The sequence below is a fragment of the Haematobia irritans genome, chromosome 3 (assembly GCF_050003625.1).
Source record: "Haematobia irritans isolate KBUSLIRL chromosome 3, ASM5000362v1, whole genome shotgun sequence".
Lineage (NCBI taxonomy): Eukaryota > Metazoa > Arthropoda > Insecta > Diptera > Muscidae > Haematobia > Haematobia irritans.
The window spans coordinates 73,475,803-73,547,313 of record NC_134399.1 but is presented as its reverse complement, the minus strand read 5'-3'; the positions used below and the strand labels follow the sequence as shown (position 1 = coordinate 73,547,313).

The window sequence follows — 71,511 nt, the reverse complement described above, 5'->3', positions numbered from 1 at the left end:
TTTTTTAGGTTTTGGGTGGATTTTTCAATTTTTTGAGGGTGGTCACGAATTAAAGCCCTTTTCGCTCTAGGACGCATATTTAAGGAGATATGGGCAAAAGAAGTTTTTCATATAAAAATTTCACTTTTTTTAGGTTTTGGGTGGATTTTTCAATTTTTTGAGGGTGGTCACGAATTAAAGTCCTTTTCGCTCTAGGACGCATATTTAAGGAGATATGGCCAAAAGAAGTTTTTCATATAAAAATGTAATTTTTTTTAGGTTTTGAGTGGATTTTTCAATTTTTTGGGGGTGGTCACGAATTAAAGTCCTTTTCGCTCTAGGACGCATATTTAAGGAGATATGGGCAAAAGAAGTTTTTCATATAAAAATTTCAATTTTTTTTAGGTTTTGGGTGGATTTTTCAATTTTTTGAGGGTGGTCACGAATTATCATCCTTTTCGCTCTAGGACGCATATTTAAGGAGATATAGCCAAAAGAAGTTTTTCATATAAAAATTTCATTTTTTTTAGGTTTTGGGTGGATTTTTCAATTTTTTGAGGGTGGTCACGAATTAAAGTCCTTTTCGCTCTAGGACTCATATTTAAGGAGATATAGCCAAAAGAAGTTTTTCATATAAAAATTTCAATTTTTTTAGGTTTTGGGTGGATTTTGAAATTTTTTGGGGGTGGTCACGAATTAAAGTCCTTTTCGCTCTAGGACGCTTAGTTTAGGAGATATGGGCAAAAGAAGTTTTTCATATAAAAATATAAATTTTTTAGGTTTTGGGGGGATTTTTCAATTTTTTGAGGGTGGTCACGAATTAAAGTCCTTTTCGCTCTAGGACGCATATTTAAGGAGATATGGGCAAAAGAAGTTTTTCATATAAAAATTTCAATTTTTTTTAGGTTTTGAGTGGATTTTTCAATTTTTTGGGGGTGGTTACGAATTAAAGTCCTTTTCGCTCTAGGACGCATATTTAAGGAGATATGGGCAAAAGAAGTTTTTCATATAAAAATTTAAATTTTTTTAGGTTTTGAGTGGACTTTTCAATTTTTTGGGGGTGGTCACGAATTAAAGTCCTTTTCGCTCTAGGCCGCATATTTAAGGAGATATGGGCAAAAGAAATTTTTCATATAAAAATTTCAATTTTTTTAGGTTTTGGGTGGATTTTTCAATTTTTTGAGGATGGTCACGAATTAAAGTCCTTTTCGCTCTAGGACGCATATTTAAGGAGATATAGCCAAAAGAAGTTTTTCATATAAAAATTTAAATTTTTTTAGGTTTTGGGTGGATTTTTCAATTTTTTGAGGGTGGTCACGAATTAAAGTCCTTTTCGCTCTAGGACGCATATTTAAGGAGATATGGGCAAAAGAAGTTTTTCATATAAAAATTTCAATTTTTTTAGGTTTTGGATGGATTTTTCAATTTTTTGAGGGTGGTCACGAATTAAAGCCCTTTTCGCTCTAGGACGCATATTTAAGGAGATATGGGCAAAAGAAGTTTTTCATATAAAAATGTCAATTTTTTTAGGTTTTGGGTGGATTTTTCAATTTTTTGAGGGAGGTCACGAATTAAAGTCCTTTTCGCTCTAGGACGCATATTTAAGGAGATATGGGCAAAAGAAGTTTTTCATATAAAAATTTCAATTTTTCTAGGTTTTGGGTGGATTTTTCAATTTTTTGAGGATGGTCACGAATTAAAGTCCTTTTCGCTCTAGGACGCATATTTAAGGAGATATAGCCAAAAGAAGTTTTTCATATAAAAATTTAAATTTTTTTAGGTTTTGGGTGGATTTTTCAATTTTTTGAGGGTGGTCACGAATTAAAGTCCTTTTCGCTCTAGGACGCATATTTAAGGAGATATGGGCAAAAGAAGTTTTTCATATAAAAATTTCAATTTTTTTAGGTTTTGGGTGGATTTTTCAATTTTTTTGGGGTGGTCATGAAATAAAGTCCTTTTCGCTCTAGGACGCATAGTTTAGGAGATATGGGCAAAAGAAGTTTTTCATACAAAAATTTCAATTTTTTTAGGTTTTGGGTGGATTTTTCAATTTTTTGAGGGTGGTCACGAATTAAAGCCCTTTTCGCTCTAGGACGCATATTTAAGGAGATATGGGCAAAAGAAGTTTTTCATATAAAAATTTCATTTTTTTTAGGTTTTGGGTGGATTTTTTAATTTTTTGAGGGTGGTTACGAATTAAAGTCCTTTTCGCTCTAGGACGCATATTTAAGGAGATATGGACAAAAGAAGTGTTTCATATAAAAATTAAAATTTTTCTAGGTTTTGGTTGGATTTTTCAAATTTTTGAGGGTGGTCACGAATTAAAGTCCTTTTCGCTCTAGGACGCATATTTAAGGAGATATGGCCAAAAGAAGTTTTTCATATAAAAAATTTAAATTTTTTTTAGGTTTTGGGTGGATTTTTGAATTTTTGGAGGGTGGTCGCGAATTAAAGCCCTTTTCGCTCTAGACGCATATTTAAGGAGATATAACCAAAAGAAGTTTTTCATATAAAAATTTCATTTTTTTTAGGTTTTGGGTGGATTTTTGAATTTTTGGAGGGTGGTCACGAATTAAAGCCCTTTTCGTTCTAGGACGCATATTTAAGGAGATATAACCAAAAGAAGTTTTTCATATAAAAATTTCAATTTTTTTAGGTTTTGAGTGGACTTTTCAATTTTTTGGGGGTGGTCACGAATTAAAGTCCTTTTCGCTCTAGGACGCATATTTAAGGAGATATGGGCAAAAGAAGTTTTTCATATAAAAATTTCAATTTTTTTAGGTTTTGGGTGGATTTTTCAATTTTTTGAGGGTGGTCACGAATTAAAGCCCTTTTCGCTCTAGGACGCATATTTAAGGAGATATGGGCAAAAGAAGTTTTTCATATAAAAATTTCAATTTTTTTAGGTTTTGGGTGGATTTTTTAATTTTTTGAGGGTGGTCACGAATTAAAGTCCTTTTCGCTCTAGGACGCATATTTAAGGAGATATGGACAAAAGAAGTGTTTCATATAAAAATTAAAATTTTTCTAGGTTTTGGTTGGATTTTTCAATTTTTTGAGGGTGGTCACGAATTAAAGTCCTTTTCGCTCTAGGACGCATATTTAAGGAGATATAGCCAAAAGAAGTTTTTCAATAAAAATTTCAATGTTTTTAGGTTTTGGGTGGATTTTTCAATTTTTTGAGGGTGGTCACGAATTAAAGTCCTTTTCGCTCTAGGACGCATATTTAAGGAGATATGGGCAAAAGAAGCTTTTCATATAAAAATTTCAATTTTTTTAGGTTTTGGGTGGATTTTTCAATTTTTTTTGGGGTGGTCACGAAATAAAGTCCTTTTCGCTCTAGGACGCATATTTAAGGAGATATAGCCAAAAGAAGTTTTTCATATAGAAATTTCATTTTTTTAGGTTTTGGGTGGATTTTTCAATTTTTTGAGGGTGGTCACGAATTAAAGTCCTTTTCGCTCTAGGACGCATATTTAAGGAGATATGGGCAAAAGAAGTTTTTCATATAAAAATTTAATTTTTTTTAGGTTTTGGGTGGATTTTTGAATTTTTTGAGGGTGGTCACGAATTAAAGCCCTTTTCGCTCTAGGACGCATATTTAAGGAGATATGGGCAAAAGAAGTTTTTCATATAAAAATGTCAATTTTTTTAGGTTTTGGGTGGATTTTTCAATTTTTTGAGGGTGGTCACGAATTAAAGTCCTTTTCGCTCTAGGACGCATATTTAAGGAGATATGGGCAAAAAAAGTTTTTCATATAAAAATTTCAATTTTTCTAGGTTTTGGGTGGATTTTTCAATTTTTTGAGGGTGGTCACGAATTAAAGTCCTTTTCGCTCTAGGACGCATATTTAAGGAGATATAGCCAAAAGAAGTTTTTCATATAAAAATTTCAATTTTTTTAGGTTTTGGGTGGATTTTTCAATTTTTTGAGGGTGGTCACGAATTAAAGTCCTTTTCGCTCTAGGACGCATATTTAAGGAGATATGGGCAAAAGAAGTTTTTCATATAAAAATTTCAATTTTTTTTAGGTTTTGAGTGGATTTTTCAATTTTTTGGGGGTGGTTACGAATTAAAGTCCTTTTCGCTATAGGACGCATATTTAAGGAGATATGGGCAAAAGACGTTTTTCATATAAAAATTGCAATTTTTTTAGGTTTTGGGTGGATTTTTCAATTTTTTTGGGGAGGTCATGAAATAAAGTCCTTTTCGCTCTAGGACGCATAGTTTAGGAGATATGGGCAAAAGAAGTTTTTCATACAAAAATTTCAATTTTTTTAGGTTTTGGGTGGATTTTTCAATTTTTTGAGGGTGGTCACGAATTAAAGTCCTTTTCGCTCTAGGACGCATATTTAAGGAGATATGGGCAAAAGAAGTTTTTCATATAAAAATTTCAATTTTTTTAGGTTTTGGGTGGATTTTTCAATTTTTTGAGGGTGGTCACGAATTAAAGCCCTTTTCGCTCTAGGACGCATATTTAAGGAGATATGGGCAAAAGAAGTTTTTCATATAAAAATTTCAATTTTTTTAGGTTTTGGGTGGATTTTTTAATTTTTTGAGGGTGGTCACGAATTAAAGTCCTTTTCGCTCTAGGACGCATATTTAAGGAGATATGGACAAAAGAAGTGTTTCATATAAAAATTAAAATTTTTCTAGGTTTTGGTTGGATTTTTCAATTTTTTGAGGGTGGTCACGAATTAAAGTCCTTTTCGCTCTAGGACGCATATTTAAGGAGATATAGCCAAAAGAAGTTTTTCAATAAAAATTTCAATGTTTTTAGGTTTTGGGTGGATTTTTCAATTTTTTGAGGGTGGTCACGAATTAAAGTCCTTTTCGCTCTAGGACGCATATTTAAGGAGATATGGGCAAAAGAAGCTTTTCATATAAAAATTTCAATTTTTTTAGGTTTTGGGTGGATTTTTCAATTTTTTTTGGGGTGGTCACGAAATAAAGTCCTTTTCGCTCTAGGACGCATATTTAAGGAGATATAGCCAAAAGAAGTTTTTCATATAGAAATTTCATTTTTTTAGGTTTTGGGTGGATTTTTCAATTTTTTGAGGGTGGTCACGAATTAAAGTCCTTTTCGCTCTAGGACGCATATTTAAGGAGATATGGGCAAAAGAAGTTTTTCATATAAAAATTTAATTTTTTTTAGGTTTTGGGTGGATTTTTGAATTTTTTGAGGGTGGTCACGAATTAAAGCCCTTTTCGCTCTAGGACGCATATTTAAGGAGATATGGGCAAAAGAAGTTTTTCATATAAAAATGTCAATTTTTTTAGGTTTTGGGTGGATTTTTCAATTTTTTGAGGGTGGTCACGAATTAAAGTCCTTTTCGCTCTAGGACGCATATTTAAGGAGATATGGGCAAAAAAAGTTTTTCATATAAAAATTTCAATTTTTCTAGGTTTTGGGTGGATTTTTCAATTTTTTGAGGGTGGTCACGAATTAAAGTCCTTTTCGCTCTAGGACGCATATTTAAGGAGATATAGCCAAAAGAAGTTTTTCATATAAAAATTTCAATTTTTTTAGGTTTTGGGTGGATTTTTCAATTTTTTGAGGGTGGTCACGAATTAAAGTCCTTTTCGCTCTAGGACGCATATTTAAGGAGATATGGGCAAAAGAAGTTTTTCATATAAAAATTTCAATTTTTTTTAGGTTTTGAGTGGATTTTTCAATTTTTTGGGGGTGGTTACGAATTAAAGTCCTTTTCGCTATAGGACGCATATTTAAGGAGATATGGGCAAAAGAAGTTTTTCATATAAAAATTTCAATTTTTTTAGGTTTTGGGTGGATTTTTCAATTTTTTTGGGGAGGTCATGAAATAAAGTCCTTTTCGCTCTAGGACGCATAGTTTAGGAGATATGGGCAAAAGAAGTTTTTCATACAAAAATTTCAATTTTTTTAGGTTTTGGGTGGATTTTTCAATTTTTTGAGGGTGGTCACGAATTAAAGTCCTTTTCGCTCTAGGACGCATATTTAAGGAGATATGGGCAAAAGAAATTTTTCATATAAAAATTTAAATTTTTTTAGGTTTTGGGTGGATTTTTCAATTTTTTTGGGGTGGTCACGAAAAAAAGTCCTTTTCGCTCTAGGACGCATTGTTTAGGAGATATGGGCAAAAGAAGTTTTTCATATAAAAATTTAAATTTTTTTAGGTTTTGTGTGGATTTTTGAATTTTTTGAGGGTGGTCACGGATTAAAGTCCTTTTCGCTCTAGGACGCATATTTAAGGAGATATGGGCAAAAGAAGTTTTTCATATAAAAATTTAAATTTTTTTAAGTTTTGAGTGGACTTTTCAATTTTTTGGGGGTGGTCACGAATTAAAGTCCTTTTCGCTCTAGGACGCATATTTAAGGAGATATGGCCAAAAGAAGTTTTTCATATAAAAAATTTAAATTTTTTTAGGTTTTGGGTGGATTTTTGAATTTTTGGAGGGTGGTCACGAATTAAAGCCCTTTTCGCTCTAGGACGCATATTTAAGGAGATATAACCAAAAGAAGTTTTTCATATAAAAATTTCATTTTTTTTAGGTTTTGGGTGGATTTTTCAATTTTTTGAGGGTGGTCACGAATTAAAGTCCTTTTCGCTCTAGGACGCATATTTAAGGAGATATGGGCAAAAGAAGTTTTTCATATAAAAATTTCAATTTTTTTAGGTTTTGGGTGGATTTTTCAATTTTTTTGGGGTGGTCACGAATTAAAGTCCTTTTCGCTCTAGGACGCTTAGTTTAGGAGATATGGGCAAAAAAAGTTTTTCATATAAAAATATAAATTTTTTTAGGTTTTGGGTGGATTTTTGAATTTTTTGAGGGTGGTCACGAATTAAAGTCCTTTTCGCTCTAGGACGCATATTTAAGGAGATAGGGGCAAAAGAAGTTTTTCATATAAAAATTTAAATTTTTTTAGGTTTTGGGTGAATTTTTGAATTTTTTGAGGGTGGTCACGAATTAAAGCCCTTTTCGCTCTAGGACGCATATTTAAGGAGATATGGGCAAAAGAAGTTTTTCATATAAAAATTTAAATTTTTTTAGGTTTTGGGTGGATTTTTGAATTTTTTGAGGGTGGTCACGAATTAAAGCCCTTTTCGCTCTAGGACGCATATTTAAGGAGATATGGGCAAAAGAAGTTTTTCATATAAAAATTTAAATTTTTTTAGGTTTTGGGTGGATTTTTAAATTTTTTGAGGGTGGTCACGAATTAAAGTCCTTTTCGCTCTAGGACGCATATTTAAGGAGATATGGGCAAAAGAAGTTTTTCATATAAAAATTTCAATTTTTCTAGGTTTTGGGTGGATTTTTCAATTTTTTGAGGGTGGTCACGAATTAAAGTCCTTTTCGCTCTAGGACGCATATTTAAGGAGATATAGCCAAAAGAAGTTTTTCATATAGAAATTTCAATTTTTTTAGGTTTTGGGTGGATTTTTCAATCTTTTGAGGGTGGTCACGAATTAAAGTCCTTTTCGCTCTAGGACGCATATTTAAGGAGATATAGCCAAAAGAAGTTTTTCATATAAAAAATTCAATTTTTTTAGGTTTTGGTTGGATTTTCCAATTTTTTGGGGGTGGTCACGAATTAAAGTCCTTTTCGCTCTAGGACGCATATTTAAGGAGATATGGGCAAAAGAAGTTTTTCATATAAAAATTTCAATTTTTTTTAGGTTTTGGGTGGATTTTTCAATTTTTTGAGGGTGGTCACGAATTAAAGTCCTTTTCGCTCTAGGACGCATATTTAAGGAGATATGGGCAAAAGAAGTTTTTCATATAAAAATTTCAATTTTTTTAGGTTTTGGGTGGATTTTTTAATTTTTTGAGGGTGGTCACGAATTAAAGTCCTTTTCGCTCTAGGACGCATATTTAAGGAGATATGGGCAAAAGAAGCTTTTCATATAAAAATTTCAATTTTTTTAGGTTTTGGGTGGATTTTTCAATTTTTTTTTGGGGTGGTCACGAAATAAAGTCCTTTTCGCTCTAGGACGCATAGTTTAGGAGATATGGGCAAAAGAAGTTTTTCATATAAAAATATATATTTTTTAGGTTTTGGGTGGATTTTTCAATTTTTTGAGGGTGGTCACGAATTAAAGTCCTTTTCGCTCTAGGACGTATATTTAAGGAGATATGGGCAAAAGAAGTTTTTCATATAAAAATGTAATTTTTTTTAGGTTTTGAGTGGATTTTTCAATTTTTTGGGGGTGGTCACGAATTAAAGTCCTTTTCGCTCTAGGACGCATATTTAAGGAGATATGGCCAAAAGAAGTTTTTCATATAAAAATTTCAATTTTTTTTAGGTTTTGGGTGGATTTTTCAATTTTTTGAGGGTGGTCACGAATTATCATCCTTTTCGCTCTAGGACGCATATTTAATGAGATATAGCCAAAAGAAGTTTTTCATATAAAAATTTCATTTTTTTTAGGTTTTGGGTGGATTTTTCAATTTTTTGAGGGTGGTCACGAATTAAAGTCCTTTTCGCTCTAGGACGCATATTTAAGGAGATATAGCCAAAAGAAGTTTTTCATATAAAAATTACAATTTTTTTAGGTTTTGGGTAGATTTTTAAATTTTTTGGGGGTGGTCACGAATTAAAGTCCTTTTCGCTCTAGGACGCTTAGTTTAGGAGATATGGGCAAAAGAAGTTTTTCATATAAAAATATATATTTTTTAGGTTTTGGGTGGATTTTTCAATTTTTTGAGGGTGGTCACGAATTAAAGTCCTTTTCGCTCTAGGACGCATATTTAAGGAGATATGGGCAAAAGAAGTTTTTCATATAAAAATTTCAATTTTTTTAGGTTTTGGGTGGATTTTTCAATTTTTTGGGGGTGGTTACGAATTAAAGTCCTTTTCGCTCTAGGACGCATATTTAAGGAGATATGGGCAAAATAAGTTTTTCATATAAAAATTTAAATTTTTTTAGGTTTTGAGTGGACTTTTCAATTTTTTCGCTCTAGGACGCATATTTAAGGAGATATGGGCAAAAGAAATTTTTCATATAAAAATTTCAATTTTTTTAGGTTTTGGGTGGATTTTTCAATTTTTTTGGGGTGGTCACGAAAAAAAGTCCTTTTCGCTCTAGGACGCATAGTTTAGGAGATATGGGCAAAAGAAGTTTTTCATATAAAAATTTAATTTTTTTTAGGTTTTGTGTGGATTTTTGAATTTTTTGAGGGTGGTCACGAATTAAAGTCCTTTTCGCTCTAGGACGCATATTTAAGGAGATATAGCCAAAAGAAGTTTTTCATATAAAAATTTCAATTTTTTTAAGTTTTGAGTGGATTTTTCAATTTTTTTGGGGTGGTCACGAATTAAAGTCCTTTTCGCTCTAGGACGCATATTTAAGGAGATATGGGCAAAAGAAGTTTTTCATATAAAAATTTAAATTTTTCTAGGTTTTGGGTGGATTTTTCAATTTTTTGAGGGTGGTCACGAATTAAAGTCCTTTTCGCTCTAGGACGGATATTTAAGGAGATATAACCAAAAGAAGTTTTTCATATAAAAATTTAAATTTTTTTAGGTTTTGGGTGGATTTTTAAAATTTTCAATTTTTTGAGGGTGGTCACGAATTAAAGTCCTTTTCGCTCTATGACGCATATTTAAGGAGATATAGGCAAAAGAAGTTTTTCATATAAAAATTTCAATTTTTTTAGGTTTTGGGTTAATTTTTGAATTTTTTGAGGGTGGTCACGAATTAAAGTCCTTTTCGCTCTAGGACGCATATTTAAGGAGATATGGGCAAAAGAAGTTTTTCGCTCTAAAAATTTAAATTTTTTTAGGTTTTGGGTGGATTTTCCAATTTTTTGAGGGTGGTTACGAATTAAAGTCCTTTTCGCTCTAGGACGCATATTTAAGGAGATATGGGCAAAAGAAGTTTTTCATATAAAAATTTCAATTTTTTTAGGTTTTGGGTGGATTTTTTAATTTTTTGAGGGTGGTCACGAAATAAAGTCCTTTTCGCTCTTGGACGCTTAGTTTAGGAGATATGGGCAAAAGAAGTTTTTCATATAAAAATAATTTTTTTAGGTTTTGGGTGGTTTTTTGCAATTTTTTGAGGGTGGTCACGAATTAAAGTCCTTTTCGCTCTAGGACGCATATTTAAGGAGATATGGGCAAAAGAAGATTTTCATATAAAAATTTCAATTTTTTTAGGTTTTGGGTGGATTTTTCAATTTTTTTAGGGTGGGCACGAATTAAAGTCCTTTTCGCTCTAGGACGCATATTTAAGGAGATATGGGCAAAAGAAGTTTTTCATATAAAAATTTCAATTTTTTTAGGTTTTGGGTGGATTTTTGAATTTTTTGAGGGTGGTCACGAATTAAAGCCCTTTTCGCTCTAGGACGCATATTTAAGGAGATATGGGCAAAAGAAGTTTTTCATATAAAAATTTAAATTTTTTTAGGTTTTGGGTGGATTTTTCAATTTTTTGAGGGTGGTCACGAATTAAAGTCCTTTTCGCTCTAGGACGCATATTTAAGGAGATATGGGCAAAAGAAGATTTTCATATAAAAATTTCAATTTTTCTAGGTTTTGGGTGGATTTTTCAATTTTTTGAGGGTGGTCACGAATTAAAGTCCTTTTCGCTCTAGGACGCATATTTAAGGAGATATAGCCAAAAGAAGTTTTTCATATAAAAATTTCAATTTTTTTTAGGTTTTGGGTGGATTTTTCAATCTTTTGAGGGTGGTCACGAATTAAAGTCCTTTTCGCTCTAGGACGCATATTTAAGGAGATATGGACAAAAGAAGTTTTTCATATAAAAATTAAAATTTTTCTAGGTGTTGGTTGGATTTTTCAATTTTTTGAGGGTGGTCACGAATTAAAGTCCTTTTCGCTCTAGGACGCATATTTAAGGAGATATGGGCAAAAGAAGTTTTTCATATAAAAATTTAAATTTTTCTAGGTTTTGGGTGGATTTTTCAATTTTTTGAGGGTGGTCACGAATTAAAGTCCTTTTCGCTCTAGGACGCATATTTAAGGAGATATGGGCAAAATAAGTTTTTCATATAAAAATTTCAATTTTTTTAGGTTTTGGGTGGATTTTTTAATTTTTTGAGGGTGGTCACGAATTAAAGTCCTTTTCGCTCTAGGACGCATATTTAAGGAGATATAGCCAAAAGAAGTTTTTCATATAAAAATTTCAATTTTTTTAAGTTTTGAGTGGATTTTTCAATTTTTTTGGGGTGGTCACGAATTAAAGTCCTTTTCGCTCTAGGACGCATATTTAAGGAGATATGGGCAAAAGAAGTTTTTCATATAAAAATTTAAATTTTTCTAGGTTTTGGGTGGATTTTTCAATTTTTTGAGGGTGGTCACGAATTAAAGTCCTTTTCGCTCTAGGACGGATATTTAAGGAGATATAACCAAAAGAAGTTTTTCATATAAAAATTTAAATTTTTTTAGGTTTTGGGTGGATTTTTAAAATTTTCAATTTTTTGAGGGTGGTCACGAATTAAAGTCCTTTTCGCTCTATGACGCATATTTAAGGAGATATAGGCAAAAGAAGTTTTTCATATAAAAATTTCAATTTTTTTAGGTTTTGGGTTAATTTTTGAATTTTTTGAGGGTGGTCACGAATTAAAGTCCTTTTCGCTCTAGGACGCATATTTAAGGAGATATGGGCAAAAGAAGTTTTTCGCTCTAAAAATTTAAATTTTTTTAGGTTTTGGGTGGATTTTCCAATTTTTTGAGGGTGGTTACGAATTAAAGTCCTTTTCGCTCTAGGACGCATATTTAAGGAGATATGGGCAAAAGAAGTTTTTCATATAAAAATTTCAATTTTTTTAGGTTTTGGGTGGATTTTTTAATTTTTTGAGGGTGGTCACGAAATAAAGTCCTTTTCGCTCTTGGACGCTTAGTTTAGGAGATATGGGCAAAAGAAGTTTTTCATATAAAAATAATTTTTTTAGGTTTTGGGTGGTTTTTTGCAATTTTTTGAGGGTGGTCACGAATTAAAGTCCTTTTCGCTCTAGGACGCATATTTAAGGAGATATGGGCAAAAGAAGATTTTCATATAAAAATTTCAATTTTTTTAGGTTTTGGGTGGATTTTTCAATTTTTTTAGGGTGGGCACGAATTAAAGTCCTTTTCGCTCTAGGACGCATATTTAAGGAGATATGGGCAAAAGAAGTTTTTCATATAAAAATTTCAATTTTTTTAGGTTTTGGGTGGATTTTTGAATTTTTTGAGGGTGGTCACGAATTAAAGCCCTTTTCGCTCTAGGACGCATATTTAAGGAGATATGGGCAAAAGAAGTTTTTCATATAAAAATTTAAATTTTTTTAGGTTTTGGGTGGATTTTTCAATTTTTTGAGGGTGGTCACGAATTAAAGTCCTTTTCGCTCTAGGACGCATATTTAAGGAGATATGGGCAAAAGAAGATTTTCATATAAAAATTTCAATTTTTCTAGGTTTTGGGTGGATTTTTCAATTTTTTGAGGGTGGTCACGAATTAAAGTCCTTTTCGCTCTAGGACGCATATTTAAGGAGATATAGCCAAAAGAAGTTTTTCATATAAAAATTTCAATTTTTTTTAGGTTTTGGGTGGATTTTTCAATCTTTTGAGGGTGGTCACGAATTAAAGTCCTTTTCGCTCTAGGACGCATATTTAAGGAGATATGGACAAAAGAAGTTTTTCATATAAAAATTAAAATTTTTCTAGGTGTTGGTTGGATTTTTCAATTTTTTGAGGGTGGTCACGAATTAAAGTCCTTTTCGCTCTAGGACGCATATTTAAGGAGATATGGGCAAAAGAAGTTTTTCATATAAAAATTTCAATTTTTCTAGGTTTTGGGTGGATTTTTCAATTTTTTGAGGGTGGTCACGAATTAAAGTCCTTTTCGCTCTAGGACGCATATTTAAGGAGATATGGGCAAAATAAGTTTTTCATATAAAAATTTCAATTTTTTTAGGTTTTGGGTGGATTTTTTAATTTTTTGAGGGTGGTCACGAATTAAAGTCCTTTTCGCTCTAGGACGCATATTTAAGGAGATATGGACAAAAGAAGTTTTTCATATAAAAATTAAAATTTTTCTAGGTTTTGGTTGGATTTTTCAATTTTTTGAGGGTGGTCACGAATTAAAGTCCTTTTCGCTCTAGGACGCATATTTAAGGAGATATAGCCAAAAGGAGTTTTTCAATAAAAATTTCAATGTTTTTAGGTTTTGGGTGGATTTTTCAATTTTTTGAGGGTGTTCACGAATTAAAGTCCTTTTCGCTCTAGGACGCATATTTAAGGAGATATGGGCAAAAGAAGCTTTTCATATAAAAATTTCAATTTTTTTAGGTTTTGGGTGGATTTTTCAATTTTTTTTGGGGTGGTCACGAAATAAAGTCCTTTTCGCTCTAGGACGCATAGTTTAGGAGATATGGGCAAAAGAAGGTTTTCATATAAAAATTTCACTTTTTTTAGGTTTTGGGTGGATTTTTCAATTTTTTGAGGGTGGTCACGAATTAAAGTCCTTTTCGCTCTAGGACGCATATTTAAGGAGATATGGCCAAAAGAAGTTTTTCATATAAAAATGTAATTTTTTTTAGGTTTTGAGTGGATTTTTCAATTTTTTGGGGGTGGTCACGAATTAAAGTCCTTTTCGCTCTAGGACGCATATTTAAGGAGATATGGGCAAAAGAAGTTTTTCATATAAAAATTTCAATTTTTTTTAGGTTTTGGGTGGATTTTTCAATTTTTTGAGGGTGGTCACGAATTATCATCCTTTTCGCTCTAGGACGCATATTTAAGGAGATATAGCCAAAAGAAGTTTTTCATATAAAAATTTCATTTTTTTTAGGTTTTGGGTGGATTTTTCAATTTTTTGAGGGTGGTCACGAATTAAAGTCCTTTTCGCTCTAGGACTCATATTTAAGGAGATATAGCCAAAAGAAGTTTTTCATATAAAAATTTCAATTTTTTTAGGTTTTGGGTTAATTTTTGAATTTTTTGAGGGTGGTCACGAATTAAAGTCCTTTTCGCTCTAGGACGCATATTTAAGGAGATATGGGCAAAAGAAGTTTTTCGCTCTAAAAATTTAAATTTTTTTAGGTTTTGGGTGGATTTTGAAATTTTTTGGGGGTGGTCACGAATTAAAGTCCTTTTCGCTCTAGGACGCTTAGTTTAGGAGATATGGGCAAAAGAAGTTTTTCATATAAAAATATAAATTTTTTAGGTTTTGGGGGGATTTTTCAATTTTTTGAGGGTGGTCACGAATTAAAGTCCTTTTCGCTCTAGGACGCATATTTAAGGAGATATGGGCAAAAGAAGTTTTTCATATAAAAATTTCAATTTTTTGTAGGTTTTGAGTGGATTTTTCAATTTTTTGGGGGTGGTTACGAATTAAAGTCCTTTTCGCTCTAGGACGCATATTTAAGGAGATATGGGCAAAAGAAGTTTTTCATATAAAAATTTAAATTTTTTTAGGTTTTGAGTGGACTTTTCAATTTTTTGGGGGTGGTCACGAATTAAAGTCCTTTTCGCTCTAGGCCGCATATTTAAGGAGATATGGGCAAAAGAAATTTTTCATATAAAAATTTCAATTTTTTTAGGTTTTGGGTGGATTTTTCAATTTTTTTGGGGTGGTCACGAAAAAAAGTCCGTTTCGCTCTAGGACGCATAGTTTAGGAGATATGGGCAAAAGAAGTTTTCATATAAAAATTTAATTTTTTTTAGGTTTTGTGTGGATTTTTGAATTTTTTGAGGGTGGTCACGAATTATCATCCTTTTCGCTCTAGGACGCATATTTAAGGAGATATTGCCAAAAGAAGTTTTTCATATAAAAATTTAAATTTTTTTAAGTTTGAGTGGACTTTTCAATTTTTTGGGGGTGGTCACGAATTAAAGTCCTTTTCGCTCTAGGACGCATATTTAAGGAGATATGGCCAAAAGAAGTTTTTTATATAAAAAATTTAATTTTTTTTAGGTTTTGGGTGGATTTTTGAATTTTTGGAGGGTGGTCACGAATTAAAGCCCTTTTCGCTCTAGGACGCATATTTAAGGAGATATGGGCAAAAGAAGTTTTTCATATAAAAATTTCAATTTTTTTAGGTTTTGGGTGGATTTTTCAATTTTTTTGGGGTGGTCACGAATTAAAGTCCTTTTCGCTCTAGGACGCATATTTAAGGAGATATGGGCAAAAGAAGTTTTTCATATAAAAATTTAAATTTTTCTAGGTTTTGGGTGGATTTTTCAATTTTTTGAGGGTGGTCACGAATTAAAGTCCTTTTCGCTCTAGGACGGATATTTAAGGAGATATAACCAATAGAAGTTTTTCATATAAAAATTTAAATTTTTTTAGCTTTTGGGTGGATTTTTAAATTTTTCAATTTTTTGAGGGTGGTCACGAATTAAAGTCCTTTTCGCTCTATGACGCATATTTAAGGAGATATGGGCAAAAGAAGTTTTTCATATAAAAATTTCAATTTTTTTAGGTTTTGGGTGGATTTTTTAATTTTTTGAGGGTGGTCACGAATTAAAGTCCTTTTCGCTCTAGGACGCATATTTAAGGAGATATGGGCAAAAGAAGTTTTTCGCTCTAAAAATTTAAATTTTTTTAGGTTTTGGGTGGATTTTTCAATTTTTTGAGGGTGGTTACGAATTAAAGTCCTTTTCGCTCTAGGACGCATATTTAAGGAGATATGGGCAAAAGAAGTTTTTCATATAAAAATTTCAATTTTTTTAGGTTTTGGGTGGATTTTTTAATTTTTTGAGGGTGGTCACGAAATAAAGTCCTTTTCGCTCTTGGACGCTTAGTTTAGGAGATATGGGCAAAAGAAGTTTTTCATATAAAAATTTCAATTTTTTTAAGTTTTGGGTGGATTTTTCAATTTTTTGAGGGTGGTCACGAATTAAAGTCCTTTTCGCTCTAGGACGCATATTTAAGAAGATATGGGCAAAAGAAGTTTTTCATATAAAAATTTCAATTTTTTTAGGTTTTGGGTGGATTTTTTAATTTTTTGGGGGTGGTCACGAATTAAAGTCCTTTTCGCTCTAGGACGTATATTTTAGGAGATATGGCCAAAAGAAGTTTTTCATATAAAAATTTCAATTTTTTTAGGTTTTGGGTGGATTTTTCAATTTTTTGAGGGTGGTCACGAATTAAAGTCCTTTTCGCTCTAGGACGCATATTTAAGGAGATATGGGCAAAAGAAGTTTTTCATATAAAAATTTCAATTTTTTTTAGGTTTTGAGTGGATTTTTCAATTTTTTGGGGGTGGTTACGAATTAAAGTCCTTTTCGCTCTAGGACGCATATTTAAGGAGATATGGGCAAAAGAAGTTTTTCATATAAAAATTTCAATTTTTTAGGTTTTGGGTGGATTTTTCAATTTTTTTGGGGTGGTCATGAAATAAAGTCCTTTTCGCTCTAGGACGCATATTTAAGGAGATATGGGCAAAAGAAGTTTTTCATATAAAAATTTAAATTTTTCTAGGTTTTGGGTGGATTTTTTAATTTTTTGAGGGTGGTCACGAATTAAAGCCTTTTTGCTCTAGGACGCATATTTAAGGAGATATGGGCAAAAGAAGTTTTTCATATAAAAATTTAAATTTTTTTAGGTTTTGGGTGGATTTTTGAATTTTTTGAGGGTGGTCACGAATTAAAGTCCTTTTCGCTCTAGGACGCATATTTAAGGAGATATGGGCAAAAGAAGTTTTTCATATAAAAATTTCAATTTTTTTAGGTTTTGGGTGGATTTTTTAATTTTTTGAGGGTGGTCACGAATTAAAGTCCTTTTCGCTCTTGGACGCATATTTAAGGAGATATGGGCAAAAGAAGTTTTTCATATTTCAATTTTTTAGGTTTTGAGTGGATTTTTCAATTTTTTGAGGGTGGTCACGAATTAAAGTCCTTTTCGCTCTAGGACGCATATTTAAGGAGATATGGGCAAAAGAAGTTTTTCATATAAAAATTTCAATTTTTTTTAGGTTTTGAGTGGATTTTTCAATTTTTTGGGGGTGGTTACGAATTAAAGTCCTTTTCGCTCTAGGACGCATATTTAAGGAGATATGGGCAAAAGAAGTTTTTCATATAAAAATTTCAATTTTTTAGGTTTTGGGTGGATTTTTCAATTTTTTTGGGGTGGTCATGAAATAAAGTCCTTTTCGCTCTAGGACGCATAGTTTAGGAGATATGGGCAAAAGAAGTTTTTCATATAAAAATTTCAATTTTTTTAGGTTTTGGGTGGATTTTTCAATTTTTTGAGGGTGGTCACGAATTAAAGTCCTTTTCGCTCTAGGACGCATATTTAAGGAGATATGGGCAAAAGAAGTTTTTCATATAAAAATTTAAATTTTTTTAAGTTTTGAGTGGACTTTTCAATTTTTTGGGGGTGGTCACGAATTAAAGTCCTTTTCGCTCTAGGACGCATATTTAAGGAGATATGGCCAAAAGAAGTTTTTCATATAAAAAATTTAAATTTTTTTAGGTTTTGGGTGGATTTTTGAATTTTTGGAGGGTGGTCACGAATTAAAGCCCTTTTCGCTCCAGGACGCATATTTAAGGAGATATGGGCAAAAGAAGTTTTTCATATAAAAATTTCAATTTTTTTTAGGTTTTGGGTGGATTTTTCAATTTTTTTGGGGTGGTCACGAATTAAAGTCCTTTTCGCTCTAGGACGCATATTTAAGGAGATATGGGCAAAAGAAGTTTTTCATATAAAAATTTCAATTTTTTTAGGTTTTGGGTGGATTTTTCAATTTTTTGAGGGTGGTCACGAATTAAAGTCCTTTTCGCTCTAGGACGCATATTTAAGGAGATATAACCAAAAGAAGTTTTTCATATAAAAATTTAAATTTTTTTAGGTTTTGGGTGGATTTTTCACTTTTTTGAGGGTGGTCACGAATTAAAGCCCTTTTCGCTCTAGGACGCATATTTAAGGAGATATCAGCAAAAGAAGTTTTTCATATAAAAATTTCAATTTTTTTAGGTTTTGGGTGGATTTTTCAATTTTTTGAGGGTGGTCACGAATTAAAGTCCTTTTCGCTCTAGGACGCTTAGTTTAGGAGATATGGGCAAAAGAAGTTTTTCATATAAAAATTTCAATTTTTTTAGGTTTTGGGTGGATTTTTCAATTTTTTGAGGGTGGTCACGAATTAAAGTCCTTTTCGCTCTAGGATGCATATTTAAGGAGATATGGGCAAAAGAAGTTTTTCATATAAAAATTTAATTTTTTTAGGTTTTGGGTGGATTTTTCAATTTTTTTAGGGTGGTCACGAATTAAAGTCCTTTTCGCTCTAGGACGCATATTTAAGGAGATATGGGCAAAAGAAGTTTTTCATATAAAAATTTAAATTTTTTTAGGTTTTGGGTGGATTTTTGAATTTTTTGAGGGTGGTCACGAATTAAAGCCCTTTTCGCTCTAGGACGCATATTTAAGGAGATATGGGCAAAAGAAGTTTTTCATATAAAAATTTCAATTTTTTTAGGTTTTGGGTGGATTTTTCAATTTTTTGAGGGTGGTCACGAATTAAAGTCCTTTTCGCTCTAGGACGCATATTTAAGGAGATATGGGCAAAAGAAGTTTTTCATATAAAAATTTCAATTTTTTTAGGTTTTGGGTGGATTTTTTAATTTTTTGAGGGTGGTCACGAATTAAAGTCCTTTTCGCTCTTGGACGCATATTTAAGGAGATATGGGCAAAAGAAGTTTTTCATATTTCAATTTTTTTAGGTTTTGAGTGGATTTTTCAATTTTTTGAGGGTGGTCACGAAATAAAGTCCTTTTCGCTCTAGGACGCATAGTTTAGGAGATATGGGCAAAAGAAATTTTTCATATAAAAATTTCAAGTTTTTTAGGTTTTGGGTGGATTTTTCAATTTTTTGAGGGTGGTCACGAATTAAAGTCCTTTTCGCTCTAGGACGCATATTTAAGGAGATATGGGCAAAAGAAGTTTTTCATATAAAAATTTCAATTTTTTTAGGTTTTGGGTGGATTTTTCAATTTTTTGAGTGTGGTCACGAATTAAAGTCATTTTCGCTCTAGGACGCATATTTAAGGAGATATGGGCAAAAGAAGTTTTTCATATAAAAATTTAAATTTTTTTAGGTTTTGGGTGGATTTTTCAATTTTTTTGGGGTGGTCACGAATTAAAGTCCTTTTCGCTCTAGGACGCTTAGTTTAGGAGATATGGGCAAAAGAAGTTTTTCATATAAAAATTTCAATTTTTTTAGGTTTTGGGTGGATTTTTGAATTTTTTGAGTGTGGTCACGAATTAAAGTCCTTTTCGCTCTAGGACGCATATTTAAGGAGATATGGGTAAAAGAAGTTTTTCATATAAAAATTTCAATTTTGTTAGGTTTTGGGTGGATTTTTCAATTTTTTGAGGGTGGTCACGAATTAAAGTCCTTTTCGCTCTAGGACGCATATTTAAGGAGATATGGGCAAAATAAGTTTTTCATATAAAAATTTCAATTTTTTTAGGTTTTGGGTGGATTTTTTAATTTTTTGAGGGTGGTCACGAATTAAAGTCCTTTTCGCTCTAGGACGCATATTTAAGGAGATATGGACAAAAGAAGTTTTTCATATAAAAATTTAAATTTTTCTAGGTTTTGGGTGGATTTTTCAATTTTTTCAGGGTTGTCACGAATTAAAGTCCTTTTCGCTCTAGGACGCATATTTAAGGAGATATGGGCAAAAGAAGTTTTTCATATAAAAATTTCATTTTTTTTTAGGTTTTGGGTGGATTTTTCAATTTTTTGAGGGTGGCAACGAATTATCATCCTTTTCGCTCTAGGACGCATATTTAAGGAGATATAGCCAAAAGAAGTTTTTCATATAAAAATTTCATTTTTTTTAGGTTTTGGGTGGATTTTTCAATTTTTTGAGGGTGGTCACGAATTAAAGTCCTTTTCGCTCTAGGACGCATATTTAAGGAGATATGGGCAAAAGAAGTTTTCCATATAAAAATTTCAATTTTTTTAGGTTTTGGGTGGATTTTTCAATTTTTTTGGGGTGGTCACGAATTAAAGTCCTTTTCGCTCTAGGACGCTTAGTTTAGGAGATATGGGCAAAAGAAGGTTTTCATATAAAAATTTCAATTTTTTTAGGTTTTGGGTGGATTTTTCAATTTTTTGCGGGTGGTCACGAATTAAAGTCCTTTTCGCTCTAGGACGCATATTTAAGGAGATATGGGCAAAAGAAGTTTTTCATATAAAAATGTAAATTTTTTTAGGTTTTGAGTGGATTTTTCAATTTTTTGGGGGTGGTCACGAATTAAAGTCCTTTTCGCTCTAGGACGCATATTTAAGAAGATATGGGCAAAAGAAGTTTTTCATATAAAAATTTCAATTTTTTTTAGGTTTTGGGTGGATTTTTCAATTTTTTGAGGGTGGTCACGAATTATCATCCTTTTCGCTCTAGGACGCATATTTAAGGAGATATAGCCAAAAGAAGTTTTTCATATAAAAATTTCATTTTTTTAGGTTTTGGGTGGATTTTTCAATTTTTTGAGGGTGGTCACGAATTAAAGTTCTTTTCGCTCTAGGACGCATATTTAAGGAGATATGGGCAAAAGAAGTTTTTCATATAAAAATTTCAATTTTTTTAGGTTTTGGGTGAATTTTTCAATTTTTTTGGGGAGGTCACGAATTAAAGTCCTTTTCGCTCTAGGACGCTTAGTTTAGGAGATATGGGCAAAAGAAGTTTTTCATATAAAAATATCAATTTTTTTAGGTTTTGGGTGGATTTTTCAATTTTTTGAGGGTGGTCACGAATTAAAGTCCTTTTCGCTCTAGGACGCATATTTAAGGAGATATGGGCAAAAGAAGTTTTTCATATAAAAATTTAAATTTTTTTAGGTTTTGGGTGGATTTTTCAATTTTTTTAGGGTGGTCACGAATTAAAGTCCTTTTCGCTCTAGGACGCATATTTAAGGAGATATGGACAAAAGAAGTTTTTCATATAAAAATTTAAATTTTTTTAGGTTTTGGGTGGATTTTTGAATTTTTTGAGGGTGGTCACGAATTAAAGCCCTTTTCGCTCTAGGACGCATATTTAAGGAGATATGGGCAAAAGAAGTTTTTCATATAAAAATTTAAATTTTTTTAGGTTTTGGGTGGATTTTTCAATTTTTTGAGGGTGGTGACGAATTAAAGTCCTTTTCGCTCTAGGACGCATATTTAAGGAAATATGGGCAAAAGAAGTTTTTCATATAAAAATTTCAATTTTTCTAGGTTTTGGGTGGATTTTTCAATTTTTTGAGGGTGGTCACGAATTAAAGTCCTTTTCGCTCTAGGACGCATATTTAAGGAGATATAGCCAAAAGAAGTTTTTCATATAAAAATTTCAATTTTTTTAGGTTTTGGGTGGATTTTTAAATTTTTTGAGGGTTGTCACGAATTAAAGTCCTTTTCGCTCTAGGACGCATATTTAAGGAGATATGGGCAAAAGAAGTTTTTCATATAAAAATTTTAATTTTTTTAGGTTTTGGGTGGATTTTTCAATTTTTTTGGGGTGGTCATGAAATAAAGTCCTTTTCGCTCTAGGACGCATAGTTTAGGAGATATGGGCAAAAGAAGTTTTTCATATAAAAATTTCTATTTTTTTAGGTTTTGGGTGGATTTTTCAATTTTTTGAGGGTGGTCACGAATTAAAGTCCTTTTCGCTCTAGGACGCATATTTAAGGAGATATGGGCAAAAGAAGTTTTTCATATAAAAATTTAATTTTTTTAGATTTTGAGTGGACTTTTCAATTTTTTGGCGGTGGTCACGAATTAAAGTCCTTTTCGCTCTAGGACGCATATTTAAGGAGACATGGGCAAAAGAAGTTTTTCATATAAAAATTTCAATTTTTTTAGGTTTTGGGTGGATTTTTCAATTTTTTTGTGGTGGTCACTAAAAAAAGTCCTTTTCGCTCTAGGACGCATAGTTTAGGAGATATGGGCAAAAGAAGTTTTTCATATAAGAATTCAATTTTGTTTAGGTTTTGGGTGGATTTTTCAGTTTTTTTGGGGTGGTCACGAATTAAAGTCCTTTTCGCTCTAGGACGCATATTTAAGGAGATATGGGCAAAAGAAGTTTTTCATATAAAAATTTAAATTTTTTTAGGTTTTGGGTGGATTTTTCAATTTTTTGAGGGTGGTCACGAATTAAAGTCCTTTTCGCTCTAGGACGCATATTTAAGGAGATATAACCAAAAGAAGTTTTTCATATAAAAATTTAAATTTTTTTAGGTTTTGGGTGGATTTTTCAATTTTTTGAGGGTGGTCACGAATTAAAGTCCTTTTCGCTCTATGACGCATATTTAAGGAGATATGGGCAAAAGAAGTTTTTCATATAAAAATTTCAATTTTTTTAGGTTTTGGGTTAATTTTTGAATTTTTTGAGGGTGGTCACGAATTAAAGTCCTTTTCGCTCTAGGACGCATATTTAAGGAGATATGGGCAAAAGAAGTTATTCATATAAAAATTTCAATTTTTTTAGGTTTTGGGTGGATTTTTCAATTTTTTGAGGGTGGTTACGAATTAAAGTCCTTTTCGCTCTAGGACGCATATTTAAGGAGATATGGGCAAAAGAAGTTTTTCATATAAAAATTTCAATTTTTTTAGGTTTTGGGGGGATTTTTTAATTTTTTGAGGGTGGTCACGAAATAAAGTCCTTTTCGCTCTAGGACGCTTAGTTTAGGAGATATGGGCAAAAGAAGTTTTTCATATAAAAATTTAAATTTTTTTAGGTTTTGGGTGGATTTTTCAATTTTTTTAGGATGGTCACGAATTAAAGTCCTTTTCGCTCTAGGACGCATATTTAAGGAGATATGGGCAAAAGAAGTTTTTCATATAAAAATTTCAATTTTTTTAGGTTTTGGGTGGATTTTTCAATTTTTTGAGGGTGGTCACGAATTAAAGTCCTTTTCGCTCTAGGACGCATATTTAAGGAGATATGGGCAAAAGAAGTTTTTCATATAAAAATTTCAATTTTTTTAGGTTTTGGGTGGATTTTTCAATTTTTTGAGGGTGGTCACGAATTAAAGTCCTTTTCGCTCTAGGACGCATATTTAAGGAGATATGGGCAAAAAAAGTTTTTCATATAAAAATTTCAATTTTTTTAGGTTTTGGGTGGATTTTTCAATTTTTTGAGGGTGGTCACGAATTAAAGTCCTTTTCGCTCTAGGACGCATATTTAAGGAGATATGGGCAAAAGAAGTTTTTCATATAAAAATTTAAATTTTTTTAGGTTTTGGGTGGATTTTTAAATTTTTTTGGGGTGGTCACGAATTAAAGTCCTTTTCGCTCTAGGACGCATATTTAAGGAGATATGGACAAAAGAAGTTTTTCATATAAAAATTTAAATTTTTCTAGGTTTTGGGTGGATTTTTCAATTTTTTCAGGGTTGTCACGAATTAAAGTCCTTTTCGCTCTAGGACGCATATTTAAGGAGATATGGGCAAAAGAAGTTTTTCATATAAAAATTTCAATTTTTTTTAGGTTTTGGGTGGATTTTTCAATTTTTTGAGGGTGGCAACGAATTATCATCCTTTTCGCTCTAGGACGCATATTTAAGGAGATATAGCCAAAAGAAGTTTTTCATATAAAAATTTCATTTTTTTTAGGTTTTGGGTGGATTTTTCAATTTTTTGAGGGTGGTCACGAATTAAAGTCCTTTTCGCTCTAGGACGCATATTTAAGGAGATATGGGCAAAAGAAGTTTTCCATATAAAAATTTCAATTTTTTTAGGTTTTGGGTGGATTTTTCAATTTTTTTGGGGTGGTCACGAATTAAAGTCCTTTTCGCTCTAGGACGCTTAGTTTAGGAGATATGGGCAAAAGAAGGTTTTCATATAAAAATTTCAATTTTTTTAGGTTTTGGGTGGATTTTTCAATTTTTTGCGGGTGGTCACGAATTAAAGTCCTTTTCGCTCTAGGACGCATATTTAAGGAGATATGGGCAAAAGAAGTTTTTCATATAAAAATGTAAATTTTTTTAGGTTTTGAGTGGATTTTTCAATTTTTTGGGGGTGGTCACGAATTAAAGTCCTTTTCGCTCTAGGACGCATATTTAAGAAGATATGGGCAAAAGAAGTTTTTCATATAAAAATTTCAATTTTTTTTAGGTTTTGGGTGGATTTTTCAATTTTTTGAGGGTGGTCACGAATTATCATCCTTTTCGCTCTAGGACGCATATTTAAGGAGATATAGCCAAAAGAAGTTTTTCATATAAAAATTTCATTTTTTTAGGTTTTGGGTGGATTTTTCAATTTTTTGAGGGTGGTCACGAATTAAAGTTCTTTTCGCTCTAGGACGCATATTTAAGGAGATATGGGCAAAAGAAGTTTTTCATATAAAAATTTCAATTTTTTTAGGTTTTGGGTGAATTTTTCAATTTTTTTGGGGAGGTCACGAATTAAAGTCCTTTTCGCTCTAGGACGCTTAGTTTAGGAGATATGGGCAAAAGAAGTTTTTCATATAAAAATATCAATTTTTTTAGGTTTTGGGTGGATTTTTCAATTTTTTGAGGGTGGTCACGAATTAAAGTCCTTTTCGCTCTAGGACGCATATTTAAGGAGATATGGGCAAAAGAAGTTTTTCATATAAAAATTTAAATTTTTTTAGGTTTTGGGTGGATTTTTCAATTTTTTTAGGGTGGTCACGAATTAAAGTCCTTTTCGCTCTAGGACGCATATTTAAGGAGATATGGGCAAAAGAAGTTTTTCATATAAAAATTTAAATTTTTTTAGGTTTTGGGTGGATTTTTGAATTTTTTGAGGGTGGTCACGAATTAAAGCCCTTTTCGCTCTAGGACGCATATTTAAGGAGATATGGGCAAAAGAAGTTTTTCATATAAAAATTTAAATTTTTTTAGGTTTTGGGTGGATTTTTCAATTTTTTGAGGGTGGTGACGAATTAAAGTCCTTTTCGCTCTAGGACGCATATTTAAGGAAATATGGGCAAAAGAAGTTTTTCATATAAAAATTTCAATTTTTCTAGGTTTTGGGTGGATTTTTCAATTTTTTGAGGGTGGTCACGAATTAAAGTCCTTTTCGCTCTAGGACGCATATTTAAGGAGATATAGCCAAAAGAAGTTTTTCATATAAAAATTTCAATTTTTTTAGGTTTTGGGTGGATTTTTAAATTTTTTGAGGGTTGTCACGAATTAAAGTCCTTTTCGCTCTAGGACGCATATTTAAGGAGATATGGGCAAAAGAAGTTTTTCATATAAAAATTTTAATTTTTTTAGGTTTTGGGTGGATTTTTCAATTTTTTTGGGGTGGTCATGAAATAAAGTCCTTTTCGCTCTAGGACGCATAGTTTAGGAGATATGGGCAAAAGAAGTTTTTCATATAAAAATTTCTATTTTTTTAGGTTTTGGGTGGATTTTTCAATTTTTTGAGGGTGGTCACGAATTAAAGTCCTTTTCGCTCTAGGACGCATATTTAAGGAGATATGGGCAAAAGAAGTTTTTCATATAAAAATTTAATTTTTTTAAATTTTGAGTGGACTTTTCAATTTTTTGGCGGTGGTCACGAATTAAAGTCCTTTTCGCTCTAGGACGCATATTTAAGGAGACATGGGCAAAAGAAGTTTTTCATATAAAAATTTCAATTTTTTTAGGTTTTGGGTGGATTTTTCAATTTTTTTGTGGTGGTCACTAAAAAAAGTCCTTTTCGCTCTAGGACGCATAGTTTAGGAGATATGGGCAAAAGAAGTTTTTCATATAAAAATTTCAATTTTGTTTAGGTTTTGGGTGGATTTTTCAGTTTTTTTGGGGTGGTCACGAATTAAAGTCCTTTTCGCTCTAGGACGCATATTTAAGGAGATATGGGCAAAAGAAGTTTTTCATATAAAAATTTCAATTTTTTTAGGTTTTGGGTGGATTTTTGAATTTTTTGAGGGTGGTCACGAATTAAAGTCCTTTTCGCTCTAGGACGCATATTTAAGGAGATATAACCAAAAGAAGTTTTTCATATAAAAATTTAAATTTTTTTAGGTTTTGGGTGGATTTTTCAATTTTTTGAGGGTGGTCACGAATTAAAGTCCTTTTCGCTCTATGACGCATATTTAAGGAGATATGGGCAAAAGAAGTTTTTCATATAAAAATTTCAATTTTTTTAGGTTTTGGGTTAATTTTTGAATTTTTTTGAGGGTGGTCACGAATTAAAGTCCTTTTCGCTCTAGGACGCATATTTAAGGAGATATGGGCAAAAGAAGTTATTCATATAAAAATTTCAATTTTTTTTGGTTTTGGGTGGATTTTTCAATTTTTTGAGGGTGGTTACGAATTAAAGTCCTTTTCGCTCTAGGACGCATATTTAAGGAGATATGGGCAAAAGAAGTTTTTCATATAAAAATTTCAATTTTTTTAGGTTTTGGGGGGATTTTTTAATTTTTTGAGGGTGGTCACGAAATAAAGTCCTTTTCGCTCTAGGACGCTTAGTTTAGGAGATATGGGCAAAAGAAGTTTTTCATATAAAAATTTAAATTTTTTTAGGTTTTGGGTGGATTTTTCAATTTTTTTAGGATGGTCACGAATTAAAGTCCTTTTCGCTCTAGGACGCATATTTAAGGAGATATGGGCAAAAGAAGTTTTTCATATAAAAATTTCAATTTTTTTAGGTTTTGGGTGGATTTTTCAATTTTTTGAGGGTGGTCACGAATTAAAGTCCTTTTCGCTCTAGGACGCATATTTAAGGAGATATGGGCAAAAGAAGTTTTTCATATAAAAATTTCAATTTTTTTAGGTTTTGGGTGGATTTTTCAATTTTTTGAGGGTGGTCACGAATTAAAGTCCTTTTCGCTCTAGGACGCATATTTAAGGAGATATGGGCAAAAAAAGTTTTTCATATAAAAATTTCAATTTTTTTAGGTTTTGGGTGGATTTTTCAATTTTTTGAGGGTGGTCACGAATTAAAGTCCTTTTCGCTCTAGGACGCATATTTAAGGAGATATGGGCAAAAGAAGTTTTTCATATAAAAATTTCAATTTTTTTAGGTTTTGGGTGGATTTTTAAATTTTTTTGGGGTGGTCACGAATTAAAGTCCTTTTCGCTCTAGGACGCATATTTAAGGAGATATGGGCAAAAGAAGTTTTTCATATAAAAATTTCAATTTTTTTAGGTTTTGGGTGGATTTTTCAATTTTTTGAGGGTGGTCACGAATTAAAGTCCTTTTCGCTCTAGGACGCATATTTAAGGAGATATAACCAAAAGAAGTTTTTCATATAAAAATTTAAATTTTTTTAGGTTTTGGGTGAATTTTTCAATTTTTTGAGGGTGGTCACGAATTAAAGTCCTTTTCGCTCTATGACGCATATTTAAGGAGATATGGGCAAAAGAAGTTTTTCATATAAAAATTTCAATTTTTTTAGGTTTTGGGTTAATTTTTGAATTTTTTTAGGGTGGTCACGAATTAAAGTCCTTTTCGCTCTAGGACGCATATTTAAGGAGATATGGGCAAAAGAAGTTATTCATATAAAAATTTCAATTTTTTTAGGTTTTGGGTGGATTTTTCAATTTTTTGAGGGTGGTTACGAATTAAAGTCCTTTTCGCTCTAGGACGCATATTTAAGGAGATATGGGCAAAAGAAGTTTTTCATATAAAAATTTCAATTTTTTTAGGTTTTGGGTGGATTTTTCAATTTTTTGAGTGTGGTCACGAATTAAAGTCCTTTTCGCTCTAGGACGCATATTTAAGGAGATATGGGCAAAAGAAGTTTTTCATATAAAAATTTAAATTTTTTTAGGTTTTGGGTGGATTTTTCAATTTTTTTGGGGTGGTCACGAATTAAAGTCCTTTTCGCTCTAGGACGCTTAGTTCAGGAGATATGGGCAAAAGAAGTTTTTCATATAAAAATTTCAATTTTTTTAGGTTTTGGGTGGATTTTTGAATTTTTTGAGGGCGGTCACGAATTAAAGTCCTTTTCGCTCTAGGAGGCATATCTAAGGAGATATGGGCAAAAGAAGTTTTTCATATAAAAATTTCAATTTTTTTAGGTTTTGGGTGGATTTTTTAATTTTTTGAGGGTGGTGACGAATTAACGTCCTTTTCGCTCTAGGACGCATATTTAAGGAGATATGGACAAAAGAAGTTTTTCATATAAAAATTTAAATTTTTCTAGGTTTTGGTTGGATTTTTCAATTTTTTGAGGGTGGTCACGAATTAAAGTCCTTTTCGCTCTAGGACGCATATTTAAGGAGATATGGGCAAAAGAAGTTTTTCATATAAAAATTTCAATTTTTTTAGGTTTTGGGTGGATTTTTGAATTTTTTGAGGGTGGTCACGAATTAAAGTCCTTTTCGCTCTAGGACGCATATTTAAAGAGATATGGGCAAAATAAGTTTTTCATATAAAAATTTCAATTTTTTTAGGACGCATATTTAAGGAGATATGGGCAAAAGAAGTTTTTCATATAAAAATTTAAATTTTTTTAGGTTTTGGGTGGATTTTTGAATTTTTTGAGGGTGGTCACGAATTAAAGCCCTTTTCGCTCTAGGACGCATATTTAAGGAGATATGGGCAAAAGAAGTTTTTCATATAAAAATTTCAATTTTTTTAGGTTTTGGGTGGATTTTTCAATTTTTTGAGGGTGGTCACGAATTAAAGTCCTTTTCGCTCTAGGACGTATATTTAAGGAGATATGGGCAAAAGAAGTTTTTCATATAAAAATTTCAATTTTTTTAGGTTTTGGGTGGATTTTTCAATTTTTTGAGGGTGGTCACGAATTAAAGTCCTTTTCGGTCTAGGACGCATATTTAAGGAGATATAGCCAAAAGAAGTTTTTCATATAAAAATTTAAATTTTTTTAGGTTTTGGGTGGATTTTTCAATTTTTTGAGGGTGGTCACGAATTAAAGTCCTTTTCGCTCTAGGACGCATATTTAAGGAGATATGGGCAAAAGAAGTTTTTCATATAAAAATTTCAATTTTTTTAGGTTTTGGGTGGATTTTTCAATTTTTTTGGGGTGGTCATGAAATAAAGCCCTTTTCGCTCTAGGACGCAAAGTTTAGGAGATATGGGCAAAAGAAGTTTTTCATATAAAAATTTCAATTTTTTTAGGTTTTGGGTTAATTTTTGAATTTTTTGAGGGTGGTCACGAATTAAAGTCCTTTTCGCTCTAGGACGCATATTTAAGGAGATATGGGCAAAAGAAGTTATTCATATAAAAATTTCAATTTTTTTAGGTTTTGGGTGGATTTTTCAATTTTTTGAGGGTGGTTACGAATTAAAGTCCTTTTCGCTCTAGGACGCATATTTAAGGAGATATGGGCAAAAGAAGTTTTTCATATAAAAATTTCAATTTTTTTAGGTTTTGGGGGGATTTTTTAATTTTTTGAGGGTGGTCACGAAATAAAGTCCTTTTCGCTCTAGGACGCTTAGTTTAGGAGATATGGGCAAAAGAAGTTTTTCATATAAAAATTTAAATTTTTTTAGGTTTTGGGTGGATTTTTCAATTTTTTTAGGATGGTCACGAATTAAAGTCCTTTTCGCTCTAGGACGCATATTTAAGGAGATATGGGCAAAAGAAGTTTTTCATATAAAAATTTCAATTTTTTTAGGTTTTGGGTGGATTTTTCAATTTTTTGAGGGTGGTCACGAATTAAAGTCCTTTTCGCTCTAGGACGCATATTTAAGGAGATATGGGCAAAAGAAGTTTTTCATATAAAAATTTCAATTTTTTTAGGTTTTGGGTGGATTTTTCAATTTTTTGAGGGTGGTCACGAATTAAAGTCCTTTTCGCTCTAGGACGCATATTTAAGGAGATATGGGCAAAAGAAGTTTTTCATATAAAAATTTCAATTTTTTTAGGTTTTGGGTGGATTTTTCAATTTTTTGAGGGTGGTCACGAATTAAAGTCCTTTTCGCTCTAGGACGCATATTTAAGGAGATATGGGCAAAAGAAGTTTTTCATATAAAAATTTAAATTTTTTTAGGTTTTGGGTGGATTTTTAAATTTTTTTGGGGTGGTCACGAATTAAAGTCCTTTTCGCTCTAGGACGCATATTTAAGGAGATATGGGCAAAAGAAGTTTTTCATATAAAAATTTCAATTTTTTTAGGTTTTGGGTGGATTTTTCAATTTTTTGAGGGTGGTCACGAATTAAAGTCCTTTTCGCTCTAGGACGCATATTTAAGGAGATATAACCAAAAGAAGTTTTTCATATAAAAATTTAAATTTTTTTAGGTTTTGGGTGAATTTTGCAATTTTTTGAGGGTGGTCACGAATTAAAGTCCTTTTCGCTCTATGACGCATATTTAAGGAGATATGGGCAAAAGAAGTTTTTCATATAAAAATTTCAATTTTTTTAGGTTTTGGGTTAATTTTTGAATTTTTTTAGGGTGGTCACGAAATAAAGTCCTTTTCGCTCTAGGACGCTTAGTTTAGGAGATATGGGCAAAAGAAGTTTTTCATATAAAAATTTAAATTTTTTTAGGTTTTGGGTGGATTTTTCAATTTTTTTAGGGTGGTCACGAATTAAAGTCCTTTTCGCTCTAGGACGCATATTTAAGGAGATATGGGCAAAAGAAGTTTTTCATATAAAAATTTAAATTTTTTTAGGTTTTGGGTGGATTTTTCAATTTTTTTAGGGTGGTCACGAATTAAAGTCCTTTTCGCTCTAGGACGCATATTTAAGGAGATATGGGCAAAAGAAGTTATTCATATAAAAATTTCAATTTTTTTAGGTTTTGGGTGGATTTTTCAATTTTTTGAGGGTGGTTACGAATTAAAGTCCTTTTCGCTCTAGGACGCATATTTAAGGAGATATGGGCAAAAGAAGTTTTTCATATAAAAATTTAAATTTTTTTAGGTTTTGGGTGGATTTTTTAATTTTTTGAGGGTGGTCACGAAATAAAGTCCTTTTCGCTCTAGGACGCTTAGTTTAGGAGATATGGGCAAAAGAAGTTTTTCATATAAAAATTTAAATTTTTTTAGGTTTTGGGTGGATTTTTCAATTTTTTTAGGGTGGTCACGAATTAAAGTCCTTTTCGCTCTAGGACGCATATTTAAGGAGATATGGGCAACAGAAGTTTTTCATATAAAAATTTCAATTTTTTTAGGTTTTGGGTGGATTTTTCAATTTTTTGAGGGTGGTCACGAATTAAAGTCCTTTTCGCTCTAGGACGCATATTTAAGGAGATATGGGCAAAAGAAGTTTTTCATATAAAAATTTCAATTTTTTTAGGTTTTGGGTGGATTTTTCAATTTTTTGAGGGTGGTCACGAATTAAAGTCCTTTTCGCTCTAGGACGCATATTAAGGAGATATGGGCAAAATAAGTTTTTCATATAAAAATTTCAATTTTTTTAGGTTTTGGGTGGATTTTTCAATTTTTTGAGTGTGGTCACGAATTAAAGTCCTTTTCGCTCTAGGACGCATATTTAAGGAGATATGGGCAAAAGAAGTTTTTCATATAAAAATTTAAATTTTTTTAGGTTTTGGGTGGATTTTTCAATTTTTTTGGGGTGGTCACGAATTAAAGTCCTTTTCGCTCTAGGACGCTTAGTTCAGGAGATATGGGCAAAAGAAGTTTTTCATATAAAAATTTCAATTTTTTTAGGTTTTGGGTGGATTTTTGAATTTTTTGAGGGCGGTCACGAATTAAAGTCCTTTTCGCTCTAGGAGGCATATTTAAGGAGATATGGGCAAAAGAAGTTTTTCATATAAAAATTTCAATTTTTTTAGGTTTTGGGTGGATTTTTTAATTTTTTGAGGGTGGTGACGAATTAACGTCCTTTTCGCTCTAGGACGCATATTTAAGGAGATATGGACAAAAGAAGTTTTTCATATAAAAATTTAAATTTTTCTAGGTTTTGGTTGGATTTTTCAATTTTTTGAGGGTGGTCACGAATTAAAGTCCTTTTCGCTCTAGGACGCATATTTAAGGAGATATGGGCAAAAGAAGTTTTTCATATAAAAATTTCAATTTTTTTAGGTTTTGGGTGGATTTTTGAATTTTTTGAGGGTGGTCACGAATTAAAGTCCTTTTCGCTCTAGGACGCATATTTAAAGAGATATGGGCAAAATAAGTTTTTCATATAAAAATTTCAATTTTTTTTGGACGCATATTTAAGGAGATATGGGCAAAAGAAGTTTTTCATATAAAAATTTAAATTTTTTTAGGTTTTGGGTGGATTTTTGAATTTTTTGAGGGTGGTCACGAATTAAAGCCCTTTTCGCTCTAGGACGCATATTTAAGGAGATATGGGCAAAAGAAGTTTTTCATATAAAAATTTCAATTTTTTTAGGTTTTGGGTGGATTTTTCAATTTTTTGAGGGTGGTCACGAATTAAAGTCCTTTTCGCTCTAGGACGTATATTTAAGGAGATATGGGCAAAAGAAGTTTTTCATATAAAAATTTCAATTTTTTAGGTTTTGGGTGGATTTTTCAATTTTTTGAGGGTGGTCACGAATTAAAGTCCTTTTCGCTCTAGGACGCATATTTAAAGAGATATGGGCAAAATAAGTTTTTCATATAAAAATTTCAATTTTTTAGGACGCATATTTAAGGAGATATGGGCAAAAGAAGTTTTTCATATAAAAATTTAAATTTTTTTAGGTTTTGGGTGGATTTTTGAATTTTTTGAGGGTGGTCACGAATTAAAGCCCTTTTCGCTCTAGGACGCATATTTAAGGAGATATGGGCAAAAGAAGTTTTTCATATAAAAATTTCAATTTTTTTAGGTTTTGGGTGGATTTTTCAATTTTTTGAGGGTGGTCACGAATTAAAGTCCTTTTCGCTCTAGGACGTATATTTAAGGAGATATGGGCAAAAGAAGTTTTTCATATAAAAATTTCAATTTTTTTAGGTTTTGGGTGGATTTTTCAATTTTTTGAGGGTGGTCACGAATTAAAGTCCTTTTCGGTCTAGGACGCATATTTAAGGAGATATAGCCAAAAGAAGTTTTTCATATAAAAATTTAAATTTTTTTAGGTTTTGGGTGGATTTTTCAATTTTTTGAGGGTGGTCACGAATTAAAGTCCTTTTCGCTCTAGGACGCATATTTAAGGAGATATGGGCAAAAGAAGTTTTTCATATAAAAATTTCAATTTTTTTAGGTTTTGGGTGGATTTTTCAATTTTTTTGGGGTGGTCATGAAATAAAGCCCTTTTCGCTCTAGGACGCAAAGTTTAGGAGATATGGGCAAAAGAAGTTTTTCATATAAAAATTTAAATTTTTTTAGGTTTTGAGTGGACTTTTCAATTTTTTGGGGGTGGTCACGAATTAAAGTCCTTTTCGCTCTAGGACGCATATTTAAGGAGATATGGGCAAAAGAAGTTTTTCATATAAAAATTTCAATTTTTTTAGGTTTTGGGTGGATTTTTCAATTTTTTTGGGGTGGTCACTAAAAAAAGTCCTTTTCGCTCTAGGACGCATAGTTTAGGAGATATGGGCAAAAGAAGTTTTTCATATAAGAATTCAATTTTTTTTAGGTTTTGGGTGGATTTTTCAATTTTTTTGGGGTGGTCACGAATTAAAGTCCTTTTCGCTCTAGGACGCATATTTAAGGAGATATGGGCAAAAGAAGTTTTTCATATAAAAATTTAAATTTTTCTAGGTTTTGGTTGGATTTTTTAATTTTTTGAGGGTGGTCACGAATTAAAGTCCTTTTCGCTCTAGGACGCATATTTAAGGAGATATGGGCAAAAGAAGTTTTTCATATAAAAATTTCAATTTTTTTAGGTTTTGGGTGGATTTTTGAATTTTTTGAGGGTGGTCACGAATTAAAGTCCTTTTCGCTCTAGGACGCATATTTAAGGAGATATGGGCAAAATAAGTTTTTCATATAAAAATTTCAATTTTTTTAGGAGGCATATTTAAGGAGATATGGGCAAAAGAAGTTTTTCATATAAAAATTTAAATTTTTTTAGGTTTTGGGTGGATTTTTGAATTTTTTGAGGGTGGTCACGAATTAAAGCCCTTTTCGCTCTAGGACGCATATTTAAGGAGATATGGGCAAAAGAAGTTTTTCATATAAAAATTTCAATTTTTTTAGGTTTTGGGTGGATTTTTCAATTTTTTGAGGGTGGTCACGAATTAAAGTCCTTTTCGCTCTAGGACGCTTAGTTTAGGAGATATGGGCAAAAGAAGTTTTTCATATAAAAATTTCAATTTTTTTAGGTTTTGGGTGGATTTTTCAATTTTTGAGGGTGGTTACGAATTAAAGTCCTTTTCGCTCTAGGACGCATATTTAAGGAGATATGGGCAAAAGAAGTTTTTCATATAAAAATTTCAATTTTTTTAGGTTTTGGGTGGATTTTTTTAATTTTTTGAGGGTGGTCACGAAATAAAGTCCTTTTCGCTCTAGGACGCTTAGTTTAGGAGATATGGGCAAAAGAAGTTTTTCATATAAAAATTTAAATTTTATTAGGTTTTGGGTGGATTTTTCAATTTTTTTTAGGGTGGTCACGAATTAAAGTCCTTTTCGCTCTAGGACGCATATTTAAGGAGATATGGGCAAAAGAAGTTTTTCATATAAAAATTTAAATTTTTTTAGGTTTTGGGTGGATTTTTCAATTTTTTGAGGGTGGTCACGAATTAAAGTCCTTTTCGCTCTAGGACGCATATTTAAGGAGATATGGGCAAAAGAAGTTTTTCATATAAAAATTTCAATTTTTATAGGTTTTGGGTGGATTTTTCAATTTTTTGAGGGTGGTCACGAATTAAAGTCCTTTTCGCTCTAGGACGCATATTTAAGGAGATATGGGCAAAAGAAGTTTTTCATATAAAAATTTCAATTTTTTTAGGTTTTGGGTGAATTTTTCAATTTTTTGAGTGTGGTCACGAATTAAAGTCCTTTTCGCTCTAGGACGCATATTTAAGGAGATATGGACAAAAGAAGTTTTTCATATAAAAATTTAAATTTTTTTAGGTTTTGGGTGGATTTTTCAATTTTTTTGGGGTGGTCACGAATTAAAGTCCTTTTCGCTCTAGGAGGCATATTTAAGGAGATATGGGCAAAGGAAGTTTTTCATATAAAAATTTCAATTTTTTTAGGTTTTGGGTGGATTTTTTAATTTTTTGAGGGTGGTCACGAATTAAAGTCCTTTTCGCTGTAGGACGCATATTTAAGGAGATATGGACAAAAGAAGTTTTTCATATAAAAATTTAAATTTTTCTAGGTTTTGGTTGGATTTTTCAATTTTTTGAGGGTGGTCACGAATTAAAGTCCTTTTCGCTCTAGGGCGCTTAGTTTAGGAGATATGGGCAAAAGAAGTTTTTCATATAAAAATTTCAATTTTTTTTTAGGTTTTGGGTGGATTTTTGAATTTTTTGAGGGTGGTCACGAATTAAAGTCCTTTTCGCTCTAGGACGCATATTTAAGGAGATATGAGCAAAAGAAGTTTTTCATATAAAAATTTCAATTTTGTTAGGTTTTGGGTGGATTTTTCAATTTTTTGAGGGTGGTCACGAATTAAAGTCCTTTTCGCTCTAGGACGCATATTTAAGGAGATATGGGCAAAATAAGTTTTTCATATAAAAATTTCAATTTTTTTAGGTTTTGGGTGGATTTTCCAATTTTTTGAGAGTGGTCACGAATTATCATCCTTTTCGCTCTAGGACGCATATTTAAGGAGATATAGCCAAAAGAAGTTTTTCAAATAAAAATTTCAATTTTTTTAGGTTTTGGGTGGATTTTTCAATTTTTTGAGGGTGGTCACGAATTAAAGTCCTTTTCGCTCTACGACGCATATTTAAGGAGATATGGGCAAAAGAAGTTTTTCATATAAAAATTTAAATTTTTTTAGGTTTTGGGTGGATTTTTCAATTTTTTTTAGGGTTGTCACGAATTAAAGTCCTTTTCGCTCTAGGACGCTTAGTTTAGGAGATATGGGCAAAATAAGTTTTTCATATAAAAATTTAAATTTTTTTAGGTTTTGGGTGGATTTTTCAATTTTTTGAGGGTTGTCACGAATTAAAGTCCTTTTCGCTCTAGGACGCATATTTAAGGAGATATGGGCAAAAGAAGTTTTTCATATAAAAATTTAAATTTTTTTAGGTTTTGGGTGGATTTTTCAATTTTTTTGGGGTGGTCACGAATTAAAGTCCTTTTCGCTCTAGGACGCTTAGTTTAGGAGATATGGGCAAAAGAAGTTTTTCATATAAAAATTTCAATTTTTTTAGGTTTTGGGTGGATTTTTCAATTTTTTGAGGGTGGTCACGAATTAAAGTCCTTTTCGCTCTAGGACGCATATTTAAGGAGATATGGGCAAAAGAAGTTTTTCATATAAAAATTTAAATTTTTTTAGGTTTTGGGTGGATTTTTGAATTTTTTGAGGGTGGTCACGAATTAAAGTCCTTTTCGCTCTAGGACGCATATTTAAGGAGATATGGGCAAAAGAAGTTTTTCATATAAAAATTTCAATTTTTTTAGGTTTTGGGTGGATTTTTCAATTTTTTGAGGGTGGTCACGAATTAAAGTCCTTTTTGCTCTAGGACGCATATTTAAGGAGATATGGGCAAAAGAAGTTTTTCATATAAAAATTTCAATTTTTCTAGGTTTTGGGTGGATTTTTCAATTTTTTGAGGGTGGTCACGAATTATCATCCTTTTCGCTCTAGGACGCATATTTAAGGAGATACAGCCAAAAGAAGTTTTTCGTATAAAAATTTCATTTTTTTTAGGTTTTGGGTGGATTTTTCAATTTTTTGAGGGTGGTCACGAATTAAAGTCCTTTTCGCTCTAGGACGCATATTTAAGGAGATATGGGCAAAAGAAGTTTTTCATATAAAAATTTCAATTTTTTTAGGTTTTGGGTGGATTTTTCAATTTTTTTGGGGTGGTCACGAATTAAAGTCCTTTTCGCTCTAGGACGCTTAGTTTAGGAGATATGGGCAAAAGAAGTTTTTCATATAAAAATTTCAATTTTTTTAGGTTTTGGGTGGATTTTTCAATTTTTTGAGGGTGGTCACGAATTAAAGTCCTTTTCGCTCTAGGACGCATATTTTCATATAAATATTTCAATTTTTTTTAGGTTTTGGGTGGATTTTTCAATTTTTTGAGGGTGGTCACGAATTAAAGTCCTTTTCGCTCTAGGACGCATATTTAAGGAGATATGGGCAAAAGAAGTTTTTCATATAAAAATTTCAATTTTTTTAGGTTTTGGGTGGATTTTTCAATTTTTTTGGGGTGGTCACGAATTAAAGTCCTTTTCGCTCTAGGACGCATATTTAAGGAGATATGGGCAAAAGAAGTTTTTCATATAAAAATTTCAATTTTTTTAGGTTTTGGGTGGATTTTTCAATTTTTTGAGGGTGGTCACGAATTAAAGTCCTTTTCGCTCTAGGACGCATATTTAAGGAGATATGGGCAAAATAAGTTTTTCATATAAAAATTTCAATTTTTTTAGGTTTTGGGTGGATTTTCCAATTTTTTGAGAGTGGTCACGAATTATCATCCTTTTCGCTCTAGGACGCATATTTAAGGAGATATAGCCAAAAGAAGTTTTTCAAATAAAAATTTCAATTTTTTTAGGTTTTGGGTGGATTTTTCAATTTTTTGAGGGTGGTCACGAATTAAAGTCCTTTTCGCTCTAGGACGCATATTTAAGGAGATATGGGCAAAAGAAGTTTTTCATATAAAAATTTCAATTTTTTTAGGTTTTGGGTGGATTTTTCAATTTTTTTGGGGTGGTCACGAATTAAAGTCCTTTTCGCTCTAGGACGCTTAGTTTAGGAGATATGGGCAAAAGAAGTTTTTCATATAAAAATTTCAATTTTTTTAGGTTTTGGGTGGATTTTTGAATTTTTTGAGGGTGGTCACGAATTAAAGTCCTTTTCGCTCTAGGAGGCATATTTAAGGAGATATGGGCAAAGGAAGTTTTTCATATAAAAATTTCAATTTTTTTAGGTTTTGGGTGGATTTTTTAATTTTTTGAGGGTGGTCACGAATTAAAGTCCTTTTCGCTGTAGGACGCATATTTAAGGAGATATGGACAAAAGAAGTTTTTCATATAAAAATTTAAATTTTTCTAGGTTTTGGTTGGATTTTTCAATTTTTTGAGGGTGGTCACGAATTAAAGTCCTTTTCGCTCTAGGGCGCTTAGTTTAGGAGATATGGGCAAAAGAAGTTTTTCATATAAAAATTTCAATTTTTTTAGGTTTTGGGTGGATTTTTGAATTTTTTGAGGGTGGTCACGAATTAAAGTCCTTTTCGCTCTAGGACGCATATTTAAGGAGATATGAGCAAAAGAAGTTTTTCATATAAAAATTTCAATTTTGTTAGGTTTTGGGTGGATTTTTCAATTTTTTGAGGGTGGTCACGAATTAAAGTCCTTTTCGCTCTAGGACGCATATTTAAGGAGATATGGGCAAAATAAGTTTTTCATATAAAAATTTCAATTTTTTTAGGTTTTGGGTGGATTTTCCAATTTTTTGAGAGTGGTCACGAATTATCATCCTTTTCGCTCTAGGACGCATATTTAAGGAGATATAGCCAAAAGAAGTTTTTCAAATAAAAATTTCAATTTTTTTAGGTTTTGGGTGGATTTTTCAATTTTTTGAGGGTGGTCACGAATTAAAGTCCTTTTCGCTCTACGACGCATATTTAAGGAGATATGGGCAAAAGAAGTTTTTCATATAAAAATTTAAATTTTTTTAGGTTTTGGGTGGATTTTTCAATTTTTTTTAGGGTTGTCACGAATTAAAGTCCTTTTCGCTCTAGGACGCTTAGTTTAGGAGATATGGGCAAAATAAGTTTTTCATATAAAAATTTAAATTTTTTTAGGTTTTGGGTGGATTTTTCAATTTTTTGAGGGTGGTCACGAATTAAAGTCCTTTTCGCTCTAGGACGCATATTTAAGGAGATATGGACAAAAGAAGTTTTTCATATAAAAATTTAAATTTTTTTAGGTTTTGGGTGGATTTTTCAATTTTTTGAGGGTTGTCACGAATTAAAGTCCTTTTCGCTCTAGGACGCATATTTAAGGAGATATGGGCAAAAGAAGTTTTTCATATAAAAATTTAAATTTTTTTAGGTTTTGGGTGGATTTTTCAATTTTTTTGGGGTGGTCACGAATTAAAGTCCTTTTCGCTCTAGGACGCTTAGTTTAGGAGATATGGGCAAAAGAAGTTTTTCATATAAAAATTTCAATTTTTTTAGGTTTTGGGTGGATTTTTCAATTTTTTGAGGGTGGTCACGAATTAAAGTCCTTTTCGCTCTAGGACGCATATTTAAGGAGATATGGGCAAAAGAAGTTTTTCATATAAAAATTTAAATTTTTTTAGGTTTTGGGTGGATTTTTCAATTTTTTTAGGGTGGTCACGAATTAAAGTTCTTTTCGCTCTAGGACGCATATTTAAGGAGATATGGGCAAAAGAAGTTTTTCATATAAAAATTTAAATTTTTTTAGGTTTTGGGTGGATTTTTGAATTTTTTGAGGGTGGTCACGAATTAAAGTCCTTTTCGCTCTAGGACGCATATTTAAGGAGATATGGGCAAAAGAAGTTTTTCATATAAAAATTTCAATTTTTTTAGGTTTTGGGTGGATTTTTCAATTTTTTGAGGGTGGTCACGAATTAAAGTCCTTTTCGCTCTAGGACGCTTAGTTTAGGAGATATGGGCAAAAGAAGTTTTTCATATAAAAATTTCAATTTTTTTAGGTTTTGGGTGGATTTTTCAATTTTTTGAGGGTGGTCACGAATTAAAGTCCTTTTCGCTCTAGGACGCAAATTTAAGGAGATATGGGCAAAAGAAGTTTTTCATATAAAAATTTAAATTTTTTTAGGTTTTGGGTGGATTTTTCAATTTTTTTAGGGTGGTCACGAATTAAAGTTCTTTTCGCTCTAGGACGCATATTTAAGGAGATATGGGCAAAAGGAGTTTTTCATATAAAAATTTAAATTTTTTTAGGTTTTGGGTGGATTTTTCAATTTTTTTAGGGTGGTCACGAATTAAAGTTCTTTTCGCTCTAGGACGCATATTTAAGGAGATATGGGCAAAAGAAGTTTTTCATATAAAAATTTAAATTTTTTTAGGTTTTGGGTGGATTTTTGAATTTTTTGAGGGTGGTCACGAATTAAAGTCCTTTTCGCTCTAGGACGCATATTTAAGGAGATATGGGCAAAAGAAGTTTTTCATATAAAAATTTCAATTTTTTTAGGTTTTGGGTGGATTTTTCAATTTTTTGAGGGTGGTCACGAATTAAAGTCCTTTTCGCTCTAGGACGCTTAGTTTAGGAGATATGGGCAAAAGAAGTTTTTCATATAAAAATTTCAATTTTTTTAGGTTTTGGGTGGATTTTTCAATTTTTTGAGGGTGGTCACGAATTAAAGTCCTTTTCGCTCTAGGACGCATATTTAAGGAGATATGGGCAAAAGAAGTTTTTCATATAAAAATTTAAATTTTTTTAGGTTTTGGGTGGATTTTTCAATTTTTTTAGGGTGGTCACGAATTAAAGTTCTTTTCGCTCTAGGACGCATATTTAAGGAGATATGGGCAAAAGAAGTTTTTCATATAAAAATTTAAATTTTTTTAGGTTTTGGGTGGATTTTTGAATTTTTTGAGGGTGGTCACGAATTAAAGTCCTTTTCGCTCTAGGACGCATATTTAAGGAGATATGGGCAAAAGAAGTTTTTCATATAAAAATTTCAATTTTTTTAGGTTTTGGGTGGATTTTTCAATTTTTTGAGGGTGGTCACGAATTAAAGTCCTTTTCGCTCTAGGACGCATATTTAAGGAGATATGGGCAAAAGAAGTTTTTCATATAAAAATTTCAATTTTTCTAGGTTTTGGGTGGATTTTTCAATTTTTTGAGGGTGGTCACGAATTATCATCCTTTTCGCTCTAGGACGCATATTTAAGGAGATACAGCCAAAAGAAGTTTTTCGTATAAAAATTTCATTTTTTTAGGTTTTGGGTGGATTTTTCAATTTTTTGAGGGTGGTCACGAATTAAAGTCCTTTTCGCTCTAGGACGCATATTTAAGGAGATATGGGCAAAAGAAGTTTTTCATATAAAAATTTCAATTTTTTTAGGTTTTGGGTGGATTTTTCAATTTTTTTGGGGTGGTCACGAATTAAAGTCCTTTTCGCTCTAGGACGCTTAGTTTAGGAGATATGGGCAAAAGAAGTTTTTCATATAAAAATTTCAATTTTTTTAGGTTTTGGGTGGATTTTTCAATTTTTTGAGGGTGGTCACGAATTAAAGTCCTTTTCGCTCTAGGACGCATATTTTCATATAAATATTTCAATTTTTTTTAGGTTTTTGGTGGATTTTTCAATTTTTTGAGGGTGGTCACGAATTAAAGTCCTTTTCGCTCTAGGACGCATATTTAAGGAGATATGGGCAAAAGAAGTTTTTCATATAAAAATTTCAATTTTTTTAGGTTTTGGGTGGATTTTTCAATTTTTTTGGGGTGGTCACGAATTAAAGTCCTTTTCGCTCTAGGACGCATATTTAAGGAGATATGGGTAAAAGAAGTTTTTCATATAAAAATTTCAATTTTTTTAGGTTTTGGGTGGATTTTTCACTTTTTTGAGGGTGGTCACGAATTAAAGTCCTTTTCGCTCTAGGACGCATATTTAAGGAGATATGGGCAAAAGAAGTTTTTCATATAAAAATTTCAATTTTTCTAGGTTTTGGGTGGATTTTTCAATTTTTTGAGGGTGGTCACGAATTAAAGTCCTTTTCGCTCTAGGACGCATATTTAAGGAGATATGGGCAAAAGAAGTTTTTCATATAAAAATTTCAATTTTTTTAGGTTTAAGGTGGATTTTTCAATTTTTTGAGGGTGGTCACGAATTAAAGTCCTTTTCGCTCTAGGACGCATATTTAAGGAGATATGGGCAAAAGAAGTTTTTCATATAAAAATTTCAATTTTTTTAGGTTTTGGGTGGATTTTTCAATTTTTTGAGGGTGGTCACGAATTAAAGTCCTTTTCGCTCTAGGACGCATATTTAAGGAGATATGGGCAAAAGAAGTTTTTCATATAAAAATGTAAATTTTTTTAGGTTTTGAGTGGATTTTTCAATTTTTTGGGGGTGGTCACGAATTAAAGTCCTTTTCGCTCTAGGACGCATATTTAAGGAGATATGGGCAAAAGAAGTTTTTCATATAAAAATTTCAATTTTTTTTAGGTTTTGGGTGGATTTTTCAATTTTTTGAGGGTGGTCACGAATTAAAGTCCTTTTCGCTCTAGGACGCATATTTAAGGAGATATGGGCAAAAGAAGTTTTTCATATAAAAATTTCAATTTTTTTAGGTTTTGGGTGGATTTTTCAATTTTTTTGGGGTGGTCACGAATTAAAGTCCTTTTCGCTCTAGGACGCTTAGTTTAGGAGATATGGGCAAAAGAAGTTTTTCATATAAAAATTTCAATTTTTTTAGGTTTTGGGTGGATTTTTCAATTTTTTGAGGGTGGTCACGAATTAAAGTCCTTTTCGCTCTAGGACGCATATTTAAGGAGATATGGGCAAAAGAAGTTTTTCATATAAAAATTTAAATTTTTTTAGGTTTTGGGTGGATTTTTCAATTTTTTTTAGGGTGGTCACGAATTAAAGTTCTTTTCGCTCTAGGACGCATATTTAAGGAGATATGGGCAAAAGAAGTTTTTCATATAAAAATTTAAATTTTTTTAGGTTTTGGGTGGATTTTTGAATTTTTTGAGGGTGGTCACGAATTAAAGTCCTTTTCGCTCTAGGACGCATATTTAAGGAGATATGGGCAAAAGAAGTTTTTCATATAAAAATTTCAATTTTTTTAGGTTTTGGTTGGATTTTTCATTTTTTTGAGGGTGGTCACGAATTAAAGTCCTTTTCGCTCTAGGACGCATATTTAAGGAGATATGGGCAAAAGAAGTTTTTCATATAAAAATTTCAATTTTTCTAGGTTTTGGGTGGATTTTTCAATTTTTTGAGGGTGGTCACGAATTAAAGTCCTTTTCGCTCTAGGACGCATATTTAAGGAGATATGGGCAAAAGAAGTTTTTCATATAAAAATTTCAATTTTTTTAGGTTTAAGGTGGATTTTTCAATTTTTTGAGGGTGGTCACGAATTAAAGTCCTTTTCGCTCTAGGACGCATATTTAAGGAGATATGGGCAAAAGAAGTTTTTCATATAAAAATTTCAATTTTTCTAGGTTTTGGGTGGATTTTTCAATTTTTTGAGGGTGGTCACGAATTAAAGTCCTTTTCGCTCTAGGACGCATATTTAAGGAGATATGGGCAAAAGAAGTTTTTCATATAAAAATTTCAATTTTTTTTAGGTTTAAGGTGGATTTTTCAATTTTTTGAGGGTGGTCACGAATTAAAGTCCTTTTCGCTCTAGGACGCATATTTAAGGAGATATGGGCAAAAGAAGTTTTTCATATAAAAATTTCAATTTTTTTAGGTTTTGGGTGGATTTTTCAATTTTTTGAGGGTGGTCACGAATTAAAGTCCTTTTCGCTCTAGGACGCATATTTAAGGAGATATGGGCAAAAGAAGTTTTTCATATAAAAATGTAAATTTTTTTAGGTTTTGAGTGGATTTTTCAATTTTTTGGGGGTGGTCACGAATTAAAGTCCTTTTCGCTCTAGGACGCATATTTAAGGAGATATGGGCAAAAGAAGTTTTTCATATAAAAATTTCAATTTTTTTTAGGTTTTGGGTGGATTTTTTAATTTTGTGAGGGTGCTCACGAATTATCATCCTTTTCGCTCTAGGACGCATATTTAAGGAGATATAGCCAAAAGAAGTTTTTCATATAAAAATTTCATTTTTTAGGTTTTGGGTGGATTTTTCAATTTTTTGAGGGTGGTCACGAATTAAAGTCCTTTTCGCTCTAGGACGCATATTTAAGGAGATATGGGCAAAAGAAGTTTTTCATATAAAAATGTAAATTTTTTTAGGTTTTGAGTGGATTTTTCAATTTTTTGGGGGTGGTCACGAATTAAAGTCCTTTTCGCTCTAGGACGCATATTTAAGGAGATATGGGCAAAAGAAGTTTTTCATATAAAAATTTCAATTTTTTTTAGGTTTTGGGTGGATTTTTTAATTTTGTGAGGGTGCTCACGAATTATCATCCTTTTCGCTCTAGGACGCATATTTAAGGAGATATAGCCAAAAGAAGTTTTTCATATAAAAATTTCATTTTTTAGGTTTTGGGTGGATTTTTCAATTTTTTGAGGGTGGTCACGAATTAAAGTCCTTTTCGCTCTAGGACGCATATTTAAGGAGATATGGGCAAAAGAAGTTTTTCATATAAAAATTTAAATTTTTTTAGGTTTTGGGTGGATTTTTCAATTTTTTTGGGGTGGTCACGAATTAAAGTCCTTTTCGCTCTAGGACGCTTAGTTTAGGAGATATGGGCAAAAGAAGTTTTTCATATAAAAATTTCAATTTTTTTAGGTTTTGGGTGGATTTTTCAATTTTTTTAGGGTGGTCACGAATTAAAGTCCTTTTCGCTCTAGGACGCATATTTAAGGAGATATGGGCAAAAGAAGTTTTTCATATAAAAATTTCAATTTTTTTAGGTTTTGGGTGGATTTTTCAATTTTTTTAGGGTGGTCACGAATTAAAGTTCTTTTCGCTCTAGGACGCATATTTAAGGAGATATGGGCAAAAGAAGTTTTTCATATAAAAATTTAAATTTTTTAGGTTTTGGGTGGATTTTTGAATTTTTTGAGGGTGGTCACGAATTAAAGCCCTTTTCGCTCTAGGACGCATATTTAAGGAGATATGGGCAAAAGAAGTTTTTCATATAAAAATTTCAATTTTTTTAGGTTTTGGGCAGGGATCCGGAGCGGAGCGTGGAGCGGAGCGGAGCGTGGAGCGGAGCGGAGCAAGCCCTTTTTTAGCCGGAGCGGGAGCGGAGCGGGAGCGGAGCGGGAGCGGCATTTCTAAAATCCGGAGCGGAGCGGGAGCGGAGCGGTTTCCAAATGAAAAACCGCTCCGCTCCGAATAAAATATTACTTGAATAAAATGTGTATTTTTGAAATTACACTGTGTAGGTACCCTTCAGTTTTTTTGGTGCCAATTGACCCCTTTTTCCAAGCAATTGGAATTTTATATCGGTCATGGGACTGGTTGTATTTAGCCAATTGGTAGCCACTTCATGAATTTGTCTCTAGACCACAATGAACCTATCCCCTAACCGGTTCAAATGTCTCTATCACAGGGTTAATTAACACATTTCTGGCCCTTTTGCATCTATAACAGGGACAGTTCTATTTTTAGATTTTTTTTTTCAGTTATATTTTCCCTACATTTGTTCATTTTCTACCAATATCACAAACATTTAAATTGACGTTTCAACGCTGGGTGTTCAATGGCGTTTGTGGCTGAATGCGTTAAGGCGTTTTGTTATGCTGCCAGTAAACCCAGGTTCAAAACCTGGCCGGAGCGAAAAAGTTTTTCAAATTGTAAAAATTAGATAAAATAACATAAGACAAATAAAAAAAACAATGATAGAAATAAGAAGTAAAATTGGTGGAAAATTTTGTTTTTTTAGAACTGTCTCTCTAACATGTCTATTTGAACTGGTTAATTGGTGGGTTGAAAACAACCGGTTAAAGGACTGGTTTGTAGGTATCTATGTGGGGGTCAATTGACCCTTCCTATGACAACCCCATGTTAATTTCACCGGTCATCTAACCAGTTAAAGGACCTGTACCGGCTATAAAGGACAGGTGAATCGACCGGTTTGGGACCAGTCCCAAGAACTGAAGGGTAATTTCAAATTTAGCTAGTACTTAGCGTAGTGTGAGCAAACGTTTAAAATGTACGATATGTATTTTTGTACGTACGTACATTGGGGAAAACACAACTTGTTTTTTTAGTAATTGTTTTAAAAAACGGCAAATGTCAAAATATATCTCTAGTATGTGTTGTAAAAGTAACAGTAGTACTTTCGATCAATTTCATCCCGTATTACTACAAAGATGGTTGTAATGAACGTCAAATAAATGCAATTAAACGATCTTATTTATATTTAATTTTTTAGTTTTCTATACTGAAAAAAATATTGTCGTGAAGTCAAAGATTCCATGTCCTTAGAATAAGAATGCAAATTTTGCTTAACATGGAAGACGCATTTCTCTAAAATAAAGTTTTTTTCTTGTCCAAAAGGCAATAAACTTTTGAATGAAGTTGTACTGTCCTTATAGTTAAGTGATTTTACTTAAAAATGTTTTTCATAACATGAAAGATAAAATTTTTGAGGTAAGGTCAACGTGACTTTAATAATTAAGAAAAATTCTTTAAAATTAATAAAATTGTCTTTAAATTTGTTTCCTTTTTGCATCTCAAAAAATCGTTAAAAAATAAGACATGTTTTTCAACATTTTATTTTGAAGACGCTATTCTTAATATTAAACTTTAATCTACACTGAAAAAAAAATATTGTCATGAGGCCAAAGATTTCATGTCCTTAAAATACGAATGCAAATTTTGCATAGCATAGAAGAGGCATTTCTCTAATATAAACTTTTTTTTTCTTTGTCCAAAAGTCGTTGTCATTATCATTAAGTGATTTGGCTTAAAAATGGGTATCATAACATGAAAGAAAAATTTTTGGGCTACTTTAATCTATCTATCTATATATATAAAATTCAATCTATGTTTGTTTATTTGTTTGTTTGTATGTTCCGAGTTGGCTCCGAAACGGCTGAACCGATTTACTTGAAACTTTCAGAGATCGTAGGGGGCGTTCATGTGGTGAAAATAAGGTACCTCATTTTTCGACGCCTGGTCGCGGAGGGGGACCTCCCCTTCGTCGGACTTTTTGTAAATTGGACCAAAGTTGACCGATTTGCTTGAAATTTTCATTGAAGATTGGGGTTGGCATCTAGACAAAGATCCGCTACTTTATATTTCGATATTTGGTCGCGGAGGGGGGCCACCCCTTTGTTCAACTTTTTTTAAAGTACAGTGAAAAAACTAAAATTCTCTAAATTATCTGAGATTTACAGAGAACATGCGGTGAGGTTATGGAATTAATATGATTTCATATGTGGATGGGGAGGGGACCTCCCCCTTGCCCTACTTTTTGAAACTTGGAACAAAATTATGCGATTTGCTTGAAATTTTCATTCAATGTTGGGGTTGGCATCTAGACAAAAATAATTTCTACTGGAAGTCGAGTCTTAATATGGAAAAAAATAACTCGTTAACTCGTTTTTAAAGGATTTTGATAACAACTGACGAAAAAAATCTAAAAAAATGAAAAATTAACATTTGCTTCCTAAAAGCAAGTACATGACCCCCAAATCTAAAAGAGAATTACGTCTTTAAAGTAACCTTACTTGTATTCTCCTCTTCTTTGGCTCGGAATTAATACCCAAACTGTTAAAGTAAAGACAAAGTCTTTGGAACCGGGCATGCTTTTTTTCAGTGTAAGGACATTCATATTTGCTTTACTATTGTACTATATCCTAGCATTCTCTTATTTCTGATATTAGTTCTCGAAAATTTAATTAAAATTATGGATAGTTTCAATTTTGGTTGAAAAATGCGAATATACATTTATTATACAATAAAGGGGAAAAAAGCGAAATTAGGTAACACTAGATCTGAGTAAGAATATTCGTAGGAATACCACGGACTGATGTCGATGGAGGTTGTTGCAAACATAAACATACACACACACATTACAAATATAACAAAACCTCTTCTCTACGTCTGTTGCAAAACAAACAAAAAACTTTCGGAGAGTAGTTACTTCTACTCTGTGTATAGACTTTCAATTCCAATCAGCGTTGCCGTTTTGGTCCGATCGGACCAAAATTGGTCCAAAAGATTTCTAATTTTTAAATTTGGTCCGATGGTCAGACCAAACAGAATTTGGTCCATTTTCATAAATTTGGTTTCTATCACATATTAAATAGTAGATGGTGCACCGCAAAGAATATTGTCGGGAGGCCAAATACTTCACAAGCTTCAAATACGAATTTTGCTTAGAATAGAAGACGTATTTCTCTGAAAAAAAGTTTTTCCTTGTCTAAAAGTCTCTAAACTTTTCAATGAAGTCTGTTTATCCTTATTGCTAAATGATTCGACATAAAAATGTGTATCCTAACATGAATGCAAATTTCGTTTTAATGAAGTCAAAATGGATTTAATATTTCTGAAAAAATCTTCAAAATTAATAAAATGTTTCAACACATTGTTTTAAAGTCATTATACCCTAAACCACATAGTGGTTAGGGTATAATAAGTTTGATCTGCCAAAAAATGTGCCTACAAGAAATATTGATTTTAGACCCCATAAAATATATACCGATCGACTAAGAATCACCTCCTGAGTCGATCTAGCGCTTGGTGTCCGTCTGTCCATCCGTCCGTCTGTCCATGTATTTGTTGTTCACAGGATTTCGGTCGCAATTATTAACCGATTTTGATGAAATTTGGTACAGGGAGTTTTTTTGGGCACAAGAACGAACGTTATTGAATTTGGAAGAAATCGGATCAAATTTAGATATAGCTCCCATATATATGTATTGCCCGATTTCGACAAATGGGGTCACGTTGCACTTTTTTACTAACCGATCGTCGTCAAAATTAGCACAAAATAATCTTCTGTATCACCCTTTATGTCTGAAAATTTCATCGAAATCGGTTAAGATTTAGATATAGGTCCCATATATATGTATCGCCCGATTTTGCCAAATTAGGTCATAAAACCCTTATTTATCAACCGATCTTACTCAAAGTTGGCGAAATGTAATCTTCTATAGCACTAACTATATGTGCAAAAAATCATCGAAATCGGTTCAGATTTAGCTATAGCTCCCATATATGTACCGCCCGATTTTTCTAAATAAAATAAAACTCAATTGAACAAATAATACAATGTTTGTACTATAATTTTCCCGAATAGGAGCGGAGCGGAGCGATTTTTTTTTTCTCGGAGCGGAGCGGTTTTTTTTCTCCGGAGCGGGAGCGGAGCGGAGCGAAAAAAATGGACCGCTCCGGCTCCCTGGTTTTGGGTGGATTTTTTAATTTTTTTTGGGGTGGTCACGAAATAAAGTCCTTTTCGCTCTAGACGCATAGTTTAGGAGATATGGGAAAAATAAGTTTTTCATATAAAAATTTCAATTTTTTTAGGTTTTGGGTGGATTTTTCAATTTTTTGAGGGTGGTCACGAATTAAAGTTCTTTTCGCTCTAGGACGCATATTTAAGGAGATATGGGCAAAAGAAGTTTTTCATATAAAAATTTCAATTTTTTTAGGTTTTGTGTGGATTTTTGAATTTTTTGAGGGTGGCCATGAATTAAAGTCCTTTTCGCTCTAGGACGCATATTTAAGGAGATATGGGCAAAAGAAGTTTTTCATATAAAAATTTCATTTTTTTTAGGTTTTGGGTGGATTTTTGAATTTTTTGAGTGTGGTCTTGAATTAAAGTCCTTTTCGCTCTAGGACGCATATTTAAGGAGATATGGGCAAAAGAAGTTTTTCATATAAAAATTTAATTTTTTTTAGGTTTTGGGTGGATTTTTCAATTTTTTGAGGGTGGTCACGAATTAAAGTCCTTTTCGCTCTAGGACGCATATTTAAGGAGATATGGGCAAAAGAAGTTTTTCATATAAAAATTTAAATTTTTTTAGGTTTTGAGTGGACTTTTCAATTTTTTGGGGGTGGTCACGAATTAAAGTCCTTTTCGCTCTAGGACGCATATTTAAGGAGATATGGGCAAAAGAAATTTTTCATATAAAAATTTAAATTTTTTTAGGTTTTGGGTGGATTTTTGAATTTTTTGAGGGTGGTCACGAATTAAAGTCCTTTTCGCTCTAGGACGCATATTTAAGGAGATATGGGCAAAAGAAGTTTTTCATATAAAAATTTCAATGTTTTTAGGTTTTGGGTGGATTTTTCAATTTTTTTAGGGTGGTCACGAATTAAAGTTCATTTCGCTCTAGGACGCATATTTAAGGAGATATTGGCAAAAGAAGTTTTTCATATAAAAATTTCAATTTTTCTAGGTTTTGGGTGGATTTTTCAATTTTTTGAGGGTGGTCACGAATTAAAGTCCTTTTCGCTCTAGGACGCATATTTAAGGAGATATGGCCAAAAGAAGTTTTTCATATAAAAATTTCAATTTTTTTTAGGTTTTGGGTGGATTTTTCAATTTTTTGAGGGTGGTCACGAATTATCATCCTTTTCGCTCTATGACGCATATTTAAGGAGATATGGGCAAAAGAAGTTTTTCATATAAAAATTTCAAATTTTTTAGGTTTTGGGTGGATTTTTCAATTTTTTGAGATTGGTCACGAATTAAAGTCCTTTTCGCTCTAGGAGGCATATTTAAGGAGATATGGGCAAAAGAAGTTTTTCATATAAAAATTTAAATTTTTTTAGGTTTTGGGTGGATTTTTGAATTTTTTGAGGGTGGTCACGAATTAAAGTCCTTTTCGCTCTAGGACGCATATTTAAGGAGATATGGGCAAAAGAAGTTTTTCATATAAAAATTTAAATTTTAGGTTTTGAGTGGACTTTTCAATTTTTTGGGGGTGGTCACGAATTAAAGTCCTTTTCGCTCTAGGACGCATATTTAAGGAGATATGGCCAAAAGAAGTTTTTCATATAAAAATTTCAATTTTTTTAGGTTTTGGGTGGATTTTTCAATTTTTTGAGGGTGGTCACGAATTATCATCCTTTTCGCTCTAGGACGCATATTTAAGGAGATATGGGCAAAAGAAGTTTTTCATATAAAAATTTCAAATTTTTTAGGTTTTGGGTGGATTTTTCAATTTTTTTGGGGTGGTCACGAATTAAAGTCCTTTTCGCTCTAGGACGCTTAGTTTAGGAGATATGGGCAAAAGAAGTTTTTCATATAAAAATTTCATTTTTTTTAGGTTTTGGGTGGATTTTTCAATTTTTTGAGGGTGGTCACGAATTAAAGTCCTTTTCGCTCTAGGACGCATATTTAAGGAGATATGGGCCAAAGAAGTTTTTCATATAAAAATTTCAATTTTTTTAGGTTTTGGGTGGATTTTTCAATTTTTTGAGGGTGGTCACGAATTAAAGTCCTTTTCGCTCTAGGACGCATATTTAAGGAGATATGGGCAAAAGAAGTTTTTCATATAAAAATTTCAATGATTTTAGGTTTTGGGTGGATTTTTCAATTTTTTTAGGGTGGTCACGAATTAAAGTCCTTTTCGCTCTAGGACGCATATTTAAAGAGATATTGGCAAAAGAAGTTTTTCATATAAAAATTTAAATTTTTTTAGGTTTTGGGTGGATTTTTCAATTTTTTGAGGGTGGTCACGAATTAAAGTCCTTTTCGCTCTAGGACGCATATTTTAGGAGATATGGGCAAAAGAAATTTTTCATATAAAAATTTCAATTTTTTTAGGTTTTGTGTGGATTTTTGAATTTTTTGAGGGTGGTCATGAATTAAAGTCCTTTTCGCTCTAGGACGCATATTTAAGGAGATATGGGCAAAAGAAGTTTTTCATATAAAAATTTCATTTTTTTTAGGTTTTGGGTGGATTTTTGAATTTTTTGAGGGTGGTCTTGAATTAAAGTCCTTTTCGCTCTAGGACGCATATTTAAGGAGATATGGGCAAAAGAAGTTTTTCATATAAAAATTTCATTTTTTTTAGGTTTTGGGTGGATTTTTCAATTTTTTTAGTTTGGTCACGAATTAAAGTCCTTTTCGCTCTAGGACGCATATTTTAGGAGATATGGGCAAAAGAAGTTTTTCATATAAAAATTTCAATTTTTTTAGGTTTTGGGTGGATTTTTCAATTTTTTGGGGTGGTCACGAATTAAAGTCCTTTTCGCTCTAGGACGCTTAGTTTAGGAGATATGGGCAAAAGAAGTTTTTCATATAAAAATTTATTTTTTTCTAGGTTTTGGGTGGATTTTTCAATTTTTTGAGGGTGGTCACGAATTAAAGTCCTTTTCGCTCTAGGACGCATAGTTTAGGAGATATGGGCAAAAGAAGTTTTTCATATAAAAATTTCAATTTTTTTAGGTTTTGGGTGGATTTTTCAATTTTTTGAGGGTGGTCACGAATTAAAGTCCTTTTCGCTCTAGGACGCATATTTAAGGAGATATGGGCAAAAGAAGTTTTTCATATAAAAATTTACATTTTTTTAGGTTTTGGGTGGACTTTTCAATTTTTTGGGGGTGGTCACGAATTAAAGTCCTTTTCGCTCTAGGACGCATATTTAAGGAGATATGGGCAAAAGAAATTTTTCATATAAAAATTTCAATTTTTTTAGGTTTTGGGTGGATTTTTCAATTTTTTGAGGGTGGTCACGAATTAAAGTCCTTTTCGCTCTAGGACGCATATTTAAGGAGATATGGGCAAAAGAAGTTTTTCATATAAAAATTTCAATTTTTGTAGGTTTTGGGTGGATTTTTCAATTTTTTGAGGGTGGTCACGAATTATCATCCTTTTCGCTCTAGGACGCATATTTAAGGAGATATTGGCAAAAGAAGTTTTTCATATAAAAATTTCAATTTTTCTAGGTTTTGGGTGGATTTTTCAATTTTTTGAGGGTGGTCACGAATTAAAGTCCTTTTCGCTCTAGGACGCATATTTAAGGAGATATAGCCAAAAGAAGTTTTTCATATAAAAATTTCAATTTTTTTAGGTTTTGGGTGGATTTTTCAATTTTTTGAGGGTGGTCACGAATTATCATCCTTTTCGCTCTAGGACGCATATTGAAGGAGATATAGCCAAAAGAAGTTTTTCATATAAAAATTTCAATTTTTTTAGGTTTTGGGTGGATTTTTCAATTTTTTGGGGGTGGTCACGAATTAAAGTCCTTTTCGCTCTAGGACGCATATTTAAGGAGATATGGGCAAAAGAAGTTTTTCATATAAAAATTTAATTTTTTTTAGGTTTTGGGTGGATTTTTCAATTTTTTGAGGGTGGTCATGAATTATCATCCTTTTCGCTCTAGGACGCATATTTAAGGAGATATGGGCAAAAGAAGTTTTTCATATAAAAATTTCAATGTTGTTAGGTTTTGGGTGGATTTTTCAATTTTTGGGGGGTGGTCACGAATTAAAGTCCTTTTTGCTCTAGGACGCATATTTAAGGAGATATGGGCAAAAGAAGTTTTTCATATAAAAATTTCAATGTTTTTAGGTTTTGGGTGGATTTTTCAATTTTTTTAGGGTGGTCACGAATTAAAGTCCTTTTCGCTCTAGGACGCATATTTAAGGAGATATTGTCAAAAGAAGTTTTTCATATAAAAATTTCAATTTTTCTAGGTTTTGGGTGGATTTTTCAATATTTTGAGGGTGGTCACGAATTAAAGTCCTTTTCGCTCTAGGACGCATATTTAAGGAGATATAGCCAAAAGAAGTTTTTCATATAAAAATTTCAATTTTTTTAGGTTTTGGGTGGATTTTTGAATTTTTTGAGGGTGGTCACGAATTAAAGTCCTTTTCGCTCTAGGACGCATATTTAAGGAGATATGGGCAAAAGAAGTTTTTCATATAAAAATTTCAATTTTTTTAGGTTTTGGGTGGATTTTTCAATTTTTTGAGGGTGGTCACGAATTAAAGTCCTTTTCGCTCTAGGACGCATATTTAAGGAGATATGGGCAAAAGAAGTTTTTCATATAAAAATTTAAATTTTTTTAGGTTTTGAGTGGACTTTTCAATTTTTTGGGGGTGGTCACGAATTAAAGTCCTTTTCGCTCTAGGACGCATATTTAAGGAGATATGGCCAAAAGAAGTTTTTCATATAAAAATTTCAATTTTTTAGGTTTTGGGTGGATTTTTCAATTTTTTGAGGGTGGTCACGAATTATCATCCTTTTCGCTCTAGGACGCATATTTAAGGAGATATGGGCAAAAGAAGTTTTTCATATAAAAATTTCAATGATTTTAGGTTTTGGGTGGATTTTTCAATTTTTTTAGGGTGGTCACGAATTAAAGTCCTTTTCGCTCTAGGACGCTTAGTTTAGGAGATATGGGCAAAAGAAGTTTTTCATATAAAAATTTCATTTTTTTAGGTTTTGGGTGGATTTTTCAATTTTTTGAGGGCGGTCACGAATTAAAGTCCTTTTCGCTCTAGGACGCATATTTAAGGAGATATGGGCAAAAGAAGTTTTTCATATAAAAATTTCAATTTTTTTAGGTTTTGGGTGGATTTTTCAATTTTTTGAGGGTGGTCACGAATTAAAGTCCTTTTCGCTCTAGGACGCATATTTAAGGAGATATGGGCAAAAGAAGTTTTTCATATAAAAATTTCAAATTTTTTAGGTTTTGGGTGGATTTTTCAATTTTTTTGGGGTGGTCACGAATTAAAGTCCTTTTCGCTCTAGGACGCTTAGTTTAGGAGATATGGGCAAAAGAAGTTTTTCATATAAAAATTTAAATTTTTCTAGGTTTTGGGTGGATTTTTCAATTTTTTGAGGGTGGTCACGAATTAAAGTCCTTTTCGCTCTCGGGCGCATAGTTTAGGAGATATGGGCAAAAGAAGTTTTTCATATAAAAATTTCAATTTTTTTAGGTTTTGGGTGGATTTTTCAATTTTTTGAGGGTGGTCACGAATTAAAGTCCTTTTCGCTCTAGGACGCATATTTAAGGAGATATGGGCAAAAGAAGTTTTTCATATAAAAATTTAAATTTTTTTAGGTTTTGGGTGGACTTTTCAATTTTTTGGGGGTGGTCACGAATTATCATCCTTTTCGCTCTAGGACGCATATTTAAGGAGATATGGGCAAAAGAAGTTTTTCATATAAAAATTTCAAATTTTTTAGGTTTTGGGTGGATTTTTCAATTTTTTTGGGGTGGTCACGAATTAAAGTCCTTTTCGCTCTAGGACGCTTAGTTTAGGAGATATGGGCAAAAGAAGTTTTTCATATAAAAATTTAAATTTTTCTGGGTTTTGGGTGGATTTTTCAATTTTTTGAGGGTGGTCACGAATTAAAGTCCTTTTAGCTCTAGGACGCATATTTAAGGAGATATGGGCAAAAGAAGTTTTTCATATAAAAATTTCATTTTTTTTAGGTTTTGGGTGGATTTTTCAATTTTTTGAGGGTGGTCACGAATTAAAGTCCTTTTCGCTCTAGGACGCATATTTAAGGAGATATGGGCAAAAGAAGTTTTTCATATAAAAATTTAAATTTTTTTAGGTTTTGAGTGGACTTTTCAATTTTTTGGGGGTGGTCACGAATTAAAGTCCTTTTCGCTCTAGGACGCATATTTAAGGAGATATGGGCAAAAGAAATTTTTCATATAAAAATTTCAATTTTTTTAGGTTTTGGGTGGATTTTTGAATTTTTTGAGGGTGGTCACGAATTAAAGTCTTTTTCGCTCTAGGACGCATATTTAAGGAGATATTGGAAAAAGAAGTTTTTCATATAAAAATTTCAATTTTTCTACGTGTTGGAGCGCCAGGCGAAGAGAAGAAAAAACACGTATTTTAAGCTGGAATTCAATTTATTTAAATTCGTAGATAGATATGTATGCTAAAATCTAAAAAATATTTATTTCAAAACACAATTTATTTTATTTTATTTCAATTTAACTTACACTTGTGTTTGATTAAATTTTATTCATTTAAATAATAAAGGATTAAATTTGTACAAGTCCTATCTATTGCCTGGCATCTAAAGGAAAGGAAAGAATAGCCAGACTTCCTTTTGTATCTGTCAAAAAATTGTAATTGATCGATTATCATTTATTGATATCCGATAACTGTTACGATGTTCAGTGTCAACAAAAGTGTAACCGATAGGAATGTTCGTCGACGAAGATTTACGGTTCAACATTCCCCTCTCCGTAAGCCTTGTGCGGAGTCACGGGGTTTACTTCCAATTTCGCAAGCTTGATTACCGGGCGTGTTGATATGCCCGATAACGTTTTCACAACTGCAGTCCGCACTCCTCCGTCTTTACCACGAACCACATCTATGACTCTACCTTTTATCCACGTATTTCTTTTTGTGTTCTCATCCACAATAACAACGATATCCCCAACTGATATTTGTTGCTCTCTGCATTCGTGCCATTTTGTTCGCTTAGTTAGACATGGGAGACACTCTCGAACCCATCTTCGCCAAAAAGAATCAGCAATATGGCCAGCAATACGAAAATTTCTACTCAGCGCTGTTCCACTGCTATCGCCGTCTCTTTCTCTTACTCCACTTGAGCACCCCAGTAAAAAATGGTTGGGTGTGAGGGCTTCACCATCTGCGCTGTCTAACGGAACATACGATAGTGGTCTCATATTGAGAATATTTTCCACGTCTGCAAGAGCTGCTCTCAGTATGTCTTCTCTTATACACTGCTGTGGGTGAATATCATGAAGAATTGATTTTACCGAACGTATCATCCGTTCCCATGCTCCCCCCATATGGGGGGAGGCCGGAGTAATGAAACTCCACTCGATGTCTGGATACTTGCACTCAATTTCATCATAACAAATTTTCTCAATTTCGTCAACTAAAATTCGGCTGGCGCCTCTAAAATTTGTTGCATTATCGGAGAATATTCTCCTCGGCACTCCTCTTCTCGAAATGAATTGTTTTAGAACCAGCAAAAAAGAATCTGTGGAAAGTGAAGACGTTATTTCGATATGTACAGCGCAAACAGTCATGCAAGTAAATAAAACGCCCCAACGTTTTTCATGGCGCCTACCTACAGCAACATCGATTGGGCCAAAGTAATCGATTCCAGTAAAAGAAAAAGGCCTTGTAAAACTGCTGATTCGTTCTTGGGGCAGACCTCCCATTTCAGGTGGTATAGGCATTGCTCGAACATTTTTGCATTTTTGACAATTTCTGATCGTCTGGCGTACTAAAGCCCGCATTCCAGATATATAATAAACTTGTCTCATCTCGTTCACAACTATTTCGGGATGATGGTGATGGAAACGCCGATGGTAAAAATTCGTTATGAGCTCGGTCAAGTAATGTTTTCGAGGAAGCACTATTGGTCTTTTTGTATCAAATTTTACGTGAGGAGCTGCGTCAATTCTTCCCTTGATACGAAGGACACCAATTTCATCTACGTAAGGAGAAAGTTTAAAAATTGTGCTTTTGCGACTCACCATTTTATTTTCTGATTTTAGTTGAAGAATTTCTTCAAAATATTCATCTTGTTGGCAATTTTTTATAAGTATCAATTCCGCCGCTTTTATTGGACATTTGTTAATTAATTCTTCCAGCGCCTTGTTGTTAAACGGTTGTTTCAGTAGTCGTCTCACAAATTTCAAAACATAGACTTGAGCCATTCTTAATTTTTCCCACTTACTGAATCGTTCTGCTGCTGGCGAAGACTCCCAATTGTTGCCTTTTGGTGACGATAACAGCGCTGCTGGCATTTCGCTGGTGTGGAGAAAACAGTGATCAATTTCGATGATAGGCCAGTGGTCGTCTGTTTGTAGAAGATATTCTGGACCGTTAAACCATCGTATATTTTTATGAATTTCATTGTTGTTGGAAATTTTTGTTCCATCGTCAGCTACATTCAATTTTGATGGCACCCAACGCCATTCGTTTGCATTTGAGTCCTGCAATATTTCACCAATTCGAACTGCAACGAATTGGTTAAATTTTCTGGTATCAGAATTAATCCAATACAGCACGTCTTTCGAGTCCGTCCAAAATATTCTACGTTGGATTTTTATAGTCATTTCATTTTTCAAAAATTTAGCTATTCGTAATCCCAATACCGCCGCCATTAGTTCCATTCGGGGAACAGAAATCGGTTTGAGTGGTGCCACACGGGTTTTTGAAAACACAAGTCTACAATTTACTTCTTCTCCGACCCTTGTTCTGTAATATGCTACGGCTGCATACGCACGTATACTTGCGTCCACAAAAATATGGAGTTCGTTGCTTTCACTTTGGCTCGATGATGGGCAACGGCGGGGAACTCTTATCTCGCCAATATTTTTTAACTTACTCATCCACTGAAACCACGCGGTTTTCTCCAGCTCACAAATTTCTTCATCCCAAGATATTTTTGCATAATTATTTTTGCTTCCACTACAAAAAAATCCAAGTAGTCCCAGTGGATCAAAAATCTTCATAATAATTCGAAGAAGTTGTCTTTTTGTTGGTATTAAGCTCTCATCAAAACAGCTGTCGTCCAGTTTGTGGAAAAAGGTGAACTCGTCGCAATCAGGAATCCACCATACACCTAAAATCTTTTCTTGTTGAGAATCTGGGACTAGAAAGCATTTTTTTGTTTTGTTTTGACATTCATTGAGTGCATCAAGAACCGGTTTTGAGTTGCTTACCCAGTTTCTCATTTCGAAACCTCCTTCGCTATGAATCATTTTAACAGCTTTTGAGAGAGCAATCATTTCTATTTCACTGTCCACACTGTGTAACCAGTCGTCAACAAAGGTGTTGTTTTTTATGGTTTAAACAGCTTGGGGATAATCTGGAAAGAAACGATCAGCATTTTTGTTTTTAACATAGTTGGCTAGTGATGGAGAGCATGATGCGCCAAATGTCATTACTCTCATTATGTATGTATCTGGCTCCCTTGACGCATCTCCCCCTCGCCATAAAAACAGCTGTGCCACTTGGTCCTCTTCTCTTATTAGCACTTGGTGGAACATTTCTCTTATGTCGCCACACAATGCTGTTGCCCGTTCTCGAAAACGAATCAGTATGCCAATTAATGACTGCATCATATCAGGGCCTTTAAGAAGGACGGAATTTAGAGAGATGTTATTTACCTTAGATGCTGCATCCCACACAACACGTAGCTTATTTTTATTAACGTTGTTGACAACGAAAATTGGTAAATACCAGGACCTTTCATTATCAATTGGATACTCTTTCGGAAGTTTTCGAATGTAGCCCTTCTCAAGGTAATCCGTTATTTTATTGTTTACAAACATTTTTAAATTGTTGTCTCTTGACATTTTTCTCTCTAAGCATTCTAGTCTTCTTCTTGCCATCGGAAGAGAGTTGGGTAATTGTATGTTTTTATACCTCCACAAGAGCCCAGTTTCCCACCTTTTTTCACTTTGAATATATTTTGTGGTCGACTCCATTATTTCTAGGGCCTTTTCTTCATCTTTTGAAATTAGCGTTTTGATGTTCGGATTGACACCCACTGATTCTAAAGAAAAGAAATAACGCATTATTTCATCAATTTTGTTAGTATCATTACAATCACATATGTGCAAAGCTCTGGGTATTTTGGTATTTTCCAAACAATCACGACCATATACAGACCACCCTATCCGACACCGTGTTGCTATAATGCCGTCACCACTATTTTCTCTCACTTCTAATGGAGCGATTAAATTGATGTTGTCCAGGCCAATTAGTATACGTGGCTTCCTTGCGCTGTATAATTGTATGGGCAGTGATTTCAAATGTAAATGGTCCCTTATGATGGAAGAGTCCAGAGCCTGTTCTGGTAGGTCCATATTTGATATTGTTCGTACATTAAACATCTTGTATTTTTTCGACGTATTTATTTGTGACGAAATTCCAATATTTACAGCTCTGGATTCTTCTGCCATGGTTATATCGCCAGTCCATTTCATACAAAGTTCACTGGATGGTCCATCCAAACGAAGCTCATTAGCGAGATTTTCTTCAATTAGTGATATTGACGACCCTTCGTCAACAAGGGCTAATGTATTTACCATGACGTCATTGCCATATAATGTAACTGGTATACATTTGAATAACACATTACGCATAGTAGAATGGAGTAGAACAGTGTTGTTCTGGTTATTGTTGTTACTCTCACCTGCAGTAACAGAAATATTGCTATCAGTACTCTCACAACTATTAACAGCTCTCTGGCTGTTAACAACATTTCTGTTACTGGCATCGGTGGTACCTCCATCTCCTCTATTGTTATTGCTGTTGTTTGCATATGAGTGCAAGAGAGAGTTATGTGCCATGTTGCAACCGTCTACCCCGCACTGCCGTTTTGAGTGACAACGTTTAATTAAATGATTTTTTAGGCATCTAATACATAGTCCTCTCTCCTTAATAAATTTCCAACGGTTCTGTTGACTCATTGCAATGAATGATGGGCTATCGTATAACTGGTTTGGATCACTGCACAATGTACATGGATTATTTTTGGTGACAGTTGGAGTGGAATCATGTAGAAAAATTCTTTCTTTGGGATTTTTGCGACTGGCTTTTTCTTCAGTTTGTGATAGAAAATTAATATCTGTTGGTGTGACCAGACTTGCGCATGTTGCTATTTTAAAAAGCCAATCATCAAAAGTTCCGATGTCCACACGTACTAGTTCCAATCGTCGACGGCCAAAATCTAATTTCATATCACCCGGCAGCTTGTTCAGCAAATCGTTGAGTAACATGGGGTCATTAAGATAGTCGCCTAGTCCAATTGCAACCATTGTGGCTGTATAATTTTGTACAGCTAAAGCGAAATTTATTAAGGTGTTTAGTTTCTCAGTTCTGACTGGTGGTAATTGACGAAGTTTGCGCTGCAGAGCATCGTGAATAACATCTGGTCGACCAAATAACATTCGGAGGGTTTCTATAGCTAACGGCACGGTTGAAGGCATCATTAATTTTCCGCGGACGGCTTCGAGAGCGGCGCCTTTTAGACATCTTTGCAACCGAATAAGATTTTCTTGATTGGAGAAGCCGCACCGCTCAGTAGATTGTTCATAGTTTGTAATAAAGAGCGGCCAATCTTCAGGGTGCCCGGAGAAACTCGGTAGGTCTTTATTTATTACTTGTCTCGAAGATATTTGGGACTGCGACAATGTTATATCCGACGGCTGAGCTGTGGGATCTGGATAAGAGATACGGTTAGAAAAGTCAAATGGGTGATAAATAGAATCTGACAGTAGGTTAGGACACCATCTACTACCACTAGGCAGATCTGCAGATCCTGTTGTAACTGGCGGTCTAATAAATGACGATTGAGTTGGCGTAACGTGCGGGTATGCCATATTCGTACTAGCCATGCTGGGTATAACTGAAAATGGAATTTGGTTTCCATAACCGAATGCAGTTGACGCTGATGTGTAGCACGGTCGATTACCTATTGTGGATAAAAAAAGTCGAAAATGAAGAGGGGTCATAAGACGCACTGCTAAATCCGTTAAAGGTGAACAAATTTGTTGTATTTGATAGATTTGACCATGTAACTCCAGTAGTGCTGTTTGCTGGTACACCTTGTCGAGCTGTGTTCACGGTATGTGGCGGTACATCATTACCGGCTGAAGATGTCATATCAGTGGCCAGAGTCATAGATGTGGATTCACCTGTTGTGGTTACAGCATTCGTTGGTGTATCGCTGCGTAGAGTGCTTGACGAGCTGGTTTGGTCTTCCATTTTCCTTGAGTTGTTTTTGTTTTACACCAAAGTATTTTAGAATGTTGGAGCGCCAGGCGAAGAGAAGAAAAAACACGCATTTTAAGCTGGAATTCAATTTATATAAATTCGTAGATAGATATGTATGCTAAAATCTAAAAAATATTTATTTCAAAACACAATTTATTTTATTTTATTTCAATTTAACTTACACTTGTGTTTGATTAAATTTTATTTATTTAAATAATAAAGGATTAAATTTGTACAAGTCCTATCTATTGCCTGGCATCTAAAGGAAAGGAAAGAATAGCCAGACTTCCTTTTGTATCTGTCAAAAAATTGTAATTGATCGATTATCATTTATTGATATCCGATAACTGTTACGATGTTCAGTGTCAACAAAAGTGTAACCGATAGGAATGTTCGTCGACGAAGATTTATGGTTCAACACTAGGTTTTGGGTGGATTTTTCAATTTTTTGAGGGTGGTCACGAATTAAAGTCCTTTTCGCTCTAGGACGCATATTTAAGGAGATATAGCCAAAAGAAGTTTTTCATATAAAAATTTCAATTTTTTTAGGTTTTGGGTGGATTTTTCAATTTTTTGAGGGTGATCACGAATTATCATCCTTTTCGCTCTAGGACGCATATTGAAGGAGATATAGCCAAAAGAAGTTTTTCATATAAAAATTTCAATTTTTTTAGGTTTTGGGTGGATTTTTCAATTTTTTGGGGGTGGTCACGAATTAAAGTCCTTTTCGCTCTAGGGCGCATATTTAAGGAGATATGGGCAAAACAAGTTTTTCATATAAAAATTTCAATTTTTTTAGGTTTTGAGTGGACTTTTCAATTTTTTGGGGGTGGTCACGAATTAAAGTCCTTTTCGCTCTAGGACGCATATTTAAGGAGATATGGGCAAAAGAAGTTTTTCATATAAAAATTTCAATTTTTTTAGGTTTTGGGTGGATTTTTCAATTTTTTGAGGGTGGTCACGAATTATCATCGTTTTCGCTCTAGGACGCATATTTAAGGAGATATGGGCAAAAGAAGTTTTTCATATAAAAATTTCAATGTTGTAAGGTTTTGGGTGGATTTTTCAATTTTTTTAGGGTGGTCACGAATTAAAGTCCTTTTCGCTCTAGGACGCATATTTAAGGAGATATGGGCAAAAGAAGTTTTTCATATAAAAATTTCAATTTTTTTAGGTTTTGGGTGGATTTTTCAATTTTTTTAGGGTGGTCACGAATTAAAGTCCTTTTCGCTCTAGGACGCATATTTTAGGAGATATGGGCAAAAGAAGTTTTTCATATAAAAATTTAAATTTTTTTAGGTTTTGAGTGGACTTTTCAATTTGTTGAGGGTGGTCACGAATTAAAGTCCTTTTCGCTCTAGGACGCATATTTAAGGAGATATGGGCAAAAGAAATTTTTCATATAAAAATTTCAATTTTTTTAGGTTTTGGGTGGATTTTTGAATTTTTTGAGGGTGGTCACGAATTAAAGTCATTTTCGCTCTAGGACGCATATTTAAGGAGATATGGGCAAAAGAAGTTTTTCATATAAAAATTTCAATTTTTTTAGGTTTTGGGTGGATTTTTCAATTTTTTGAGGGTGGTCACGAATTATCATCCTTTTCGCTCTAGGACGCATATTTAAGGAGATATTGGCAAAAGAAGTTTTTCATATAAAAATTTCAATTTTTCTAGGTTTTGGGTGGATTTTTCAATTTTTTGAGGGTTGTCACGAATTAAAGTCCTTCTCGCTCTAGGACGCATATTTAAGGAGATATAGCCAAAAGAAGTTTTTCATATAAAAATTTCAATTTTTTTAGGTTTTGGGTGGATTTTTGAATTTTTTGAGGGTGATCACGAATTATCATCCTTTTCGCTCTAGGACGCATATTGAAGGAGATATAGCCAAAAGAAGTTTTTCATATAAAAATTTCAATTTTTTTAGGTTTTGGGTGCATTTTTCAATTTTTTGGGGGTGGTCACGAATTAAAGTCCTTTTCGCTCTAGGGCGCATATTTAAGGAGATATGGGCAAAACAAGTTTTTCATAAAAAAATTTCAATTTTTTTAGGTTTTGAGTGGACTTTTCAATTTTTTGGGGGTGGTCACGAATTAAAGTCCTTTTCGCTCTAGGACGCATATTTAAGGAGATATGGCCAAAAGAAGTTTTTCATATAAAAATTTCAATTTTTTTAGGTTTTGGGTGGATTTTTCAATTTTTTGAGGGTGGTCACGAATTATTATCCTTTTCGCTCTAGGACGCATATTTAAGGAGATATGGGCAAAAGAAGTTTTTCATATAAAAATTTCAATTTTTTTAGGTTTTGGGTGGATTTTTTTTCAATTAAAGTCCTTTTCGCTCTAGGACGCATATTTAAGGAGATATGGGCAAAAGAAGTTTTTCATATAAAAATTTAAATTTTTTTAGGTTTTGGGTGGATTTTTCAATTTTTTGAGGGTGGTCACGAATTAAAGTCCTTTTCGCTCTAGGACGCATATTTTAGGAGATATGGGCAAAAGAAGTTTTTCATATAAAAATTTCAATTTTTTTAGGTTTTGGGGGATTTTTCAATTTTTTTAGGGTGGTCGCGAATTAAAGTCCTTTTCGCTCTAGGACGCATATTTAAGGAGATATGGGCAAAAGAAGTTTTTCATATAAAAATTTCAATTTTTTTAGGTTTTGGGTGGATTTTTCAATTTTTTGAGGGTGGTCACGAATTATCATCCTTTTCGCTCTAGGGCGCATATTTAAGGAGATATGGGCAAAAGAAGTTTTTCATATAAAAATTTCAAATTTTTTAGGTTTTGGGTGGATTTTTCATTTTTTTGGGGTGGTCACGAATTAAAGTCCTTTTCGCTCTAGGACGCTTAGTTTAGGAGATATGGGCAACGAAGTTTTTCATATAAAAATTTCATTTTTTTTAGGTTTTGGGTGGATTTTTCAATTTTTTGAGGGTGGTCACGAATTAAAGTCCTTTTCGCTCTAGGACGCATATTTAAGGAGATATGGGCAAAAGAAGTTTTTCATATAAAAATTTCAATTTTTTTAGGTTTTGGGTGGATTTTTCAATTTTTTGAGGGTGGTCACGAATTATCATCCTTTTCGCTCTAGGACGCATATTTAAGGAGATATGGACAAAAGAAGTTTTTCATATAAAAATTTCAATGTTGTTAGGTTTTGGGTGGATTTGTCAATTTTTTGAGGGTGGTTACGAATTATCATCCTTTTCGCTCTAGGACGCATATTTAAGGAGATATGGGCAAAAGAAGTTTTTCATATAAAAATTTCAATGTTGTTAGGTTTTGGGTGGATTTTTCAATTTTTTTAGGGTGGTCACGAATTAAAGTCCTTTTCGCTCTAGGACGCATATTTAGGGAGATATGGGCAAAAGAAGTTTTTCATATAAAAATTTCAATGTTTTTAGGTTTTGGGTGGATTTTTCAATTTTTTTAGGGTGGTCACGAATTAAAGTCCTTTTCGCTCTAGGACGCATATTTAAGGAGATATGGGCAAAAGAAGTTTTTCATATAAAAATTTCAATTTTTTTAGGTTTTGAGTGGACTTTTCAATTTTTTGGGGGTGGTCACGAATTAAAGTCCTTTTCGCTCTAGGACGCATATTTAAGGAGATATGGGCAAAAGAAATTTTTCATATAAAAATTTCAATTTTTTTAGGTTTTGGGTGGATTTTTGAATTTTTTGAGGGTGGTCACGAATTAAAGTCCTTTTCGCTCTAGGACGCATATTTAAGGAGATATAGCCAAAAGAAGTTTTTCATATAAAAATTTCAATTTTTTTAGGTTTTGGGTGGATTTTTCAATTTTTTGAGGGTGGTCACGAATTATCATCCTTTTCGCTCTAGGACGCATATTTAAGGAGATATTGGCAAAAGAAGTTTTTCATATAAAAATTTCAATTTTTCTAGGTTTTGGGTGGATTTTTCAATTTTTTGAGGGTGGTCACGAATTAAAGTCCTTTTCGCTCTAGGACGCATATTGAAGGAGATATAGCCAAAAGAAGTTTTTCATATAAAAATTTCAATTTTTTTAGGTTTTTCAATTTTTTGGGGTTGGTCACGAATTAAAGTCCTTTTCGCTCTAGGGCGCATATTTAAGGAGATATGGGCAAAACAAGTTTTTCATATAAAAATTTCAATTTTTTAGGTTTTGAGTGGACTTTTCAATTTTTTGGGGGTGGTCACGAATTAAAGTCCTTTTCGCTCTAGGACGCATATTTAAGGAGATATGGCCAAAAGAAGTTTTTCATATAAAAATTTCAATTTTTTTAGGTTTTGGGTGGATTTTTCAATTTTTTGAGGGTGGTCACGAATTATCATCCTTTTCGCTCTAGGCCGCATATTTAAGGAGATATGGGCAAAAGAAGTTTTTCATATAAAAATTTCTATGTTTTTAGGTTTTGGGTGGATTTTTCAATTTTTTGAGGGTGGTCACGAATTATCATCCTTTTCGCTCTAGGACGCATATTTAAGGAGATATTGGCAAAAGAAATTTTTCATATAAAAATTTCAATTTTTTTAGGTTTTGGGTGGATTTTTCAATTTTTTGAGGGTGGTCACGAATTATCATCCTTTTCGCTCTAGGACGCATATTTAAGGAGATATTGGCAAAAGAAGTTTTTCATATAAAAATTTAAATTTTTCTAGGTTTTGGGTGGATTTTTCAATTTTTTGAGGGTGGTCACGAATTAAAGTCCTTTTCGCTCTAGGACGCATATTTAAGGAGATATAGCCAAAAGAAGTTTTTCATATAAAAATTTCAATTTTTTTAGGTTTTGGGTGGATTTTTCAATTTTTTGAGGGTGGTCACGAATTATCATCCTTTTCGCTCTAGGACGCATATTTAAGGAGATATGGGCAAAAGAAGTTTTTCATATAAAAATTTCAATGTTGTTAGGTTTTGGGTGGATTTTTCAATTTTTTTAGGGTGGTCACGAATTAAAGTCCTTTTCGCTCTAGGACGCATATTTAAGGAGATATGGGCAAAAGAAGTTTTTCATATAAAAATTTCAATTTTTTTAGGTTTTGAGTGGACTTTTCAATTTTTTGGGGGTGGTCACGAATTAAAGTCCTTTTCGCTCTAGGATGCATATTTAAGGAGATATGGGCAAAAGAAATTTTTCATATAAAAATTTCAATTTTTTTAGGTTTTGGGTGGATTTTTGAATTTTTTGAGGGTGGTCACGAATTAAAGTCCTTTTCGCTCTAGGACGCATATTTAAGGAGATATAGCCAAAAGAAGTTTTTCATATAAAAATTTCAATTTTTTTAGGTTTTGGGTGGATTTTTCAATTTTTTGAGGGTGGTCACGAATTATCATCCTTTTCGCTCTAGGACGCATATTTAAGGAGATATTGGCAAAAGAAGTTTTTCATATAAAAATTTCAATTTTTCTAGGTTTTGGGTGGATTTTTCAATTTTTTGAGGGTGGTCACGAATTAAAGTCCTTTTCGCTCTAGGACGCATATTTAAGGAGATATAGCCAAAAGAAGTTTTTCATATAAAAATTTCAATTTTTTTAGGTTTTGGGTGGATTTTTCAATTTTTTGAGGGTGATCACGAATTATCATCCTTTTCGCTCTAGGACGCATATTGAAGGAGATATAGCCAAAAGAAGTTTTTCATATAAAAATTTCAATTTTTTTAGGTTTTTCAATTTTTTGGGGTTGGTCACGAATTAAAGTCCTTTTCGCTCTAGGGCGCATATTTAAGGAGATATGGGCAAAACAAGTTTTTCATATAAAAATTTCAATTTTTTAGGTTTTGAGTGGACTTTTCAATTTTTTGGGGGTGGTCACGAATTAAAGTCCTTTTCGCTCTAGGACGCATATTTAAGGAGATATGGCCAAAAGAAGTTTTTCATATAAAAATTTCAATTTTTTTAGGTTTTGGGTGGATTTTTCAATTTTTTGAGGGTGGTCACGAATTATCATCCTTTTCGCTCTAGGACGCATATTTAAGGAGATATGGGCAAAAGAAGTTTTTCATATAAAAATTTCAATGTTGTTAGGTTTTGGGTGGATTTTTCAATTTTTTTAGGGTGGTCACGAATTAAAGTCCTTTTCGCTCTAGGACGCATATTTAAGGAGATATGGGCAAAAGAAGTTTTTCATATAAAAATTTCAATGTTTTTAGGTTTTGGGTGGATTTTTCAATTTTTTGAGGGTGGTCACGAATTATCATCCTTTTCGCTCTAGGACGCATATTTAAGGAGATATTGGCAAAAGAAATTTTTCATATAAAAATTTCAATTTTTTTAGGTTTTGGGTGGATTTTTCAATTTTTTTGGGGTGGTCACGAAATAAAGTCCTTTTCGCTCTAGGACGCATATTTAAGGAGATATTGGCAAAAGAAGTTTTTCATATAAAAATTTAAATTTTTCTAGGTTTTGGGTGGATATTTCAATTTTTTGAGGGTGGTCACGAATTAAAGTCCTTTTCGCTCTAGGACGCATATTTAAGGAGATATAGCCAAAAGAAGTTTTTCATATAAAAATTTCAATTTTTTTAGGTTTTGGGTGGATTTTTCAATTTTTTGAGGGTGGTCACGAATTATCATCCTTTTCGCTCTAGGACGCATATTTAAGGAGATATGGGCAAAAGAAGTTTTTCATATAAAAATTTCAATGTTGTTAGGTTTTGGGTGGATTTTTCAATTTTTTTAGGGTGGTCACGAATTAAAGTCCTTTTCGCTCTAGGACGCATATTTAAGGAGATATGGGCAAAAGAAGTTTTTCATATAAAAATTTAAATTTTTTTAGGTTTTGGGTGGATTTTTCAATTTTTTGAGGGTGGTCACGAATTAAAGTCCTTTTCGCTCTAGGACGCATATTTAAGGAGATATTGGCAAAAGAAATTTTTCATATAAAAATTTCAATTTTTTTAGGTTTTGGGTGGATTTTTGAATTTTTTGAGGGTGGTCACGAATTAAAGTCCTTTTCGCTCTAGGACGCATATTTAAGGAGATATAGCCAAAAGAAGTTTTTCATATAAAAATTTCAATTTTTTTAGGTTTTGGGTGGATTTTTCAATTTTTTGAGGGTGGTCACGAATTATCATCCTTTTCGCTCTAGGACGCATATTTAAGGAGATATTGGCAAAAGAAGTTTTTCATATAAAAATTTCAATTTTTCTAGGTTTTGGGTGGATTTTTCAATTTTTTGAGGGTGGTCACGAATTAAAGTCCTTTTCGCTCTAGGACGCATATTTAAGGAGATATAGCCAAAAGAAGTTTTTCATATAAAAATTTCAATTTTTTTAGGTTTTGGGTGGATTTTTCAATTTTTTGAGGGTGATCACGAATTATCATCCTTTTCGCTCTAGGACGCATATTGAAGGAGATATAGCCAAAAGAAGTTTTTCATATAAAAATTTCAATTTTTTTAGGTTTTTCAATTTTTTGGGGGTGGTCACGTATTAAAGTCCTTTTCGCTCTAGGACGCATATTTAAGGAGATATGGCCAAAAGAAGTTTTTCATATAAAAATTTCAATTTTTTTAGGTTTTGGGTGGATTTTTCAATTTTTTGAGGGTGGTCACGAATTATCATCCTTTTCGCTCTAGGACGCATATTTAAGGAGATATGGCCAAAAGAAGTTTTTCAAATAAAAATTTCAATGTTGTTAGGTCTTGGGTGGATTTTTCAATTCTTTTAGGGTGGTCACGAATTAAAGTCCTTTTCGCTCTAGGACGCATATTTAAGGAGATATGGGCAAAAGAAGTTTTTCATATAAAAATTTCAATGTTTTTAGGTTTTGGGTGGATTTTTCAATTTTTTTAGGGTGGTCACGAATTAAAGTCCTTTTCGCTCTAGGACGCATATTTAAGGAGATATTGGCAAAAGAAGTTTTTCATATAAAAATTTCAATTTTTCTAGGTTTTGGGTGGATTTTTCAATTTTTTGAGGGTGGTCACGAATTAAAGTCCTTTTCGCTCTAGGACGCATATTTAAGGAGATATAGCCAAAAGAAGTTTTTCATATAAAAATTTCAATTTTTTTAGGTTTTGGGTGGATTTTTCAATTTTTTTAGGGTGGTCACGAATTAAAGTCCTTTTCGCTTTAGGACGCATATTTAAGGAGATATGGCCAAAAGAAGTTTTTCATATAAAAATTTCAATTTTTGTAGGTTTTGGGTGCATTTTTTCAATTTTTTGAGGGTGGTCACGAATTATCATCCTTTTCGCTCTAGGACGCATATTTAAGGAGATATGGGCAAAATAAGTTTTTCATATAAAAATTTCAATGATTTTAGGTTTTGGGTGGATTTTTCAATTTTTTTAGGGTGGTCACGAATTAAAGTCCTTTTCGCTCTAGGACGCATATTTAAAGAGATATTGGCAAAAGAAGTTTTTCATATGAAAATTTAAATTTTTTTAGGTTTTGGGTGGATTTTTCAATTTTTTGAGGGGGTCACGAATTAAAGTCCTTTTCGCTCTAGGACGCATATTTTAGGAGATATGGGCAAAAGAAGTTTTTCATATAAAAATTTCAATTTTTTTAGGTTTTGGGTGGATTTTTCAATTTTTTTAGGGTGGTCACGAATTAAAGTCCTTTTCGCTCTAGGACGCATATTTAAGGAGATATGGGCAAAAGAAGTTTTTCATATAAAAATTTCAATTTTTTTAGGTTTTGGGTGGATTTTTCAATTTTTTGAGGGTGGTCACGAATTATCATCCTTTTCGCTCTAGGACGCATATTTAAGGAGATATGGGCAAAAGAAGTTTTTCATATAAAAATTTCAAATTTTTTAGGTTTTGGGTGGATTTTTCAATTTTTTTGGGGTGGTCACGAATTAAAGTCCTTTTCGCTCTAGGACGCTTAGTTTAGGAGATATGGGCAAAAGAAGTTTTTCATATAAAAATTTCATTTTTTTTAGGTTTTGGGTGGATTTTTCAATTTTTTGAGGGTGGTCACGAATTAAAGTCCTTTTCGCTCTAGGACGCATATTTAAGGAGATATGGGCAAAAGAAGTTTTTCATATAAAAATTTAAATTTTTTTAGGTTTTGGGTGGATTTTTCAATTTTTTGAGGGTGGTCACGAATTATCATCCTTTTCGCTCTAGGACGCATATTTAAGGAGATATGGGCAAAAGAAGTTTTTCATATAAAAATTTCAAATTTTTTAGGTTTTGGGTGGATTTTTCAATTTTTTGGGGGTGGTCACGAATTAAAGTCCTTTTCGCTCTAGGGCGCATATTTAAGGAGATATGGGCAAAACAAGTTTTTCATATAAAAATTTCAATTTTTTTAGGTTTTGAGTGGACTTTTCAATTTTTTGGGGGTGGTCACGAATTAAAGTCCTTTTCGCTCTAGGACGCATATTTAAGGAGATATGGCCAAAAGAAGTTTTTCATATAAAAATTTCAATTTTTTTAGGTTTTGGGTGGATTTTTCAATTTTTTGAGGGTGGTCACGAATTATCATCCTTTTCGCTCTAGGACGCATATTTAAGGAGATATGGACAAAAGAAGTTTTTCATATAAAAAATTTCAATGTTGTTAGGTTTTGGGTGGATTTTTCAATTTTTTTAGGGTGGTCACGAATTAAAGTCCTTTTCGCTCTAGGACGCATATTTAAGGAGATATGGGCAAAAGAAGTTTTTCATATAAAAATTTCAATGTTTTTAGGTTTTGGGTGGATTTTTCAATTTTTTTAGTTTGGTCACGAATTAAAGTCCTTTTCGCTCTAGGACGCATATTTTAGGAGATATCGGCAAAAGAAGTTTTTCATATAAAAATTTCAATTTTTTTAGGTTTTGGGTGGATTTTTCAATTTTTTTAGGGTGGTCACGAATTAAAGTCCTTTTCGCTCTAGGACGCATATTTAAGGAGATATGGGCAAAAGAAGTTTTTCATATAAAAATTTCAATTTTTTTAGGTTTTGGGTGGATTTTTCAATTTTTTGAGGGTGGTCACGAATTATCATCCTTTTCGCTCTAGGACGCATATTTAAGGAGATATGGGCAAAAGAAGTTTTTCATATAAAAATTTCAAATTTTTTAGGTTTTGGGTGGATTTTTCAATTTTTTTGGGGTGGTCACGAATTAAAGTCCTTTTCGCTCTAGGACGCTTAGTTTAGGAGATATGGGCAAAAGAAGTTTTTCATATAAAAATTTCAATTTTTTTAGGTTTTGGGTGGATTTTTCAATTTTTTGAGGGTGGTCACGAATTAAAGTCCTTTTCGCTCTAGGACGCATATTTAAGGAGATATGGGCAAAAGAAGTTTTTCATATAAAAATTTAAATTTTTTTAGGTTTTGAGTGGACTTTTCAATTTTTTGGGGGTGGTCACGAATTAAAGTCCTTTTCGCTCTAGGACGCATATTTAAGGAGATATGGCCAAAAGAAGTTTTTCATATAAAAATTTCAATTTTTTTAGGTTTTGGGTGGATTTTTCAATTTTTTGAGGGTGGTCACGAATTAAAGTCCTTTTCGCTCTAGGACGCATATTTAA

At 32.5% G+C, this 71,511-nt stretch overlaps 2 protein-coding genes across 2 annotated transcripts; both read right to left on the bottom strand.

Annotated features, from left to right (window-relative positions):
• Positions 1–55,519: 55,519 nt before the first annotated feature.
• Positions 55,520–58,072, bottom strand: LOC142230989 (uncharacterized). Its single transcript, XM_075301608.1, has one exon. It carries the CDS (start codon positions 58,070–58,072, stop codon positions 55,520–55,522), a length of 2,553 nt encoding a protein of 850 aa, XP_075157723.1.
• A 60-nt stretch (positions 58,073–58,132) lies between these two features.
• Positions 58,133–61,058, bottom strand: LOC142230988 (uncharacterized). Its single transcript, XM_075301607.1, has 3 exons — positions 60,815–61,058; positions 60,592–60,765; positions 58,133–60,513 (listed from the first exon to the last, which is right to left on the bottom strand). Exons 1-3 carry the CDS (start codon positions 61,056–61,058, stop codon positions 58,133–58,135), a joined length of 2,799 nt encoding a protein of 932 aa, XP_075157722.1.
• Between the last annotated feature and the right edge of the window lie 10,453 nt (positions 61,059–71,511).

Coding starts and splice junctions, on each gene's coding strand:
- LOC142230989 (XM_075301608.1), bottom strand. CDS start 58,072: ATGATTGCTCTCTCAAAAGCTGTTAAAATGATTCATAGCGAAGGAGGT.
- LOC142230988 (XM_075301607.1), bottom strand. CDS start 61,058: ATGGAAGACCAAACCAGCTCGTCAAGCACTCTACGCAGCGATACACCA. Junction 60,766..60,814: donor CACCTTTAACGGATTTAGCA/GTGCGTCTTATG, acceptor TATCCACAATAG/GTAATCGACCGTGCTACACA. Junction 60,514..60,591: donor ATCTGCAGATCTGCCTAGTG/GTAGTAGATGGT, acceptor TCTCTTATCCAG/ATCCCACAGCTCAGCCGTCG.